Source organism: Zingiber officinale, chromosome 6B (assembly GCF_018446385.1).
Source record: "Zingiber officinale cultivar Zhangliang chromosome 6B, Zo_v1.1, whole genome shotgun sequence".
Taxonomy (NCBI): Eukaryota; Viridiplantae; Streptophyta; class Magnoliopsida; order Zingiberales; family Zingiberaceae; genus Zingiber; species Zingiber officinale.
In genome coordinates, this window is record NC_055996.1 from 111,853,088 (window position 1) to 111,922,920 (window position 69,833).

The window sequence follows — 69,833 nt, forward strand, 5'->3', positions numbered from 1 at the left end:
TCCAGCATACATCATAGTCTAGGCATCCAGATAGGGTCTAGACACCCGGAGATGGATGAAGTTTCAGAGATAAAGTTTTGACAAGGCGTAGACACATCAGAGGCCCGAGCGCCCGGACCGGGTCTAGGTGTCCGAACATGGATAAGTTGGTAACGAAGTAGGATTGGATATGTCTCAATCCATGTGCCTTAGGGTGGTCTAAGCGCTTGAAGATGCCTATAAAAGATCACTTGACTAGCAGCCTTGATCAACAATTCTCTATGCTTGTACACGAGCTTCTGTAATCATTTTACTACCTCAACTTCGTGTTGCAGCCGTGCTATACTACTTGAGGACTTCCAACTACTGTCGGCAAATCGATATCAACACACGAGTTCGATCATCTTCGAATCTTCTAAGTGTTGGTAACTAATTGCATTTACTTATTTTAATTTCTATATAGAGGAAGTGTATGATTGTTACACTTCTCTTTGTTCTTGTACTCGATTCTCTCTTATGGTAGTTCCGAAAGAGATTTTAGTAGGTTGTCCATCGATACAATCCGAGAGATTGTGAGTCTTGGAGTAGGAGTTGTCGAATACTCTGAATTAAGTAACCGCTTGTGTTCATATTTTCTTTTTTGTTATTTATCTTTTCCACTTCATACTTTTATAAAAGTAAGAAAAAGAAAGGTTTTGTAAATCATATGATTCATCCCTCCTCTCACGTGCATCAACCCTACAGTCTTGTCCATCATAAATGTCATTTCATGGGCAAGCACAACATATTCCACTGACTCCTCATTCTCCAATGCGACATCTAATGCACGCCTTTTCGTACAGACCGACAACCCTCCGATTTGACAATTGCAACCAATTGAACCATTTTGATCGGATTGTTGGGCTTTAAAGAGTTCACAAAGCTCTGGGCTTTAAAGAGTTCACAAAGCTCCTATTAAAAAACCCTAAGCGTCTTAGGCCGTAATCCATTTGTGCCTTATCTTCTTCGATTTCTTCTTTGGAGATTTCCACTGACTAAATTACCTTTCTCATGACCTTCGTTAGTAAGTGTTTTTTTTTCAATCTTCCTTCATTTCTCCTTTATTCATCCATGGCCTAAGAAACCTTCACCCCCTGGTACACATTCGTTCTGATTTCGATAACTGTGACCTTGAAATGATCTGTCTATCCTTGGAAATCCCTAAAAACTTGCATATTCTCATTCCTGATCCACAAGATCATCCCCCATCGTCCTCCCCCATGTTATGTCACCTTCTTTAAGGATCAGCTTCACACTAGTTTTCACTTCACTATCCCATCGTCCTCCCCCAGATTTTTTATGTTATCGCTAATTATGGTCTTTTCTATTTTGTGTAGTGGATATCATATTCAAGGCTATAGCTTCTGAGGCCCTGCGAGTGGAAGAGGTCATACTAGATCTACGAGGCTAAGCCCTTTTGGTCGAGTGGGAAGATCAACCGGTCAACCTCTCTAGAGGGCCCTCTAGCAGTCTAGCGGGTGATATTGTAGTGACAATAAGGGTGAAGGAAATTTCTTCCATTGAGTTTGAAACACAACTATAGGACAGGCACAAGAGACGCCACTCGTGCACTACCCATCCTTCAACTTCTGAGTGGATGCCAACTAGGGAAGTCACTCCGATCTTGTCTTCCAAGTAGACACCCTTGGTCTTTCCCACTCATAGTTCAACCCAAGGGGAGATGATTTAATAGCTGAGCGGGTCCCCTATGGCCCCAACTCGTTGGTGCCCTCCCCTCCTCTGACCATCCAGCCTACGGGGGCTTCCTCTGAGCTTAATCTGCCCCCAAGTCGAAGAGTCGCTACCAATTCTTGGTTGCCTTCGACATGCCATCTGCCCGGAGGGTAGCCTCACCTTCGGATCCTCCTCCAGCCTGTGGGCAGATAGAACTTAAGGGTTTATTAACAGAGTCCTGGGAGAGAGAGAGAGATGACCCGAATGGAAGGATGCACCATCATGGGGATGGTGGATGGGTTTAGCCAAGACATAACTACGATAAGTTTCTATTGACTTATCCTTTTAACTGGAACACTGCTAATAATGCTTCTCTTTAGTTTTGGTGAGTTGAGATGAACATAATGTAAGATCGGTGCATGTGAGAGGGGGGACGGATGAATCACATATATTTAGAAAACCTATCTTTTTCAATTTTATAAAAATCAAGTGCGCAACGAAATTAAAAGAAGACGGAAACAAAGTAAGAAAATAAAAGTGCGCGATCTGTTATTTGGTTCGGAGCTTTTGATGACTCTTAGTCCAAGACCCACCATCCCTCGGATCATATCGATGGATAATCCACTAAAACTCATTTTTTAAACCACTGAAATAGTGAGTCAAGTACAAGAATTAAGTAAAGAACAATGTAACAACCTACACTACTCTAGCAACAAGATAAACAACCTAAACTAAATGGTTACCAACAAGATTATCGAAGTTGAGAGTTCAGGTGTTGGTGTCGGTCTGCCAACAGCGGTTGGATGAAGTAGAATAGTAGCGCGATAGCAGCACAACAAATTTCGTATAGTCGAAGCAATAGAAGGATCGTTGAAGCTTGTATGTGAGTTGAATTGAATTACATTTTGCTAGTCGAGCAGAGCATTTATAGGTTGTTGACGGTGCCTCCAACCTCCACAGGGGTGCCTCCAATCTTAAAATTGATCTTGTGGAAATTGAACTTGATAACCTCTTATACCTTTAGCTTCTATCTGCATGAGGGCGCCTCCAAGCTCTGTAAGACGCTTCCAATGAGCCTCCGAGGCACCTCCAACGCCTCTAGGGTGCCTCCACATCATGAAGTCTTTTCCACCAATTTTATCTCCTTAAGGGTGGCTTTGACGAGTCCAGGGCACCTTCAAGCGCCGATTCAAGGCACTTTTGCCCACCTATAATGCGCCTCAGATACTATTCATCCGAGGTTATTTTTGCATTAACCCTGTAAAAAAGAGTTAATCCATAAAATAAAATATACCCTATAAAATAGAGTTAGGACAATAATAATTAACATTATTAATTAGATTCTGTCTTTCTAAAATCAGGATTTAGTCATGATCTCAGTTTAGACTTCTAAAATAGATCTAAATTAGACCAACACCTATAGTCCCATCGTGACTCATTCTCACTGGATCACTCTCCTCCAGTGACTTACCTCACTTATTTGTGGTCACTTGACTTGTCTTTTGACCCACTAAGTCTTCCTACCAGTTATCAAGTCCGTAGAATTAATTAGACTTTGGCTAACTGTCAGGTCCCGCAAATCTAGCTGGACTTCCTGCAAGATATCAGATCACTCCTTAACCTATCTGTACTTCATATTAGTTATCAAGTCCTTAGACCTAAGGGCATCCACAATGGGGCGTTAAATGGGCATTATAATACCCATTTAACACCCCTCTCCATTGTGAGTGGGCATTAAAATGCCCACTCACAGGAGAGAGAGGGGGGATAAGCGTCGTTCTTCCCTTTGAACGTCGTTCATCCTTTTTTTCTTTTTTTTTAAATGGAATATTATTTTTTTAAAAGTAAAATTATTTTTTTAAAGTAAGATTATTATTAATAAAATAATAATACTTTAAATATTTAAAAATATATTTTATTTATTTAATATGATATAATTTTAAGATGATTGAGTGGACTGTAGGACCCATAAATAATAAGTGTTAATGTTAAAAGGAATGTAAGTGAAAGAGATATGTTATTATAATAAGTATGTAAGTGAAAGAGATATGTTATTATAATGAGTTCTATGTGGCCCTAAGAGGTCAAGCCGACAGGGCCAGTAAGATTCAGAAATCAGACCCATAGGGCCAGTAAGGATGCAGAAGGTAAGACATGTAGGATGTACAGATTAAGATAGGCGGCTTCAGGCTCGCAGGATAGGAAACATGGGTCAGGACATACAGATTAAGATAGGTGGATTCAAGCTCGTAGGGCAGGAAACACGAATCAGGACGTACAGGTCGGGATATACGGACCACGGACCAAGACATACAGATTAAGATAGGCGGCTGCAAGCTCACAGGACAGGAAACACGGGTCAGGACGTACAGGTCGAGATATACGGACCAAGACGTACAGATTAAAATAGGCGGCTTCAGGCTCGCAGGACAGGAAACATGAATCAGGACGTATAGATGGAGGTAGACAGATTAGGTCGTACAGGCCGAGATATACAGACCAGCACGTACAGGACAGGATAGGCGAATTAGGGAATACAGGTCAGGAGTCACAGGTCGAGATATGCAGGACAAAATACATGGACCAGAACATACGGGGCAAGGTAGGTGGAAGCGGACTAAAGCTTACAGGTCAGGAATTACAGGACAGGTTAGGCGGATTAGGGAATACAGGTCGAAAATCACAGGTCAAGATATGCAGGACAAAGTGCCTGGACCAGGAACGGATACATGGACCAAGAGGCAAGATAGGAGTAGCAAATTAAGGTGTACAAGTAAGGGCTTACGAAGGCGTACAGGTCAGGGTTTACGAGCTAAGACAAGAAAAATGAAATGCATGGACTAGGATATACAGATTTGGATTTACAGGAAGACGAACAAAGGCTATGGAATGCAGGTCTGCGCCCATAGGTTAAGGCTCGCATGTATGAAGACCTAGTTCTGGTTTGACAGACCTGGGCGGACACGCGCTATACGACAATTAAGTCAGACAATCGTAACAACCTGTCAGAGAATAATCATTATATGTCAGGGAATATACTAACGGTCTAAGGTTCGCGACACCTTGATCCTTCTGCCGACCTACAGGAAAATGCCACGCGTCCTTTACCGCTAGACAAATCCTGACACCCGACATTCCCTAACACTCGTCAGACTCCAGAAGTGCCCGCTGTCATATAAAAAGGGAGGCTTTCTCCTACGCAGGTATGCTCACTCATCTTTACGCACTCGTCCTTTACTTTTCGTCCTTTTCACTATACTTCTAGGGAAAAAGTACCTGACTTGAGAGTTGGAGGGCCTGACCCGGGGACCTTTTCCCTGGTTCTTGATCTCTAACGTGAGAGCGGCTTGTCTGAGTATGCGCAGGATCCCTACCTCATCGTCCCCGTCATCCCCCCGTTGGAACCCTACCGGTAGATGCCAGATCGACCAAGCGTCTCCACGACTTTCCGTCAACCTCGAGGACAGCACACCTGACCTCCATCCGACTCAGCTTCCGGACGGGATCAGATACGCCTAAATGAATTCAGTGGGATGCACGGGGAGCCGCTCTGTATCTGATTGTGCAGACAGATTCGTTCAAGAGGCTACCACAGTAAATTCTTAGTTTCTTCTCTTTAGTAAATAAGATTTTTAACCTAGTTTCTCTTAGTTTTTTATTGTCGGGTTGAACTGGGCTAAATGATGGTAACTTAGACCGGACCAATAAGATTATGAAGAATCATATGGAAGAGTTGGAATCCCTTCTGCTCCAACTCAATTCCAAAGATTAACAGACTATTACAAAAAGTGAAAACCCAAGTTGAGTTGTTATCCATATATTCACCTAAATAAAATTAAACCCATATGGCTTACCATCGCTATTATTACTAAAACTTCTTTCTTTCCTTGGCGCTCCTATTTACACTTTTCTTCTTCTTTAGATATATATTTATGCATTTTTAATTTTTATATATTTTAAAGCCCGAAGTAATGTTCTCCAAAGAGTTTCTTTTGATCTACTAATTTGGTTGTTTTTTTTTCTACTAATTTAGTTGTATTTTGACATCAAGCTCACCTAATCGATTAATATCGAAAAAAATTAATCGGACTGTATAAAATTTTTCTATCATTCATAAAATAAATCGAAAAATATTTATAGAGATCTATCCAAATGCCAGCCCCACTTCTATTAAAATCTAACCAGTAATTTGGTTGAATTTTTAGTTACTTCTTAGGGTGGAAAGGAAGAGCATAATCAAGATATATTTAATCGATTGATCATCTTATGTACATTGCTATGTGGTTGATTGATATAAAATATATTGTTAGACATTATAGATCAGGGATTTATATTTAAAGATTTAATTGTGATATATTATTAAAAAAATAATCCTTATAGATAGTAGATATAAAAATATTAACTGTCATGATGATGAATCAAATTTGATGTTCTTATCATTAATCATTCAGATTCGACGTTCTTATCATTAATTATTTTTTATTGATACGAAATATGCAGACAAGAATCAAAATGGGGATTATTTGAGATTTGGTAAGCGTTCTCTGAAAATAATCAGCTGCTGACTCCAATCATTATTGTCCTCTTTGCTAACCAATTAATTTGATGTTTTTTTTTTAGTCTTTTTCTTCGTCTGTAATTGTATTAATTTATAGATTTCTAAACGCTTCTCTTTCCAAAATTAATTGGCCTTCACGTGCGGCTCCGACGATTGGCCGACAAAGCTTCGGACGCTAGCTTTGAAGACTATCTAGCGCATGCGAATCCATTTAGGCACCTTAAAAATTAAAATACAACCTCTTCTAAATTTAAGGATCTTAATATAAAATTTATAAGAAATTTATAAAATCTAAAATGTTAAATAAAATTTTTTAAATTATTATAAAGTGAAATTTAAAGTTTATAATTTAAGAGTAATCTTAAAATTTTAAATATATTATTTTATTTTAAAATTAATATATATATATATATATATATATAATCATGTAATTTATGGTATGAATTGAATAAAAATTTATTTAGAACGCTAATCATTAAAAATATTTCAACAAATTTTAATATTTATATTATTGATATGGATATATTAAGATCATTAAAAACAGTTCATTTAGAATTTTACTAGTAAAAAACTAAAAATGTCTTTAGATTATGTTTTTTTTTTAAATTTCTTGACTAAAAAGTAGTCATTTCTTTTAAGGGTATAATCGAGTCGAATCGAATTTTTAAATGTTTAAGTTTGACTCATTTATAATTGAACCAAACTAGTGTTTTATTTAACGAATATATTCATAGTTTACGAGCTTATTCGAATTTTTATCGAATCCTAACAAATTTAATAAATATAAATTATAAATTTAAATATTTATTTAAAAATTAAATTATATATTTAAAAAAAAATATTTTTTTAATAAAAATATTATAATTTTATTTTAATAAATAGACTTAATTTATTTATTTTAACGAACCTTGTTAAACGAATTCACATGTACACCCCCTACTTTACTTTTTGTGGCCCTTTTTCAGTAAGATGCAAATCTCACTACTTTCGTGGTTTCTGATGCCTTTCTCTTGGGCCATGTCTCCATGAAGTGCTTTCATTCCCACGGCGACGAAGGGGCCGGCGGCGTGTTCGACGATGGAGGATCCAGGGCCTCTCGCTTTTCTTGGATCCGGTCCTTCAGCACTGCCTCTGCATCCTCCTTACTGGGCTTTGAGCCGCGGCCGACAGGGTCCGAGCACGATCCCGCTTGGGAGCTGCCCCGACTAGCCGTCTGGCCTCCCGAGGGCCTTCGATCCTTCTCGTTCTCAGAGCTCAAGGCCGCTACGAGGGGATTCAACCGATCTCTATTGCTCGGGGAAGGTGGATTCGGGAGCGTGTACAAAGGCGACCTTACAATCACCGGCGACCACGGCGTCGCCGAGACAATGGAGGTCGCCGTGAAACAGCTGAATCGTCACGGGTTGCAGGTAAAAGTTTCTTTCTTTTTTTCTTTTTCTTTTTCTTTTTGCATTCTTTTAATTGTCATTGCTTCGGCTGTCTTTTTTTTCCCTTTGAGTTCTGTGGACGATCTTTTAGGTCTCGCGATCAAAGAAAATGTGCTGTAGGTCACGATCATGCGCATATATTTATCTGGTGTAGGGTTTGTAAAAGTGTCATTGGTTGCCCTAGGCCTTTCTTAATTATAGTTGCCACCAAGGCATATTAAATTGAAGTTGTAGCTATTTATTACTTTTCCGTCTTATTGCGAGATGCATTCCTGTTTCTCTTGTGATTACACAAAGAAAATGACACTGTTGGACTCTCCTAATCTGTTGGCTTTGTCATTTGTGGCTAACCTTAAGGTCAGTTTGCTCCGTGAAATGGTAATAGCGGGAGAAAGGAAATGGTAATAGCAGGAGAGAATCTAGCATGTTATCATTTCCTCCAAGGACACCCTGAGTGAAAGTGGATAATTTAAATGAAATGAGTGTCTGCTCTGGGTCTAAAAGCACAAAAAATCTATGAACTTGATGATTTGATGCATTAGTAACTACCATAAGGTACTTTTAAATTTGATTTTCTTGTGATATTTTGACATCTATAACAACTTTCATCGATCCTTTTAAAAAAAGGTAGATCCGCTATCTTAGCGGCCCCCTAGTGCCGGCCCCAAGGATATGGAGGGAGGTTCATGCAGGTACACAGGCCATAGACGCATGGCGGGGTAAACCCCAGGTCGTGAGTTCCTGAGAATCGACCCCTGGCCATTACGCCAGAGATACCATGCGCCCACCGTCTGCGCTACGCCCTGGGGGACAACATTAGTTTATCGATCCTTTTAGTTTATACATCCAAATGCCTTGCATCTATAACAACATTGCCAGTGGTGAAGTACTGAAGTTACTATACTACCACCAGAGTACCAATTGCCCCTAGTAACTATGAATTTCATTTTTATGGCTTGAAATCAAACAAGTTAACTATTTTGCTGACAAAGTTCTGGATTGCTTCATCTTTTTCAGGGACACAATGAATGGGTGACAGAAGTTAAGTTTCTTGGTGTAGTGAAGCATCCAAATCTTGTCAAGTTGGTAGGTTATTGTGCTGAAGATGATGAGAGAGGAATTCAACGGCTCCTAGTTTATGAACTAATGCACAATAAAAGCTTGGAGTTTCACTTACTATCTCGAGTTTCTACAGCTCTCTCATGGGTTTTAAGGTTAAAGATTGCCCAAGATGCTGCAAGAGGTTTAGCATTTCTCCATGAAGAAATGGATTTTCAGGTTATCAATTAATCCTTGAACAGCTTTGCTAGAATTTTGTCATGTTTTATCATCTTGTCATTCTCGTTAATTTACTATTTCTTTAAAAGACAGCACCTACAATTTTACTGCCTATGTGATATGTTACTTAGTATACTTTCAGATAATTCACATGGGCCTCACTTTGCCTGTTTTATAATCTTTTGATGCAGTTAATATTCCGAGATTTTAAAACATCAAACATTCTGCTAGATGATGATTTTAATGCCAAACTCTCAGACTTTGGTTTTGCTAGACATGGTCCAGCAGAAGGGGTTGGCCATGTTTTGACTTCAGTAAGTATGACTTTGATCATTTGGTAGGAACATGGTCACAAGATCTTCAGTGTTTAAGCATGAATGTTACGTGCCTGTCAAATATGAACAGCAAACTGAACCAACAAGTTTTATGAAAATGTGAAGTTTTAACACAGTTCAGGCTTTTTTCCATTTTCCTTAAATTACCATTGCTGGTGATTGGAAACATGTTTATAGATATTGTGCTTTAACTTTACAGAGAGCATTGGCAATCTGCATATATACCTTTGAGCACCCATTGCAAGGCATATTGCCATCGTTTATCAGATGTGTCTGTTGAGCTCAAAGCATACATCTCAAATTTCTAGTAGTCAACCTTGCTGCAATTACTTGCAACTTATTTCACTGTGCAGGGCATGATAACAGCAATCTTCTGTTGCTTTTCACGCAGGTTGTGGGTACTGTTGGTTATGCAGCTCCAGAGTATGTCCAGACCGGAAAATTAACTACTAAAAGCGATGTATGGAGCTATGGAGTTTTTCTATATGAACTTTTAACAGGAAGAAAGTCGGTGGATTGGAACCTACCTAAAAGTGAGCAACGGCTTCTGGAGTGGGTAAAACCTTTTGCAACAAACCCCAGAAAGCTCCAGGCCATTATCGATCCACGACTCGATGGGAACTATTGCTCCAAGTCTGTCCTGATGGTAGTAGCATTAGCTAATAGATGCCTGAAGAAGCAACCCAAGTCCAGGCCTAGAATGAGTGAGGTGGTCGAGAGACTTGATCAAATCATCAAGATGTGTACTAGCCAGACTACAAATGCCATCCTATCTCCATCTCTGTCTCCGTCTCCCTCGCCCTCTCCCTCTCCCTCTTCTGGGGATGCTATTTCCGATAGGACAAAATGGCCAGAAGACAAGGGTTCCAGGACCCGGCCGATTGAATTTAAGCATATTACGAGGCCCCTTGCAAAGATGACAAAGGCTTGGGGTTAATCTTGTTTGTTTCACTTGCTTGGCGAACAAACTGAGTTAAAGAGGAGGTAGGCACAAGACATAGTCTGTTTGTTATTGTCTGCCTCCTTAAACTCATTTGCAAGTGAATGACTTCTTTGTTTTTGCCTCCTGTATATAGATTTCAATGCGAGAGGCCATGATTGTTTGTATTGTTTATTTATTTATTTTTGAGAGTTCGTAACTATGCGATTTGCCATTCCAGATATCGCTTGAAACTAGTGTATGTTTTACCTCCCTTAGAACGTAACTATGTCATCTGTTCAGTATCTTCCCCATGGCTGAATCTGTCTCCTTATGACTCCCAAGTGGCAACCTACTAGGACATTACTTTATACTCGCACGCCTGCAAAGTGCAAACTTTTAATCTTATAAAGAGAGACAGATTGAAAATAAAAAATAAAAAAAAAAAGGAATATGGCCGTGCTTATAAACCACGCGCTTACGCTTTAAGCGTACCTTTGTTTCGACAAGCAGTTAGCAGTCGCCATTCGCTACGTCGATTCCTTATCCTGCTGCATCAGATCCACCGGAATTCAATTCGTGGCCAAGAGAAGAGAAGAGAAGAAGAAAACGAAAGAAATCATTGTAGGAAGGAATTCGAGTTGCAAAAAAAGGAGCATATTTACAGAATACTTCTATCAGGACTGCGTGAGAATCCAACATATGATTTATATTTCCCAAGGGGGGAGAATAAAACCTATCAGCTTAATTTCTATGCTTCCAACCTAAAGCTAGCGTATGCAACCCAAAAGGAAGAATCACGACCACGGCTTATTTCTATCCGCATTGCCTTTGCCCTTTTCCGATACAAGAAGACTAGCTCCAGTCCATTACAACAGACACTGACAATCTGTAACAATCAACTTTCATCTAATTAATGGTGTTCATGCACAAACTGATTTTGCAAATTCCTCTGATCCTCTACTGATCTTTTACCTTGACTAGCATTTCCATACTCTGCAAGAAGTTTCAGAGTGAAGGCCTTGTCGAATGAAGTATTTTTCTCAGCATGCTCTAATATTCACAGTGATTCTTCCATGATTAACAACCAAGCTACAAGGACATATTTGAATGAATTGAAAACACAAATGAAGATACACGAGGAAATAAAATAACTGGAAGGAAAACAAGTATGGCGTTAAAGTCTGAGAATATCATCATACCACTGGACCTTAAACTTATTCGAGTGAGAAAACAAAAATTATTGACTCACTATTTGCTATTGTTGTAAAGGGCATTTCAGTACTTTGCCATCAATACTGAGTAGTACGACGGCCGCCAATGCTTTTAAGAAAGAGGAGCTTCGTCACTCTTCCACCAAGCTTTCCGGTGCATTCTTCCTTGCTCAGTAAACTCTCCCCTTCCTCCCTCACTTTTCTTTCTCAGACCTTCATCCCTCCAAGCTTAGAACAAGTATGGCCGAGGCAAGCTCAATTCTTCACCCCTCCAAGCTACCAACATCCAAGTGGAAGACTCCATTTCCTAAAGCTCAAAAAGCCACCTCTAGCGTCATCCCAAGTATCCTCTACAAGCTCATCTTGTTCGTCATCGTCATAGCTCTCCTTCCCATGTTTCCCTCCCAGGCGCCTGAATTCATTGAGGAATCCATCTTCACCAGACTCTGGGAGCTTCTCCACCTCCTCTTCGTTGGGATTGCGGTGTCCTATGGCATTTTCAGCCAGCGGAACGCAGAACCAGATACAGACAAGGAGTTATTACAGAAGGAGGAGAGCCCCCATAGTTTCATCTCACAGATGATTCATGTTTCACCAGTGTTTGACGAAGAAGATGATGGAATTGGTAGTATGAACGAGAGAAATATTCAATCTTGGAGTTTTCAATGCTACAAAAATGAACCACCAAATCTGGTCGCCAGTAAACATCTGCTGTTGCCCGTTCGAAGCATAAAACAACAAAACCAGGAGAACGATGAGCAGTCTACCTCAGCTAACTATGGAATTGAAGACCACCTATTTGATTCAGAGAACGAGTCCGCAGTACTCCCCTCTCCAATCCCCTGGATATCACGCTCAGGGTCGAAGGGGAATAAGGTCGAACAGGTGGCCGGCATAAAAGGCAGTAGCATCATTCCCTCAACTCCCGCGTCCCCCACTTTGCCTTCCCCAAGGCATCTTTCTCCTTCGCCGTCGTTCTCATCCGACACGTCGAAGCCGAAGATTATCTACAAAAGCAAGGCCATTCCACCGCCGCCGCCGCCGCCGCCTCCACCCGACTACCTCAAACATGAGCACGGAAACCACGCAAAGGCCAGAAGGCTCAGAGAGGAATTGAAGAACTCGAGCAGGAGAGAATGTCGGGATGCCACCAACGACATAACAAGTCCAAGGAATGAGCAGGCCGATAATTGCGGGGAGGACGTTGCAGAGGCGTCTGGTGGTGCCACAGAAGAAACGTCAAACCATGAAGCGGGAGGAGGGGAAGCGAATGAGGTGGACAAGAAGGCGGATGAGTTCATAGCAAGATTCAGAGAACAGATCAGACTTCAGAGGATCGAGTCGATCAAGAGATCCACCAAGCAGCGAAGTAACAAGAAGCAACAAGTCGTGTGAAGAAGGTGAGTATAGCAATTTACACGCTTGTAAATATACGTCGACGTACTGTCATAATTCTGCTTTCAAGAGGGTTAAAAGCCAACGTAAACTTAGTTAAAATCATTTCGTGATCTTGTTCATTTTATTTGTTTTAATTTGCAATTAGCTATTAACACTAGCAGAGTTAAATCATTAGAAAAAAAAAATACAGACTCAGCTACGACCTCGGCTTTTTTATTAATCCTGATCCGGCAGAGATTAAGGGAAGGACCGGGTTCTTGACTTGTCGGCGGCCGTGTTCTTTTGATAGGTTGGGTGTGAGTCAGATCAGCTCTTCTTAAGTCGGCTTCTCTCAGATCGACAACTGTTGGATCGGCAATTGTTGAGTCAAGCGACACAAGGACACCAATGAAGATCTCGGACCTTGGTTAGATCCATCTGACGCTCAAAGTTAAATTAGGAAGGAGGATTTGTAAAAAAAAAAACTTAACAAAAAAAGGGTAAACATAGTAATATCCCATGTACTTCTTGATGTTATCATTAGGGCATCTGATTTTCTTTTGGGGGATTTTTTATTTTTGAAATTTGTGCCAAAAATTTGTTCATCATTATCGTCAGATTTTTTTATTCGATAAATCTATCTTATCAAAATTTCATCGACTAACATTAAATTATAATGTATACATATAATTAATATATAAAAATAATATTATTAAAATATCCTTAATAATAATTTATACAATGTATTCTAACTAATCATATTCTTGTCATTTAGTATTATTTTTATTATATTAAAATTTTTTGGCTGGGTTGATTTATCGAACCTGATTTTTAAGTGATTGTGAGCCAATACAAGAGATTAATAATTTTTAATATGATTTAATTATTTTTTTATCTTTTTTTGGTTAAGTCTTTTCTATTATTTTTTTATTGGAATGTTTTTTTTTACCCTTTTTTTCTAGCCATTGTTTCTGTTGTTGTTTTTTTCAAACCGTAAACCGTTTTTTTTAACATTAATTTTTTAAGTTTTTCTAATCAATTTTTTTTCCAGCAATTGGGTTAATTTTGGATTATATTAATCCTCTCTTTTAATTTTTTCGCATTCACCTTACATCCAGAAGTTATTACATTCCTATTTTTTATAATCCATTTCATTTTTATTCTTTCAAAATAGATCCAAATTATCATGGAGGTTTTAGAAATTTTTCAAATTTTGAAAAAGCAATTTCGTAAAGTTCATGTAGTCATCATGATATTCAATATTCTCAATTTTCTACTTCCACATATTATCTTCAAAAATTTTCAAATATTCTATATATTCTATAATTTTCTCCAAATTTTTAAAGTTCTTAAAATTTGTCGACTCCTCCAAGTAATGTCCCTCGACCTCCATTTTATATGTATCCTCTCGAATATTGGCAGTGTGTGGCAAGTCAATTCATAATATCATCCCTTTCTTATAGAATTTTTTCTCCACATTCATGCTCTCATACAAATCAAGAAGGACTAGCATAAATGTATCCAGGACCGATAAAGAATCAATAACATCATCTGAAGTTCCAAAGTTAAACAATGAAGGGAGTTTGGGTATACATAATACCAAACGAGTCAAGTGGTCAATGAATGAAAAGAGACACCTTGCAAAGGCATGGATTAATATTAGCACTGATCCAATCATCAGTAATGATCAAAAGAAATAAACTTTTTGGAATCGCAGATTACTACAACAAGTATCGACCTAATGGACTTGCGGAGCGACCTTGGGTGAAGGTAAAATTACATTTCTATAGGCTTCATCCAATGATTAATGAATTTATAATAACTTTTATACATATCGTGATATGCTCATGAGAGCACATAAAATATAGCAGGAAAATTATTGCAACAAATCCTTTAACTATGAATATGTTTGACGAGTTCTCAGATATCATGAGAAATATGCTCCACAGAGAGTCTGTCATCGTGCTAACAAACAACCCAAGACCTCAAAATCAAGAGGGCACACATCCTCATCCAATCTAGATGCTCCGATCAATATAGATGATTGTGAAGTCCATACTTGTCTAATGGGGCAAAAGGTAGCAACAAGGAATGACAAATCTAAAACTAGAGACATTAATGATATGAAATTCAATAGTAAATGGCAAAAATTGAAGAATTACAAAGATAGTGAATTGAGATGCAAAAGCACAAGTTGGTAATGAAGGAGTATGAAATCTTTATGAAGGATACTAGTGGGATGATAGAAGACTAATTTAAGTTACATTCTAACTTTTGTGAAAATATTAAAAAGAAATATGGTATGTAGTGAATGTTTCTAAGATTATCTTTATAAAATTTATTATTTTTTATTTTATCCATATAATTCATTTTTATCTATATTAATGTTATTTGTATTGAAATGAGTTTTCTAAAACTAGGAGAAATAATTATCCGTTATAACTAAAGAGTCGGTTTAAAAATAATTATTAATAAACTAGATGCGGATAAAATTGATCGTTATAAAAGTAGTTGTTATAAAACTAGCTAGTTTAAAAATAGTCGATACAAAATCCTTACAAACTAGCTGTTATAAAAATAAATCTTATAATCTAGACGTTATAAAACTAGCCATTACAAATGTTTCTACATGTTCTTGTATGGAAGTAGCATCCTCCATTATACTAACATTATCTTCTCAAACTACATCGATAGTATTCATTTATTTTAAATGTCTCACATTTCCAATCACTCTAGGTGTTCTATTCTCCACGATCAGTGGAGAAATTTTTTGACGGATTCAGATGATGACTTGGATCAAATGATGCTTATGTTACTAGAGCATAATGAAATGAAAATTCTAGCAGCTTAAAGTTCTTCTGACGGAACTCATAGAAGATATTTAAATCTATATCGTGAAGCTGGGCATGATCGCCTCTTGAATGATTACTTCTTTGATCAGCCAGTATATCCTGATAAAGTATTCCGATGATGATTTCAAATGTGAAGAGAGTTATTCCTTAGCATAGTCAATATCTTATGACATCATTCAGAATATTTTAAATGAAGGGTTGATGTAGTGGGAAGACATGGTTTGTCACCCCTTTAGAAATGCACGACCACTATCCGTCAATTGGTGTATGGACCCCCCCACCGACATTTGTTATGAATACATACGCATGAGTGAAACAACTGCTCTAGATTGCTTGGTCAACTTATATCAGTGTGTGATTGAAGTAGTTGGGTCACAATACTTAAGAAGGTCTAATGTTTCTGACATCCAATGTTTGCTTGAAATGCATGAATAGAGACATGACTTTCCTGGTATGTTGGGTAGCTTTGATTGCATGCATTGAGAATGGAGAAATTGTCCCGTTGTTTGGAAGGCCAATTTACTTGAGGCAATCATGGGGTTCCAACAATTGTGTTTGAAGCGGTTGCATTTATTGACTTGTAGATATGACATACTTTTTTTAGAATCTCAAGGTCACGTAATGATACCAATGTGCTTAACGAACCACTTTTATTCAAAAAAGTTCTACAAGGAAATACATCAAGGATTACTTTTACAATAAATGATATACAATATACAAAAAGGTACTATTTAACTAATAGGACTTATCCGAATGAGTCACTTTCGTTAAGAGTTTTTCATGTCTCCAAGATTCCAAGAGAAAAATATTCAAACAAAGAGAAGAAACTACAAGAAAGGACGTCAAGTGAGCATTTAGAGTACTCTAATATCGTTAGGCAATGATTAGAGGATCGGGACGATTTGGGTATAAGAATAACTTAAAGGATATCATGTGTACATGTATTATTTTGCACAATATGATTATTGAGGATGAGAAGGATATAGTACGCAATTGGTCGAATAATGAAGAAGATCCTCTAGTACAAATATTTTAGGGCTCTACCCAAGAGTTTGAAGAATACCTTCGAAGAAATTGTGAGTTACGTGATAATCAAGTACATCATCAAATTTGGGCTGATTTTTTTTTTTTTTGATGAAAAGGTAAACATATATATATCAAAATGCACAAACATACAAGGTAATCCTGGAACCCCTTATGTCATGTCTGACGAACTGTTAGATCTGGAAGGGAAACCATGGTCGTGTACATGTGCTCACTCGTGTACCATCTATCTGTGTCTCTTCTGCACAAGCGGGATGCAATCTTGTCCTCCATACTAGATACTGAGCTGAGGTATCATCCAGCACTGCCTGTTATCTCTATCCAACTGCTCGTGTGCCTGCATCATCACTATCCACGCTATGTCCTGTGTCCAGGAAGCAGGTGCCCCGCATCTCCTCCATTCCTCTCGCATCTCCCATGTGTCTGTGAGTCTCCAATGACTCCAAGTCATCTCTATCCATCTCCTCCTGTGTCATGGGGCAATGCCCCATGATGTCACTTTAAGCAAGTGACCAGTTATCAACGGATTTGGCCCGCCTTTACCGCGAGCTGTTTGTTGCGGGCTAGATAGGTCTTTATGGTGGACCTATGCACCCTTCTAGGCTTTTGGCAAAACCCAACCATAAACGGATTTGGTGTTGTCCTTACCGTGAGTCGTTTGCTGCAGACTAGATAAGTCTTTATGGTGGACCAATTCACCCTCTTGGACTTTTTGGCAAAGCCTCAGTCATAAATGGATTTGACATGTCTTTACCGCTAGCTGTTTGCTACGGACTAGATAGATCTTTCTAAGGTGGATCTATGTATCTGTACATCACTCTCATCTCCTACATGCCCTTCCCACATACAATCCTCATGCTCTACTACATAACTTCACCCACTATGTTCTCTCCTTATATATATCATCCTCAACCCATAAGTTAACCCACATGCATCACGCATCACATTACTTTTTAATATGATAATAACGTAGCACCTTAAAATTAAAATATCTTTTGATGTTTTTTCAGTGGAGACGCCTTTGTTACTTTATATAAGGAGGGAGGGGAGAGCGATCAGAATTCTCAAAAAATGCATCATTACTTTTTCTTATGAAGTGGGTTAATTGCAACCTAACAACCAACTTTAATTTTTCTTAGCTTAAAGTACATCTACCAAAGAACATTCTGCAGTTTGCCGGCCCATTTTATCGTCTGAAGTTAAGACTCAAGAGACAAATGCGCTGCTTCTTGTGCTTCTATTAATGAACAGTGCATACGAACAATGAACAAGATCGTTGAGGTATACTCGAACAGTTCCCTTGCATTAATTCACTCCAACGACTTAGTTGAGTACTCTTCTTCCATAATTGCCTGCAAAGAAAAAAAAATCAAGAAAAACATTATCAACGAAAAGACGATTCCATGGACCAAGAAAACTTAATTATTGTAGAGAAAATTCAAAAGCATTTCATTGTCCAAACAGTTGTACTTAAAGCATAATAATTATATAAAAAAAGACGCATTAGCCAGCGATGTCAAGGAGAACGAGCTCGATCTCATTGCCTAAGTGAGGTCCCGACCAGCCTGTTTAAGTTGAAAGGCACGAGTACTCCCTCCAATGACGGAATAATAAATTTAATGGGTACGATCCAAGTGGCATGTGAGGAAGAAGCTCAGGGTATGATGATGGAGCGCACATCCTCTGGACCGTAGGATGGATCGTTCCATTCATTGATGATCAGAGTACGACCGAGAGGATCCCGTCCCATGGTGGCGGGTCATGTGGTTGTGGTTCGTCAGCTCTTTTACCAGTAGTCGGTAGCCAGTAGGTGTGGGTTGTTGGCTGCTTGCATTCATTGCAGGCTTAAACAGGGAAAGTAGGGGGGACGGAAATATAGCGGCTAGCGGGGGAGGCGGTGCTACGATGTTGTGCCCATTTATGACGTATCGACAATATCAATTTAATGGCGCACACAATATTCTGTGAACCACACATCTCACGACCTTTTCAACAGCGGATCAACCTTAATATTTGGCTTCTCCATTAGTGCCACGCCATTTCAAACCACTCTTAAACCTTTTGTTCTCTTGGTGACCAAGAACTTCTATAGGTGCATCACGGCTTCTGCTGCGGATCTCTCAGCTGATTGGTTTGGACACGCACACGCTTCTTGAACTTGTTACCAGCTTAAACATACGGTGACATTTCACTTTTGTTGTAGTCATTAAAGTTTAATTTTTGGCAGCATAGTTTCCAATTTGATCAGGGATAGTGGTAAAGAATGCTTGCGCAGAAGGTTTACTTACTTGCTAGTTTGAACTGTAAGAGTGCTTCTCATTCTCGGGACAATATTGCTGCTTCGCTTTACAGTTAAGGCGTAGAATCATGGCGAATTTCACAGTTCAAGTGGAGAGCGGAAGAAGAGGCAAAGATGGGAATCCCTCAGTTGGTCCAGTGTACCGAAGCATCTTGGCAAAGGATGGGTTTCCGCCTCTTGATCCCGACTTGAACACCTCATGGGATGTCTTTAGGTATTGGGACAAAACTATGCCCATACGTTTTCGTCGTTAGCTGATCTTGTAGTATGTTTTGTGTTTCAGGATAGCTGCGGAGAAATTTCCATCGAACAGGATGCTCGGATGGCGCGAGATGAAAAATGGGAAGGTAAATTATTCTCGATCAAGATTCTTAACCTCCAGACCTGACTGTCAAGTTGTTACTACTCACTTAGATTTTTAATCTAAAATAGGTAGGGCCTTATCTATGGAAAACATACAAGGAGGTCTACCAAGAGGTGTTGCGAGTTGGTTCTGCTCTAAGTCATCTCGGTGTCAAACATGTAAACATCATTCAACTAAGCGCGATATGTTTTTCGTGTGTGTGCATTCCATAGTTCTTTCTGACATATTATCTTGCCACAGAGTTCCAAAATAGGGATCTATTCAGTAAACTGTCCTAACTGGATAGTGGCCATGGAGGTTTGTTGTCCTCAACTAGAGTGACTTTTTTTTCAACTATGTAAACTTGATCCTCACCAAGAAAATTGTGCACAGGCTTGCAATGGATACAGTTATGTTTGTGTTCCACTCTACGATACACTAGGTATATAAATGACCTCTGGAGTCTGAAAACTTAATATGCATGTGATATGCGAGTTATGTGATATGTTAACAGGTGAAGGAGCTGTTGGTTACATCGTAGAGCATGCTGAAATTGTTGTTGTTTTTGTTCAGGAGACGAAAATAAACAGAGTAAAAGGACAGTTTAAATGGACTTAATTTAATGGAAGTCGAGTTTAAGAGTAGCATATATAATGTGTCTATCATTTTGCAGATCCTGTCCTCCAACTGTACATCTACTATGCATCTCAAAGGTGGGGATGCTCATCTTTTAAGTGTTCCAATATTTTAACTTTCACTCATAGTGTTGCTTGATTATGCAGTAATTGTTTCATTGGGTTCTACTACTGTGGAACAAAATGCTACTGCTGCCAACACCGGAATGAAACTGTACTCTTGGGACGAAATTATTGAGATGGTTAGTTTATTACTAAGTTAATGAAAACATATATGTCAATTGTTAGCTTCATAATTATATATTGCTTTTTAGGGGAAAGAGAACACATTAGATCCATTGCCTCCTAAACCTCTTGATATATGCACGATAATGTACACGAGTGGGACGAGAGGAGATCCGAAAGGTGTTGTATTGACTCATGAATGCATCGCAACATATGTAACGGGTACTGATCTATTCATGAATCAATTTGAAGATAAGGTAATATTCTTGCCTTTATTCATATCTATTGTTTAGTTTATTACTAATGGTGCTTAAGTATAAGTTATGATGTATGTCTTGATTTGTATGTTATAGATGACAACAGATGATGTCTACCTCTCCTTTCTTCCCCTTGCGCACATTCTTGACCGAACAATTGAAGAATATTTTTTCCATCATGGGGCTTCTGTTGGCTATTATCAAGGGGTATGAAAACATATTTTTGTATAGTCCTTTTGATTGATTATGATGTTAATGGACTTTCAATGGCAAGGATATACATGCTTTGAGGGATGACCTTATGGAGTTGAAGCCAACTCTCTTCGCTGGGGTTCCTAGGGTTTTTGAAAAAGTTTATGAAGGTATTTTATATATCAAAAGTATTATCATTGATGTTCTCAATTAATTAAATCTTAAACTCAAATCTTTCTAAAGGCAAGGATTTGGAATTCAGGTGTGTTGAAGGCATTGTCAGAACTCCTACCACATAGAAGGATGATCTTCAATGCTCTATACAGATAGTAATCATTTTTTTCATTCAAACTTAATTTCTAAATAAACTATATTCTTTTAGCTAACATTTCATTCTTCTCTTCATATTAGTAAACTACATTGGATGAGATTAGGATATTCACATAAGACTGCTTCACCCTTAGCAGATTTCTTGGCTTTTCGCAAGGTTGTAATCTGCTATTTCTCATCTTTACATCACCTCAATCAAGAAAATCTATTGTATTTTCCGGTCTTATGGATTGATTTCGTTGTTCCTTTAGGTGAAAGACAGGTTAGGAGGCCGTGTTCGTCTTATAATATCTGGAGGTGCTCCATTAAGTCCTGATGTTGAGGAGTTCTTGAGAGTTACTAGTTGTGCTTATCTTATTCAAGGCTATGGTAATGCATATAATCAAACATGTTATTCAATTCAAGCAACCCGTTGTATCACCTATTAGAAATATGAAGAAGTTGGCTAGTGAGCTTGTAACAATGTGAACTACTGAGGGGAGCTCTATAGATTTTTGCTGTTGCTGTTGCTTTTCTTCTAAGTTGATATTTGACTATGAATTTCCCTCCAAAAAATTCAGGTTTAACAGAGACCTGTGGCGTTAGCACAGTTGGATTTCCTGATGACATGTCACTGGTTGGCACTGTCGGTGTTACATCTGCATACGTCGAGGTGCGCCTAGAAGAAGTTCCAGAATTGGAATATGATCCATTGGCGACTCCCTCACGTGGTGAAGTGTGTTTAAGAGGGAAGACAATCTTCACAGAGTACTACAAAAACCCTGAGTTAACAAAGGAGGTAATGATCGATGGCTGGTTTCATACAGGTAGGACACCCAATTCTTTTTCCAAATTTTGTTAGTTTATAACAATACTTAAAACTTCATGTTGATTAGCCCTTTCATTTAGGGGATATTGGGGAGATGAGACCTGATGGGGTTCTGAAGATTATCGACAGAAAGAAGAACATATTTAAACTATCACAGGGTGAATATGTTGCAGTTGAATACCTAGAGAACACATATAAAGTTTCTCCCATTGTTGAAGATGTAAGCTGCAGTCTCACATTAAGATAGATACTTCTAGTCAATCATAATCTGAAATACTGATTCATTCATGTATTTAGATTTGGGTTTATGGGGACAGCTTGAAATCTGTGCTTGTAGCCGTGACCACGCCGCATGAGGACAGTACGCAAAGATGGGCACAAGCAAATGGCCATCAGGGATCTTTCTATGACCTATGCAAACTAGAAGACCTGAAGAAATACATTCTCCAAGAGTTGAAGAAAGTTGCTGAAACTAACAAGGTAAACTATTGTTCTTCCACAGGTGACTTTTTTCATTTATATTAATCTTGGCTTATATATTTTTCGGGTTTTCTTCTGATCATTCTGATATCAATATGTACTTCCTGATGATCAAGGTAGATAAGCATGTACAATATTTCATAATCAAACTGTAAAGCTTACCCTGCTTGCTTTAATTTGCAGCTAAGAGGTTTTGAGCACATTAAAGGTATAGTTGTAGATCCTTTACCATTTGACGTTGAACGAGACCTTGTGACTCCTACAATGAAGAAGAAAAGAGCACAAATGCTGAAGTTTTATCAGGTATATTTTGACAACACAAAATTGTGTTTAGCTAGCTCTATATGCATACTAGTTCGATATGCAGTCATGAATATTTTAACCTTAGTTTTTCTTTTTATGTGTGCAGTCAGATATCGGTAAAGTTTATCAAAATATTTCAGCAGAAAGAAAAAGATAAGCCTGAACTATATATTAATTGCATCCTTAAAAACTTTGAATCTCTCAGCTCGAGCATCATCTGTGTTGTTAGGCTGCTCAGTTTACTCCTGCTTGCTATGTCAATAAATGTTCAATTTGAAACCAGTGTTAAAAACCTGAATGTTTTCAGTCCATGCAATGATCTATGTTGTTGATGCGACAGAAATGATCTTCCCAGTCTTCGCAAAAGTATGATAAGATTGTGTAGAATTTTCTGTTCATATTATTTAATGATTCTGAAACGGGTAATCATTTTTCTCAAGGATTGGAGCTTACTTGTCACTTGGTTAATAAGATTCGACCAATAACAGGTTCTATCTCCGAGCAACTCATCAAATTTGCTTCTAAGTAATCCTGGATCGTTTTGTTCTCTTTGAGATAGACCAGCTCTTGTGCCTTTTTTAAGTTAACTCTGAGGTTCTAAGGTTTACCACCCATGCAGCTACAGCAGTGCCATGTGGTTGACTCTGCCTTCAAAATACTTCGCTAATTCCTTGGAATTTGACTCTGTTTTATAAAAAGAAAATTATATATATAATTTTTTTGTTGGTCTTAATTATTCATACCATCAAACGTAGCCCCCTTTGGGAAATAGGCATTTGATGTGCTGCTGCCCTAAATAAATTTTACATTCAGATGAAATCCGTAACCCTGTCCGTCCCCACAACTATCTCACACCAATGGAAGGAAATAAATCAGGAACAATCCTACATCTAAACCTTGTTCTTGCTACTTAGGGACTATAACTCCTAGAAGTCGAACTCGAGAGCGTAAATGAAGATCCCTTATTCGGAAATTGACTTCGCTTTGTAGCGGCAACCGATTCTCATGTATATGGTTATGCTCTTTCTGCTTTTAATTGAGTTCTTGACAGAGTTTAGTGTCAGTTAGTCAGTCGAGATAAGAACATATGGTGTAATTCTTTCTGTCCCACTTTTTTGTAGATCCATGTGATCCAGATGGATGATTTCTTGATTTGACTCTTATTCAATTATTTAAATCTGCCATTTGATAAAGAAGAATAAAAAGCTAGAGATGTTAATCCAATAATATCTATCCATGTGATGGTGTTTCCAACTTTCCCATTCTCTTGTCCATCTCGTCGAACAAGATTCCAAAAACCGAGCATTTCCCTGAGAACAAGCCAGATGCCAAGCCGCGACATCAGATGCACAAGAGTCCAAAAACACGTCACACCTTATGACCTTACTGGGCAGTGCGAGGGGCAAAGGCCAGGCAAGGCTAGCCACACCCAGACACTCTTGCCACATTGCCTCACTTTTGGCCGCATTAACACGCAACACACAATAGGCAGCCTGAGAAATCAATGATGGTTGGTGGTAGCCTATGCCATGCACCAGCTCCTTTCTGCTCTCTTCTAATCCCATTTCCTTGTTCTTTATTAAGGTCTTTTGCCAGCTCATGTATTGTCCCCTGCTCTCCTCCCTTGTGGACTAATAATTATGGCAGTGAAAGCTCTCGCAATGTTCTTCTTTTTCATTAATAACAGGGAACACTGGCCATGGCACATCACTACCAGGCAGTAGCAGAGCGTTAGGGCCCTACGCCATGAATAATGAATCAGTCATGAAACCCATTCACATGACTTGATTCTCATCCTTAACTTTCATTTTCATTTGCTGTGCAGTTGACACTTCCATTTATCTTCTTCCCTTTGGTCGCTGAAAAGTCAGATTCACATGGTCTCATCTTCAGTCCACCTGCTTCACTTATAATGTCCTCCTATCACTCTAACAACGCCACCACCAAGCCTACCATTTTTACTATGAGCATTGCATTGCGTTGCAGATGGAATAAATAAAATATAATGTGACCATTTGGCTATAAGAAAAAAAATAAATATTTTAAAATAAACGAAAGTTACGGAACCAAGAGATAATAGAGGTCATCCAAAGAAACTAATCATGGTAAAGGAAACAAATGTTAAGCATTGCGGAATCTAGCTACCGGCGACAGCGTATAAAAGATTCATAGCACATGGGGAAGGGTGATGGGGATTGATTTTAAGACAAAAAAAAAAAAAAAAAGGTACAACATAATGCGCCACGAATTCTGAGGGAGAGAAAAATAGAAGAAGAAGTGGAAATCAGAAATATCCTGGGTTCGCATCTGACTTTACATAGGGTTGGCATGAATTGGTGGCAACGAGGCACTGCCGGCAGCAGAGAAGGCCTCGGCGATGGTACTCATAGCCCGCACTTGCATCTCCAGCGCCGTGATGTAGCCCGACGCCTCCTCCAGAAGCGACGGCAAGGGCAGCTTCCGGCAGCCTGGGACCAGCCTTCCCAGGACTCTCGTCTTCTTCTCCAGCGCCGGGGTCTTTCTCCTCTGCGCCGCGGCCCGCGCAACAATTGCGGAGATGACAGGCTTCGGTCGGCTGCCCTTCGGCCGGACTCGATGCTTGAGAGTCCTGCCTGAGAGGATCGCGCGGCTCCACCGCGTTCGGCCGCGCGCCGAGACCGCCAACACCCGATCCGCCGCTTTTCGGACGGCGCAGCTCCGCACGTGGTCCGAGGACGACGCGGAGGGCGCAGAAGCGGAGGATTGGCAGACCCGGCGGAGGGCTTCGATGAGCCTGGAGGAGTAGATCCTTTGCTCACCCTCTGTCCGCCACTTAGACAACGGGGCGGAGGGCTCGCTCCCGCGCTTCCGTTTCCTCTCCCCTCCGCCCATGAGCACCGATTCCCCTACCGCGTTTGGCACCGCCATGCTAATGCCCTCGGAGACCTCCAAATCTGTGGAAATTGCTGCAGAAAGTCTCCGAACCAATCCACAATATTTCCTCCCTGCATCAAAACCAGCCAAATCAACAGTCAAAATTCCTAGATCTAAAAAGCTAAAATCGCCAAAACAAGGTTCTTACCAACAAATCCAACAGAAATTCACCCACGAATTCCTTGCCTGAAATGGATCGGTGAGGACGGGAAGACGAAGCAGAAGCGAGAACAGTTGACCTAGTCACCCGATCGAACGGATATATCGGAGGAGAGAAGCGGGGTGGATGCATAAATTAATAATTAATATGATATTTTTTTAAATGCACATTTTGGCATCCCAACATGTACACTTGTCCCTACCATGTGACAGATCATGACATCAAGGGCTAATCGACGGCTCCGATGAAATTCCAAGTTCCATAATCACGTGGGACGTGGCTATGCTTATCCACTGAACCACGTGCCGTCCAGGTTGGACTCTGGTGAGTTTTCTGCGAGGCTGCGAGCCTGCGAGCACGACTTTGTATTCTTTCCAATTAAATAATCATAAACGATTTTTTAATACTTTACCCATTACGGAAATAATAGTTTTTATTAATTTCATTTTTAAATTAATTTTTTCTCATGATTTTGTCAGCAATTTTAGCCCGATGGGTCCGGTTTGATGGGATGGGACCGTCGCACCGGGCCGGAGACCTGAACCTAGTAAAGTCGACCCTCGCACTCCCACACCTCAATGAATCTGACTTCTCCCTGCCAATGACGGCTCGAGCCCTCTGGCTCGATCGCGCCGCTTCCATTTCTATCGCCCCAACCCTCCCGTCGGCATCAGCAGTGAGGTGCGTGATTCACCTCGCCGATTCCTTCGGTGATTCTTGGCTAATCCTTTCTGACTTCCTTCAGGTGTCGGCAGTCTCGGCTGGTTGCGATGCAGGCTTCGCCGGCATCTGCCATCGAAGCCCGTAATCTGTATTTCTCGCTGTCGAACAAGCAGGGGAAGTTGGTGCCGATTCTGAAGAATTGTTCGATCCGGGTTCCTCCCGGGCAGCTTTGGATGCTTCTCGGTCCTAATGGCTGCGGCAAGTCCACCCTCCTGAAGGTAGCCCCATTTACTTGTTTGTTCTTGTAGCATGTGAGCGAAGCGAATTGGATGATTCAGGATAAGTTCGGATTATGTTAGTTGAGATTTGGATGCTTGATTAAAGAAATTTTGAGATTTCGACTGTTTGGTACCGAGTGTTTCTCAAAATCATTAGTGTTACCCTAATGAAATTCCTTTATGTCTGTCAAAAGAGAACTAAAGTAGGTAGCTAAAATTGAAATCAGATGTTGGATGAAGAGAGAAGATTTCCCCATGCATTGCTGCTGATTCAAACTTTTGTTCACCGAAATTTGGTAGAAAAAATAATCATAAAAAAAGTAGTTGTTTTATTTAGATCACTGTGCAGTAATATTGTGACATAGTGCTGTTGGTGATAATGAATTATAGAACTAATTGAAGAACATAAGGTACCCCTTTGTTGCATATTCTAAAGATAGAATTATTATTGCATACTGGAAATCATATTCTGTATAGGTTTGTTCAAAGTTGCATTTTATGTTCCAGTGTTTATGTACTAATTGCATAATCAAAAGTTGCCTACAACCTTATAAACTGGAGTAGGATCGCATACAATTCCTTTTTAATATTTTTTTTATTATCGTTATATTTCTAAATAAAATTTTGATTGCATAGGTGTTGGCAGGATTTCTAAGGCCTGATGATGGAATTGTCAGTGTAAAAAAGCCAAACAGTTTTGTGTTTCAGAATCCTGATCACCAGGTATTTCTTTCTGCTTTTGTAAAATCTCCTAAATTTCAGTTCATTTGCAAGTATTCATTTTTCAAACACCTCCTATAAAAGTTCTAAAGTAGTTTTAAATAATTCTAATATATGATAATTATGCTACCTGTTTTAACAAGAAATTTGTAGCAATTCAGCATACCATGTAATCATCATGTATAATAAACAAAAGAAAATTAGTCATACGATTGTTTGGTTTATTCCCAGAATTAGCTTTACATGCATGAAAATTTTGCATTTTTTGACACCAAACAAAATATAGGATTTGTGACTAGGTAATTTTCCCTTGTTGGTCTATACATTATACCTTATAATCTACCGAGCTAATATTCCAGTGCATTTATAGTGCTTGTTTGCGAACATTCTAGCAATCACATTGAAATTTCATTATGATGTAGAAGTGATATTTATTTAATTATTTTGATAGTTAATAAGTATCCTTCTAGGGCTCACTTTTAAGATTGCAAGATTGATTATGGGTATTGATTTTAGGATGCAAGTTGCATTCTACAAATGTTGAAGTGACATTATAAAATATGAGAAAATTTTAAAATTTTAAGACAAATGTTGCCATATGAAAGGAGTCTTACCTGTATGTGTCTTAAATTAGTGTCGTCTCTTAATTTATAGGCAAAATGATAGTTTGGTAATCTATGTTAGGGGCTTCAAGCAGTACAGTACACTGTTGTTTTTCAATGGTAAGTTTTATAATTAATCCATATGCGGTTATCTTAGATCTTGAATTTTTTTTCTCATCACTTTGTGTTCTTTTTACCCTTTCTTATTTTTTAGGTGGTCATGCCAACAGTGGAAGCAGATATTGCGTTTGGTCTTGGTAAGTTTAATCTAACTTCATCTGAAGTTAGATTGAGAGTCTCAAACGCTTTAGAAGCTGTTGGCTTGCAAAGTTATTCACAAGTGAGTGTTTTTTACTATTATGTTTTTATATTTCATTTGCTTGTTTAATAGTTCTGGTTCCTAACAATTGACTAATGTACTATTGTCTCCTTTGTTGCATTTACCAGAGGCCAATTCAAACCCTCAGTGGAGGACAGAAACAACGAGTTGCTATTGCAGGTGCCTTAGCTGAAGCGTCTAAAGTTCTATTATTAGATGAACTTACAACATTTTTAGATGAACATGACCAGGTATGACTGGAATTTCTCAGGCCTTCTGTTGTTCTTTTTTTTTTAATCTTAAAACATATCTTGTAATGGATTAAAAAAAGAAAAATCCTGATCTTTGCTTTTGATGCTTTATGTCATCTTAAATCCAAGGTGTTAGAAATGAAGCTTCTCCGATTTGTCAGGATAGTTTGTCATGCATTTCACCAATTTTAGTGACTGACAAAGAAGTGATCATTCTGTCAACGGCTTTGCTTTGCTCTTTAGCAATTCAGTCTAGCTAAGTTGTTAGCTAAAGGATAATGGTGTAATTGGAATTTTTTTTTTTTCATATGGATAAAGATAAATTAAGATTCAAAATCTTGAATTGTGCCGATGGTTGGGTTGTTGATTGGAAGTACTGCCGATGGTTGGGTCGTTGATTGGAAGTATTGAATTGATATTGTGTCGATGTTTTGATATATGATGCTGATGGTGAATTGGAGATGGAAGGAGTAAGCAGGTGTATGATGCTGATGATGATAAAAAATCCCAAAGGTGATACAACTATTCAAGCACTGAGACATAGGAATATGAAGGTGGATGAGAAGGCTTGTAGTGCACCATGGCATGCAGAGTAAGCCATCTTCACTACATTGAAATTAGCAGCCTCTCCCTATGTAGATTATCTGTAAGACCTAACCCTAGTCCTAGAAGAAATGCTTTGATACGATGTTGTAGTAGGAAAAATAAATGTGGTATTGATGTTACATATCTCATAATAACTCTCACAGGAAAAGAGTGACTGTTGGAGCAATCTAGTGACCCTAGGTTTTGATGTTTGGGCAAAGGTTTAAGTTAGGTTTATTGTTGTATTTGATATGCATTGTGAGTGTGCAGGATACAGGTACAACAAGGAAGTCCAAGTGTGATCTTGGCAAAGGAGGAAAGTCCAAGGATGAGTCTTGGCGGTGTAAGTCCAAGCATGTAGTCTTGGCAACGTAAGTCCAAGTGTAACTTGGCAATGGATGAAGTCCCGGAGGCGCGACCTCTTGGCAAAGGAAGACCCGACAACAATGACAAGGCCGATGGAAGCTCCAGAAGGCAAGACGTGAAGGATGGGAGGCATCCGAGGGACGCAAGGCTAATGGAGGAGGCTAGAAGGCTAGGTCTGGGTTGGTCGGGCAGGGACGAGTGCTGAGAGATTGTACTCGGAGTAAAATACTAGAATTAGAGTTTATTTTAGCAGTACTGTAGCGTCACTGTAGCAGTACTGTAGCGTCACTATAGTAGTAACTGGCAGCGAACAGAATGTGTGAAATCGAGCCGTTGGGGTGTAACGGTCGAATTTCCACAGAGGGCAGTCGACTGCATGTTTTAGCAGTCGACTGGTAGGCGGGGTTTTCAACCCGCGGGCTATAAAACCAAAGCTTGGGAGCTTGGTTTGAGTTGACGAAATTGGACTTGGTTAAAGTCTAATTAGTAGTCTACTTGTGCTCAAGAGATCTTTGTGTGCCAAGAGGTCTTGGTTGGAGTTGTGGTGAGGTTTCTCCACCCACAAGGAGGTTGAGCTAGCCGGAGTTTGCCGGGGACTAATCCACCGACGGATTGAGGGATCGTCCACCTTACGGACACGCCGTGGAGTAGGAGCAAGTTATCTCCGAACCACGTAAACGCCTTGTGTTAGGGTTTGTGTTTGGTTTGTTGTCTTCTTCCTTCTTGTTTTAGGTTAACTTTCGTATTTGTTAGTTTGTTTTTGTATTCCGCTGTGCACTAACATTATAGGAAGTAAGGTTTTGGGTGAGACGCTATTCACCCCCCCTCTAGCGGACGTCAAGGTCCCAACAATTGGTATCAGAGCGAGGTCGCTCTTCTACGGACTAACCGCCAAGAGAGCAAGAAGCTAGAGGAAGAAGAAGATGGAGTCCGAAGGACCACTCGGATGGGATATCCGAATTCCACCTCCATACGACAAAGAAGACTTCAATTATTGGAGGAAGCGGTTAGAGACATGGTTCCAAATGGATTGGAACCAATGGGTTGTCTTGAGTGACCCATTTGAAGCTCCTACGGACAAGAAGGGTAAACGCCTCCGACCTCGGCATTGGACCGAAGAGCAACGGGAACAAGCGGAGGCCGATAAGAAGGTAACAAAAATCTTGTTAAATATATTACCTTCTAACATCCTTTTGAGTGTAGGTGAATACACAAGTGCATGTGATCTTTGGAAAAAGATCATTGTCCATCATGAGAACCCTACACAAATCCAAGAAGAGGAGAAGCCCAAGGAGAAGGGCTCATTGGTCCAAGAAGAGAAGGACCAATCGAATGTTGACATAAGTTCAACATTCGAGGAGGAGAAGGAAGATGAGGAGGTATCATCCACATCTTCAAGGGAGGAAGAAGTGGAATCATCCACATCTTCAAGTGAAGAGGAAGAAGAGAAATCCGAGGAAGAGGGGATCTTGGAAGCTCAACTCTCCACCTCAACTACCAAGAAGAGCACAAAGGACCACATCAAATGTTTTAAGTGTGGTAAGATGGGGCACTACAAGAGTAGGTGTCCTTCGCTCAAGAAGGTAAACCCTAAACTCACTACAGTTAATTTAGAAACTAATGTGAGTTGTAGGAAGAAGAAGAAGGAGAAGAAGCACATTAGGTGCTTTACATGTGGTGAGTGGGGTCACTACCACACAAAGTGCCCAAGGAGAGGAGAGCTCAAGAAATTGGCGCACTTGAAGAAGTGGGAGAAGAAGGGAGCTTCCAAGGTAAAAACCAAGGTATCATTTAATGAATCCATTCCGTTGACATATGATATAAAGCATGCTAGAAATAACTCTTATCATCTTAATGCTATTTATCATGAGAATAGGAGGCATTATAACCTTAAGGATAAATATATTCCTCCTTATGCTAGATTTACCACACCTAAGGTTAGGAAGGTAAATAACAACCTAGGCAATAACACCAAGGATTTTAGATATATGCCTAAAAATAGAAATGCTCAAGGATTCAATGAAAAACCAAAATCTAGAGATTTATGGGGTGAAAATCAAGTCTTGAGAACAAGACTTGATAATTTAGAAAGGACCTTAACAAGAATGGAAAATATTCTTATGGGTCAAAATGAGCATAACCTAAGAAAAGCTAGACAAGAGCCATCCAATGGCTATAGAGGTTTGGGATACAAACCTAAAGTCAAGAAGGATGTGACTTCCTTTCATAGGGTTCCATATAGTTATGGGACCAACCCTAGGTTTAGAGGTCAAGTTAAAGATACTAGGGAAGGAATCCCTAAGAGTATTTTTGGCAAGACCAATGTGACTAAGGCTCCAAAAAGGCCTAATAAAGTCACAAATAAGGTTACAAAGGGAGTTAACCCTAGAAGTGACCTAGTGGAAGTGACCAAGGCTTCTAAGAAGCCAAGAAAGGTCGTTAGGAAGGTATCTAGGAAGTCATCCCTAGTGAGTACCTAGAGCATCCAAGGAGCACCAATAGGTATTGGGTTCCTAGGAACATATTCTCTACACCCTAGATGGGTTTAGAGAGTGTCAACTCCAATTGGAAAGGTAGTTAACCCAACCTTGGGAAAGTTGACACTTGAGAGCATTTTCAAAGTGATTGTTAACCTTTGAAAATGAAAAGGATGATAAGTGTTACTCTTTGAAAGAGTAAAATGTGTCAAAATTTGAGGAGTTAAATCTAATTTAAATTGACACACTAGAGAGAAGCAAAAGTGATGCCAAATTTAGAATTCGACATTTTCTTATGGAATTAAGGGAAATGTAAACCTTAATCCAAATTGTCACTCTTGGAAAAGAGTAACATGTGGCAAATCTTAAGGAATTATGTTTGAATTAAATTGGCGCAATGTGGAAAAACATAAGAAATACCAAATTGGGATTTTGGTATCTTCTTAGAGTAATTAAAGAAAAATCTAGGTCATAATGTAAGATGTTCACTCTTTGGAAGAGTGAAATGTGTCAAACTTTGAGGTTTTGAACTTAATTTAAATTGACACATTTAGAAAAGGATAAGAAATGCCAAGTTGGGGTTTTGATATTTTCTTAAAAGGTAAAAGGCAAATCTAAGTTTTAATTTGATTTCATTTACTCTTGGAAAGAGTAAAATGTACCATACTTTGAGAAATTTGTTTAAGTTAAAATGGCACAAATTTAGAAAGGAAAAATAAATGTCAAAATTGGGTTTTGGCATTTTCATGGAAAATCATGGGCAATTTAGGGTTAAATTTTGAGTTAGCTAGGGTTAAGAATACTTAGATAGGTAATCTAGGTAAATTTTATTTATGCTAACTTGCCATGTTTTGTTTGCCTATCATATGTCATGACATCATATTTATATTTAGCATTCATATTTTATTATGAAAAATACAAAAATACCATGTCATGTCATACATACATCATGTAGCTATAGCTTGCTTTTCATTTTGAAAATTGCTTATTTTGATGTATGCCATGTAACATCATGCATTACTTTAATTCCCTTGTTATTTAAGGACAAATGACATCTATTATAAATGGTAAATATCCCAACAAGAGGGATTATATCAAGTGGCATCCTAGATGGATGATCATGATTTTTACAATGCCTAGATAGAGATGCATGATCCCTTAGTTTAGGGCAAGACCAAATATACATCTCACAAAGAACTATAAGGTGACTTGTATGTGTTTTAATACACGTTAGATACAAGTGAGATGTTAAGATGGTGAACTAAACTCAAGATGTTGATCTAGTGCATCTTGTTGAGTTTTAGGTTCATCAAAACACATAGTTATGTGTCTTCCAATCATTGGGAAAGCTAATGTACAAGTCATGTGCATTGAGCCCAAAGAACGTGGTTGGATATTGGTTTTAAAAATGATTTCAAAATACTTTTGAAAAACCTTGGTGAAGACTATCTTTTGATAGTAATCATCATTGGAAAGTTAGACACAAACTAGGAGAAAACATTGAAATTTTCAAGAGTTTTCAAATTTGTGTCAATCTTTGAAAATAGGAAGTATTTTCATAGAAAATTATTTTTCCTTGATAAAGTATACCCTAAATCATGTCTATATGAGTTTTCATGATGGGAACAAGTATGGTTTGGTTAAGAAAAATCAAAGTGAAGTTTCGGTTGAGATTTAATTTCATTATTGAACTTTGAACCTCAAAACTTCAAGTTTTGGTTTTCCTAATTATTTAGGAACCCCAAGTCATTGTTGGTGCAATGATAGAAGTTTGACCATGTTTTTAGGGGGAGTTACTCTTTGAAAACATAAAAATCTTTTCAAAGACCAAAAGGAGGTCAAATGTTAAGGTAGCACATGACATTGGTATGGGAGGTGTTACCAAGGACAAGGGAGAGTCATCCAAGGCCAATAAGAAGGAATGTGCTAGGGTAGCATATTATTATAGCAAGGATGAGGTGTCCAAGATTAAGGACAAGAAGAAATTAACCAAGGACAAGGTGTCCAAGGTTAAGAAGGTGAGTTTTGTAGGCCAAGTATCACCCGAGGTGCACCAAAGTGGCCTAGCCATAGTGGATGAGTCACCAAGGGAGGTGACTAAGGTTAAGATTCCTAAGGTTAGGAAGAGCCTTTGGGACCCATGGTAGATGGGTTATCAAATGTGCCAAGTGGTTAAGAGACGAACTTAAGTCTCTAACATAGTGGGTTGGCACAATTGAGTTGAGTTTCATGCATAGAAATATGAATTAGGTTCATATTGCATGAAAATTAGTTTTTGATGTATAGATGCCATATAAACTAATGCTAGTGATGCATTATGGTTTAGTATGGGCAGATACATCAAGAGGAAGCCAAAACTAGGACTTTAGGTCAAGGTTTAATTGAACCATTTAGCTAGTTTTGAATTTTGTGTCAATCTTGGGATCTGTGATAGATATATTTTTATATATATTTTTCCCAAGTAGATATTGATATAATAGACCTCTCCACAAAATTTGGGGATTTTTGGAGGTCTGTGGAATTTCTGGCGCATTTATGAAGTTGGCCGAAAAGGCTGATTTTTTCATGAATAGTGTACCAGTCGACTGGTAACACTGTTCACGAGCACGGAATGTCTCTGTAAGCTCATTTTCATGGCGACTGGTACTTCTTGCAATCGACTGATACGGTCTGAAAATGTTTTTCAAGCATTAGAAAATGACCAAAGAGTGGTGAACATGTATGTAATCTTATGGGGATTAATACATGATATTTATGGTCATTAGAGGTCAAAGAGTCTAATAATTGGGACATTGTTGGAGCTCTTTTGATGTATAGCAAAGGGGAGAAGTTTAGGTTTAAGTGGGAAACTTACATACCTTTGCAAGAAATCCTAGCTCAAGGGGGAGCTTAGGTGAAGGGGAGTTATTGCTCATTTATTGGCAAAGGGAGAAGTTTACCTTTGCAAGAAATCCTAACTCAAGGGGAGCTTAGGTGAAGGGGAGCCTAGGATTAGGTTCCATGATTTATGCATGTGTAGATTGCATGTTTATTTGCATTATTATTGATATATTGTTTCCCTAACTTAAGCGGTTTGCCAAACATCAAAAAGGGGGAGATTGTTGGAGCAATCTAGTGACCCTAGGTTTTGATGTTTGGGCAAAGGTTTAAGTTAGGTTTATTGTTGTATTTGATATGCATTGTGAGTGTGCAGGATACAGGTACAACAAGGAAAGTCCAAGTGTGATCTTGGCAAAGGAGGAAAGTCCAAGGATGAGTCTTGGCGGTGTAAGTCCAAGCATGTAGTCTTGGCAACGTAAGTCCAAGTGTAACTTGGCAATGGATGAAGTCCCGGAGGCGCGACCTCTTGGCAGGAAGACCCGACAATGATGACAAGGCCGATGGAAGCTCAAGGCAAGGCGTGAAGGATGGGGAGGCATCCGAGGGACGCAAGGGTGATGGAGGAGGCTAGAAGGCTAGGTCTAGGTTGTTCGGGCAAGGACGAGTGCTTGAGAGATTGTACTCAGGGTAAAATTTTAATGTGCACTGTAGCAGACCATAGCATTACTGTAGCGTTCTGTAATAGTATCGTAACAGTTGAATGATGTTTTCATCAGTCGACTGGTAGCCGACCGTGTGAAATCGAGCCGTTGGGATGTAACGGTCGAATTTCCACAGAGGGCATGTCGACTGGTAGGCGGGGTTTTCAACCCGCGGGCTATAAAACCAAAGCTTGGGAGCTTGGTTTGAGTTGACGAAATTGGACTTGGTTAAAGTCTAATTAGTAGTCTACTTGTGCTCAAGAGATCTTTGTGTGCCAAGAGGTCTTGGTTGGAGTTGTGGTGAGGTTTCTCCACCCACAAGGAGGTTGAGCTAGCCGGAGTTTGCCGGGGAATAATCCACCGACGGATTGAGGGATCGTCCACCTTACGGACACGCCGTGGAGTAGGAGCAAGTTATCTCCGAACCACGTAAACGCCTTGTGTTAGGGTTTGTGTTTGGTTTGTTGTCTTCTTCCTTCTTGTTTTAGGTTAACTTTCGTATTTGTTAGTTTGTTTTTGTATTCCGCTGTGCACTAACATTATAGGAAGTAAGGTTTTGGGTGAGACGCTATTCACCCCCCCTCTAGCGGACGTCAAGGTCCCAACAGTGACCTCTTTTTGTCTCTCTATTTTTCTCTCTGAAACTTCCTCACCAAATAATTACAAGTAAATAAGATTTTTAGAGTTATTTCTAGTACTCTCCTATCTTGTCTCTTTTTCTATTTTTCTTTCCAAGCAGACAAGTCTTTTCTGTTTGGACCTTACCAAATTTAGGTGGCCTCTTTATCTAAAATGTGTGATGCCATTATCCAAGTATCCCCTTCAGTGTTTATCCCGCACAACATTCTATAAATATTCTTTCTCCAAAGGCATTTTTATTTGTTGATTCACTTTTCAGATGTTTACCAGGCAGGAGTTGTGGAGGCAGTCAAGAATTCCGTTTCTAGTCCAGAAGTCGCTGCACTATGGGTAACACACCGCTTGGAAGAACTCAAATATGCAGACGGTGCTATTTATATGGAAGATGGAAAAATAGTGATGCATGGGGATGTTCCCTCGGTTTCTAACTTTATAAAAGAGAAACAGGCCAGATATAGACAGTATCTCAACATCTAGCTGCTTCACTGTAATGTTCTTAGCATTTTTCATTTCCTTTTATAGTTTCCAGGGCATGCAATCTTTTCATTTCATATGTTTTGTTTCATCTTATTTCAATCTATTAATTATGAGATTGCTCTGCCTTCAACACGTGGAACTTTTACGATAATGCTAACACAAGTAATTTTTTACTTGGTTCGGAGCCTTCGTCGATTCCTACTCCAAGGCCCGCACTCGTTAAGTTCTTTCGTTGGGTAATCCACTAGCAATTCGAAAGAGTAGTTACAGAATGAAAGTATAGGAATGCTAAAAGAAATGAAGTACCGACAATAATTAAGAAAAGAAAAAGATAGCGCGTTTGTCAGACAAGCTTCAGCGTCGCAAGAGCACAGTAGAGCAAGCGTTGGAAGGTTTTGTTGTCAGTTGATTCTTTGCTCCAGGGCGCATCCTCCTTATATAGGAGGCTCCGGACACCCGGATCCCTTTCGGGCGCTTGAAGTGTGACGTAGCCCAACCAATCATGAAGCTCCACGTAGCGACGCGCCAAGGGGATAAATTTTGCATTCCGGGCACCCGGACTTCTGTTTTCCAGCAACTTGCAAGAAAACGTTAGTCTGAGGTAAAATACAAAATTACCCTGCAAAACAAAGTGTTAGCATAGTATAGTTATAATAATAATAAAAAACAGTAATTAGATTCCGTCGCACCTAGATCGGAATCTAGTCAAGATCTCAACTTAGAGTTCCAAAATGGTTCTAAATTGGATCGGCGCCTAAGTTCCCTTCCCGAGAACGTGTCCTCACAGTTACTCTCCTACAGTGACTTACCTTAACTTACCTGCCAGACGTCCGGTCAGCCTTTCGACCCGTCTGGACTTCGTGCCAGACATCCGGTCAACCCTTCGACCTGTCTGGACTTCGTGTCAGTTATCCTGTTGGCCCATCGACCTAGCTGGGCTTCTCCTGCATACTTGGTCATAGCGTTAGATCACAATTAACCTAACTTAACTTACTTTGTCATTCATCAAAACTTGAGTTAGACCGTTATTGTTAATCGCACCAACAATAATATTTTGGTGACGGCACAAGGGAAGCCACAAAACAAAGTCACAGGCAAGGGAAAAGGGAAAAGGGAAAAGGAAAGGGAAGATTCCATCCCAATCTGATATCAAGAAGGAACCAAAGTGTTTCTTTTGTAAAAAGAAGGGGTATATGAAGAAGGATTGTACCAAATTTAAGGATTTGTTTGAAAAGAAATGTTAGTATTTCTATCTCATTGTCGGTTATAAATCTAATATGGTTAGTATGATTTATAACATTTGGTGGATCGATTCTGGTTCTACAATCCATGTAACAAATATCTTACAAGATATGCAAAGCCTAAGGAAACCAATAGGAAGTGAGCGGAGCATCTATTTTGTAAACAAGATGTGTTTACATGTGGAGGTAATTAGAACATACATTTTAATTTTAGATAGTGATTTTGTTTTAAAATTGGAAAAAATATTTTATATTCTCTATTTTGTAAGAAATTTAATTTCTATTTCAAATCTGGTACTATTTGGTTACTCTTTTAAATTTTTAAATAACTCTGTGAATTTATTTTATAAATCTAATCTTGTTGAAAATAGTAATGATTGATAATCTTTATGTTATATTTTTGTAAAATAATAGCAATATCACTATGCATGATTAAGTAGGTATTAAAAGATGTGTTATAAATAAGGATTCCTCTACTTTGTGGCACCAAAAATTGAGACATATCTCTATAGAGAGAATAAAAAGATTAGTAAATGAAAGAGTACTTGGTATTCGAGATTTAGTTAATTTTGAGACTTGTATGGACTACATTAAGAGAAAGCAAACCAACAAATTCAAAACGGGTGCCAAGAAAAGTATTGAAATATTAGAGATCATACATTCAGATATATATTATCCATATATGGATATACATGATCCAAAATACTTTATCTCTTTCATTGATGATTACTCATGATATATGTATATTTACTTGCTTCGTAATAAGAATGAAGCATTAAGTGTCTTTAAGATATTTAAGGTAGAGATAAAAACATAATATAGAAAACAAATTAAGATTGTAAGAGCATATAGAGATGGTGAATACTATGGTAGATATACTGAGAGTGGACAAACACTTGGTCCATTTGTAAAGTTTCTTCGAGAAAATATGATTGTTGCCCAATACACTATGCCTAGTTCACTAGACAAGAATGGTGTGACTGAAAAAAGAAATCAAATTTTAATCGACATGGTTAAAAGTATGCATATCAACTCCAAACTTCCTAAATCCTTATGGATTGAAGATCTTAAAATGACAGTGTATATATTAAATTGAGTTCCAACTAAGAATGTTTCAAAGACGCCATTTGAGTTATGGAAAGGTTGGAAACTGAGTTTGCTATATATACGTATTTGGGGATATCCGTCTGAGTAAGAGTTTATAACTCACAAGAAAATAAACTTGATCCAATGACTATAAGTGAGTATTTCATTGGATATGCCGAAAAGTCCAAGAGATATAGATTTTATTGTTCATCTCATAGTAATATAATTATGGAATCAAGAAATATAAAATTTCCTAAGAATGATTTAACTAGTGGGAGTGATCATTCTCAAGACATCTTTTTGAGAAAGATCACATTAATGATCAACCACCTTGTTTTAGTTATGGATGAGCTGTCATTCATACCTCTCAAGCACAAATGGATGTTAGATAACCAATTGAGGAGATTTTATAAAATATTGATGAAAATCTAGTCGATCAACTTGTTAATGAGGAACAAGGAATTGCTCAACCGATTGAACAACAAGTTCCTCAAGAGGATAACTTAAGAAGATCTACTAGAATAAGAAAATTAGAAATACCTAGTGATTATGTTGTGTATTTATAAGAATCAAAATTTAATGTTAGAGTCGAAAATGATCCTGAAATATTTTTACAAGCTATGAGTTGTAGTGAATCAAAGTTTTTGTATGATGTTATGAAAGAAGAATTGAATGCTATGACATTTAATGGAGTTTGAGATCTTGTTAAGTTACTCGATAATGCAAAAATCATAAGATGTAAATGAGTTTTCATACCAAAGGGCTCATTGTGCAACATTAAGAGATATAAAGCAAGACGGGTGGCTAAATAATTCACTCAAAGGGAAGGAATCGATTATAAAGAGACATTTTCTCTTGTCTTTAATAAAGATTCTTTTCACATTATTATGACATTGGTTGCACATTTTAATTTAGAATTGTAACAAATGAATATGAAAATTGTGTTTCTTAATGGAGATATAGAGAAAGAGGTTTATATGAAATAATCAGAAGATTTTTCTCTAATAATGGTGAGCACTTGGTGTACAAATTCAAGAAATTTATATATGAATTGAAACAAATTTCCTGTCATTAGTATTTGAAAAAAGTTTGACATCTGATGTTGATGCTTTAGAGCCTTCTAAATATTTCAAATATATCCTATAGATAGTGTTGTTATTTTTGAAAGGTATATATGCATCTTTAGAGACTCTAAAGATTATTATTTATAGGGATTAATTATCATCACTGAATGAATCCTTAATATTATGATAAATCATGAGAAAATAATCATAAGATATGATGAAATAATCATACCTTATTAAAAAATATAATATTGTTAGATTTTAATTAATTATGTACATTTAAATTTTATAATATATGTGGCCTTTTATTAATAAACTAAATCATAATGAATATATAAGATTCATAATCAAAATAAAAATATTTCTAATAAAAGGTAGATCCGCTACCTTAGCGGTCCCCTAGTGTCGGTCCCACGGATATGGAGAGAGGTTTATGCAGGTACACAGGCCATATAGGCGTATTGCAGGATAAACCCCAGGTCGTCAGTTCCTGAGAATCGACCCCTTGACTATAATAAAAATATTTCTAACGCTCTCATCTTTCCGTATGTCAAAAGTCGGACAATAATTTCTGATATTTAATTTAAAAAAATCTTTTACATTTAACTCACTCGTCACCGAATTAACAAAATGTTGATTTTGGTCACATTTTGTCAACGCCTCTGGTTTGAATCAACGCGAAAGATAGCAATTCTAAAGTCAATAAAACAAACTGGCCCATAGTTTCATTAATTTGTCTTTACGTCTTCATCTTTCATCATGAAAATGTTACGCGGGCAGAAGATCAGAATCCAATCCATGCAGTCTAGACGACTGCTCAGCGTAGCCGCCTTCTTTTGACCACCAATTCCACGCGTTGGTCAAACGGGACGCCGCGTCATAGTCATAGTTCTACGGTCAACAACCGTGCTCGTGCGGTCTTGCCATCCTTCTTCTCTAACCCACTAAAGATGGTCAGTTATATAATGCCGCTGCACCCATCCTTCTATTTCCAATTTGGAAGCTCAACCGATGGATCAAAACTTCGACAAGAGACAGAGGCCGTCGCAGCAACCTCCCTACAGCGCGGTGCTCCACTCGGTGCAAAGACAGCCTGGGAAAGCACCGCACAAGAAGCCCGACCAGTCGCCGGCGCCAAAGGTGTACCGGGTGGATCCCCGGGGATTCCGGACGCTTGTCCAGCAGCTGACGGGGGCGACCCATTCGGCAGCCCCACCACCGCGCCAGCGGCCGCTGAGGGACACTGCCCCGCAGCTGCCTCCACTCAAGTTGGCAGCTCCGGTGATGTCAGGTGGCGCCCATTACTCTAAGATCATTGCTCCGGACGCCCAGTCTCCCACAGAATTTCTGCAAGGTCTGCTGTCTCCGTCTTTGTATTCGAGTTGGTGTTCCTTTCCACCCTTGAGCCCTGCCGGCGACTTTGGCAGCATGGACCTATAGATAGAATCATAGAACTAAGCAGTTATTGTATGCTGCAAACTAATAATCCCTGAACAATTTTTAGATTTTCCTCAGTTAAATTGTGTTTATGATGACTTGTTTATGTGATAATGCAACTTGTTTATGATGACTTTGTGTTGATCAATTTGTCCTAGGAAGAAAAAGTCAGTCTAGTCACTTAGAGAAATCTAATCCTTTTAGCTTATAAGTTGAGTAAACAATTGATGCAATGAAGAAATAAATAATGTAGAAAAGAAAAGAATTTTAAAAATTAAATTAAAATTAATTTTTAGAAAATTAACCAGGGTACGTAGATCTTCTGTGAGAAATAAGCTTCCCAATTGACGGATTTTGTGGGTGATCAATAATGTTTTCTCTTTGTTTCGTTTTTTTTTCTTTCAAAGTTTAGGAAAAGTTGTATAAATAATGTAGTCTTTTTCTAATCCTAAACTCGTTTTTTCTCTCAAACCTTTCCTGTATGTAAAGTCCAACTCTTGCTCAAGCGAGTAGATTTGATTATATAAGTCAGCATAGCCACTTATATGTCAAGCAATTAGGCATCAAGGTGCTTAACACCAATGTGAAAGATTGGTCCTCATGTGATCTTGTCTGGAACCTGAATTGTCGGTGTTGACGGAAATGCGATTTTAACGCACCCTGTGTATGTGCCTCGAAAAAAAAGAACCTCCACGTGGTACTAAAGGTCTGTAGTAACGAAACCAGTGATACTTGACCCTGCACACTCAGACAAGTACACAGAGCGTTAGAGACTAGAAACTAGGGAAAAAATCTCCGACACAAGTTCTCCGATGCTCAAGTCAAGTCCTTTTTCCCCGAAAGAGCAGTGTACGAACGAAGGAAAGAAAAAAGAACTGTTGAAGATGCATGCGAATGTGTGCGTACCTTGCCAATGAAGAGGACCTCCCTTTTTATAAGACTCTGTCTGCCTTTTGAGCCTAATTACTGCCAATAAATGTCGGATTTTAAGGTATGTCGAGGGAGGGAGGACGTCTGGCGGCCTCCCATTGGCCGGAGGAAGGTTCTACCTTTAGTGTGTGGCAAACCATTGGAATATTTCATGATTGATGGCAGTTATTCTCTGACAAGAGGTTATGATTCCCTGACACTGTTGTCGTTTAGCGTTATCCGTCCCGCATAGGTTGAGCTGCAGATAGCTCGGGGTGACTGTTAGGGCTCGTTGGCCGGCTAGAAGGGGGGTTGAATAGCCCTGCACAAAACAAACGAATCATTCTCGGACTAAAAGGACACTTACATAAAATAATTGAATAAACAAAAAGACAAAGGCTCAGAGGATTTAGTTGGTTACAATCGAGGAGGTTGTTAATCCAATGAATAGAGTAGCACTAATTTCTCCTTCAGGCGGAAAAACCTCTTTACAACAGTGTAAGCACAGAAAATGAGAAGTTAAATGAAAACTAAGGTGTATACAAGTGTTGATGCAAGAATTCTTTTGGTGATTAGCTTCTTGGGCGAAGATTATATTTTTAGTCTTGGTCGGGGTACCTGGATGAGGATAAAACTTTATCCCCTTCGCAATGGAACATGGTTAAATGCAATCCGGATAAAACTCCATTCCGGGCGCTCGGACCCTTAAAGTCAACAACGTTGACATTTTATGGTCCGGGCCCTCTACTTCGGTGCTGCTCGTCTTAGTCTAGGTATTTCGCTCCCGCTCCACTCGCTCGGGTGATTTCGGTCATCCGGAATCAGTCTCACCCGAACCCAACTTTCGGTCTTCTCGAGCAACTTTCCGCTCCGGCTTCTCGTCCCTCAGAAACGTTGCACGCCCCTTCTCATCAGCCCACATACTCTTCCGCAGCACCTCGTCCCTTAGACGCACCGAGCCCATCAACTTTCTCCCGTGCCGTCTTTCTCGCCAGTTGCGTCTTTTATTCGGCTTCATGTGCTCCTAAACTCCTGCACACTTAGACACAAGATTAAACACAATATGACCTAACTTAACTCGTTTGATCATATCAAAATAATCTTGGGGTATTAACAGTGACTACCCAGATGTGCTAAAAGGATTGAGCCTTGACGAAGAGGATGAGCCGTGTTGACTCGGTCGGGGCTTATCGGAGGCTGTGGCCAAGGATCCATCTTTCATGTGTTGGTGTAACATCCCTCAGGTCAAGGTTGACCTGGTTAACCAAGCTGAGTCTTGGTTTGGGTTTAGATGTTTGACAATAAGATATTGATCGAAGAAGAGTCAAGTAGGTCAAGGTTGACCGGATACTTGACTGGGAAGTCCTAACTGGCATGTTAGGCAGGTGAAAATCCTAGTGAGTGAAGCTAGGTGAAAGTCCTGGTGAGTGAAGCCAGGTGAAAACCCTAGTGAGTGAAGCTAGGCAGATGGAAAACCCTAGTGAGTGAAGCTAGGTGAAAGTCCTGGTGAGTGAAGCCAGGTGAAAGTCCTAGTGAGTGAAGCTAGGCAGATGGAAAACCCTAGTGAGTGAAGCTAGGTGAAAGTCCTGGTGAGTGAAGCCAGGTGAAAGTCCTAGTGAGTGAAGCTAGGCAGATGGAAAACCCTAGTGAGTGAAGCTAGGTGAAAGTCCTGGTGAGTGAAGCCAGGCAAGGAAGGAAATCCAGATGGATCAAGAATGATCGGACATCTGGTGCTGGGAAGTCCAAGTAGGTCAAAGGATTGACTGGATACTTGGCAAGGAAGGAAGTCCAGATGGGTCAAGGTTGACCAGACATCTGGTGGAAGTCCAAGTAGGTCAATGGAGTGACCGGATACTTGGCACGACGAGTAAAAGTCCAAGTGGGTCAAAGGGATTGACCGGACACTTGGTGGGGAGTCCGGCAGGTCAAGGGAGTGACCGGATGCGAGGCATGATGTACCAACAGTCAGGTTGACCGGATGTTGGTTAGGGAGTTTGGGACTTGGTTTTGGGCAAAACCAAGTCTGGATCGATCCGGATCGATCCAGCCGTGGATCGATTAGTGGATCGATCCATTCTTCCCGAAATCAGAAGCTCGGATCGATCCGTGGATCGATCAGGTCCCGGATCGCGGCTCACGATCGGTCTTCGCGCGATAAGCGCCGGATCGATCCGTGGATCGATCCAGCGCTTATCGACGCGATAGGCGCTGGATCGATCCGTGGATCGATCAAGCCTCCCGATCGATTCGAACATTCGAATCGATCGGGATCCGACCGCGTCGGGTTTAAAGCCGCAGGCGAGCGTGGTCTTCGGTATCTCTTCACGAGCTCTTCTCAGATTCATTCCAGCTCCTCCACAGCTCTCTACAAGCACGTGATCGCCAGTTCTTGAAGGTTCTTGGAGGCTTTCCAAGTCAAGAGGCGGATCTATTGCAAGAGGAAGAAGTTAGGGTTAGGGTTTTTACTGCACATCTTGTAAGCTTTTGCTTAACTTGTATTTCCCTTTCTTCTTCTTGTATTGAGAGTGTTGTAGGGCTTCTCCGCCTTTGGTAGTTACCATAAAGGAGTGTTATTCATAGTGGATGGTGTGTGCGTTGGTGTGGATCCTTGGATTAGTCACCTCTTGTGAGGTGGATACCAAGTAAAATCCTAGTGTTAGCGTGCTTGTGTTTGTTTCTGTATTTTCCGCTGCACATCCAAGAAGAAACAAGCAACGCCAAGCAACGAAGCGCATCGAGCGAACGCGACGAGCTATTCACCCCCCCCCCCTCTAGCTACTTTTGGTCCTAACAAGTGGTATCAGAGCGAGGCCGCTCTTCACCGGAATCATCGCCGGAAGGGTCAAGCATATCAAGAAAAGCTAGAGGGTGAAGAAGTTGGAGCAAATTCTTCAAGTTCAAGATTTTATCAAGCTCAATTTCAAGATGCAATTCCAAGATGGACTTGGATTTGACACAAGGGTGGCTCCACCATACACATCCACAAGCTTCGATTCTTGGAAATCAAGAATCGAAACCTTTCTTATGATGGAGATAGAGCAATGGTTTGCTCTAATGGAAGGCTTCGAAGCTCCAACAAACTCCAAGGGCAAGCTTCTAAAGAAAAGCAGATGGAGCTCGGAGCAAATTCGAAGGGGCGAGGCAAATGACAAAGTGACCAAGCTTTTGGTCAACTTATTGCCTAGCCACATCTTGGCTCAAGTTGGAGAATTCGAAGATGCCAAGGAGCTTTGGAGCAAATTGGTCAAGCTTCATGAAGAGATCCCCTCCACTGTACAAGATCAAGAAGAATCCAGAGAGGGTGACTCTTTGGAGCAATTCCAAGAGGAGGATTCCGAGGTTGAAAAATGCTCAACCTCCGAAGAAGAGGAAATCCAAGAAGCTTCATCCTCAAGGGAATGCAACGAAGGGAACAAGGAGAGAGCATACTCCTTGTTTCATATTCAAGATGATGAAGCCTCCACCTCTAGGATTGAGGGGGAGCAATCCTTGGTGACGCCGGATCAAGAAGAAGGAGAAGCTTCTACATCCGGGTCAAGAGACGAAGAGGAGGAAGAAGCTTCTTCCTCCACAAGTCAAGAAAAATCAAATGGAGGAGAATCAAGGTCCGATCAAGAGGAAGCTTCTACCTCCGGATCCAAAGAAAAAGATGCCACTCCTACAAGCAAAGGTATAAATATTTCAATTAATAATAAAAATCATATTATATGCTTTGAATGTAGGGAACATGGGCACTACAAGAGCAAGTGCCCTAAATTAGCCAAGAAGAAGGGCCAAGGGGCACAAAAGGGCAAGGTGAAGCCCAAGGAGACCATCCCCAACACAAAGAAGAGCAAGGAGCATATTATATGCTTCTCTTGCAATCAAAAGGGGCATTATCGTAGTCAATGCCCCAAGGGGAAGAAAAGGGTCAAGGCTCAAGGAGGCACTAGTCAAGGGGGAGCCTCTAAGGTAAAGAAGAAGGTAACATTTATTGAGCCTACTCCTTTACATTATGGTAAAAAGTATGATAGGTCTAACTTTTATCATTTTAATGCAATTTACCATAAAAATAGGAAGCATGAGGGCTTTAAGGAAAAGCATGTGGCCCTACATGCCAAAACTACTACACCTAAGGCTAGGAATGTAGGTAAAAGTCTGGGCAAGAACTCTAAGGATTGTAGATACAAGCCTAGAAACAAAAATGCTCATGGACTTAATGAAAAACCAAATTCTAAGGATTTAATGATAGAAAATCAAGTCTTGAGATCAAGACTTGATAAAATGGAAAAGACCCTAAAAAGGATGGAAAATATCCTAAAAGGGCAAAATGAGCAAAACCTAGGGCTAGGAAAGTCAAAGCCATCAAATAGCCATAGATGTTTGGGATACAAACCAAAGGCTAAGAAGGATGTGCCTAGTTATCATAGGGTTCCATATAGTTATGGAACAAACCCTAGGTTTAGTGGTCAAGTCAAGAATACTAGGGAAGTCATCCCTAAGAGTATTTTTGCAACCAAAGTGACTAAGACTTCTAAGAAGTCTAAGAAAGTCACTAACAAGGTCACAAGGGAGGCTATCCCTAGGGTTGACCTAGAAAATGTGACCAAGGCTTCTAAGAAGCCCAACAAGGTCACTAGGAAGGTATCTAGGGAAGTTATCCCTAGTGAGTACCTAGAGCATCCAAGGAGCACCAATAGGTGTTGGGTTCCTAGAAGCATCTTCTCTACCCCATAAATGGGTTAGAGAGTGTCAACTCCAATTAGAAGGGTAGTTAACCCAACTTTGAGGAAATTGACACTCAAGGAGCATTTTCAAGGTTTTTGTTAACCTTTGAAAATGAAATGGAACTATTATTTACTCCTTGAAAGAGTAAAATGTGCCTAGTGGTGAAAAGTTGATTTTAATCTTAAAAGGCACATATTGGGAAATTCATAAGAGCTACCAAGTTGGGATTTTGGTATGTTCTTAGGAAATTTAAGGCAATCCGGGCCTTAACTTTAAAGTGCTACTCTTGTGGAAAAATGAAATATGCCAACATTTGAGGAATATGCTTAATTTCAATTGGCATAAATTAATCAAGGGAATTAGAAATGCCAATTTAGGTTTTGGCGTTTTCTTGACGCACTTAAGGGCAATCTAGTTTTAAGTTGTAAGTTTAGCTAAGGTTTAAGGATACTTAGATAGCTAATCTAGGTATATTTTATTTATGCTAAATCTTGCCATGATTGTTTGCCCATCATATGCCATGACATCATGTCTACTTTTGCATTCATGACTTATTATGAAAAATACAAAAATACCATGTCATGACATTCATACATCATATAGTTATAGGATATTGTTTTTTGAAAATTATTTCCTTTTGATGTATGCCATAACATTATCATGCATTAGTTTAATTCCTTGTAATTAAGGACAAAAGGCATTTAACAACAATTATTAACAAGTGACATCCTTGGTGGATGTCTAGTATATATCTAAAATGCCTAGATAGATATGCATGATCCCTAGAATAGGGCAAAACCAAAATCTTACATCTCACAAGGACTATAAGATGACTTGTATGTGTTTTAGTGCACATTAGATACAAGTGAGATGTTAGGATGATGAACAAAACTCAAGATGTTGATTTAGTGCATTCTTTTGAGTTTTAGTTTCATCAAAACACATAGATATGTGTTTTCCCATCATTGGGAAAGCTAATGTACAAGTCATGTGCATTAAGCCCAAGGAATATGGTGGGATATTGGTTTGAAAAAGTTTTCAAAATGATTTTGGAAAACCTTGGTGAAGGCTATCTTTTGATAGTAATCACCATTGAATAGTTAGACACAAACTTAAAGAAAACACTAAAGTTTTTGCAAGTTTTCAAGTTTGTGTCAATCTTTGAAAATATGATGTATTTTCATAGAAAACTATTTTTCTTTGATAATATATGCCCTAAACAATGTCTACACGAAATTTCATAATTTTTGGATTTTTGTAGAATTTTCTAGGGGTTTCTGAAGTTGACTGAAATGGAATTTCAGCAACTATCAGAGCTCCGATCGATCCATGGATCGATTGGAGTGCCTGAATCGATCCATGGATCGATTCAGAAGGTAAATCTCGCGAGCAGTAGCTCGCTGGATCGATCAGCCGATCGATCCAGGTAGTCTGAATCGATCAGTGGATCGATTCAGAAAGGTTCAATCGATTGGAACCCAACTCCAATCGATCCAAGTTGCTGATTTTGGCTGGGAAAGCTTGATTTCAGCACCTTGAACCTATTTTAGTCTAGGTAACCATTCCAAACCCTTAAAATACATTTGTATACATAAAAAGGGTGTTTTCGTGTTAAAAAACAAGGATGGAATGGTTAAGGAAGACTTCATTGAAGTTTAGGTTGAGGTTTGTTTCAAATTTTGAACATTTGAACCTCAAAACTTCAAAATCTGGGTTTCCTAAAGGTTTAGGGATTCCAAGTCATTGTTGGTGCAATGACAGAAGTTACCACCATGTCTTTAGGGGGAGGGACTCTTTAAAGACATGAAAAATTATTTTTCATGAACCTTGGAAGGTGATTAACCTTCTGTTGTGAACTTGCTCAAGGTTGAGCATTTAAACTTGAAATGGGGATAAATGGGGAGTGGATATCCTCATCATTTCAAGTGGCAACTCAAGAGGTTGAAAATGCTCAAGGTTGGGTATTTGTCAACATTGAGGGAGAAGTTAAGGATAATGAAGGGTATGGGACCTTCAATATTGAGTTGATCACAATGAGTGAAATTGTGATCACGATGAGCAACTCTTCAGGGGGAGAGTCTTCAACAAATGGAGTTGTTGAAGTGTGCCCAAAATTGGAGCATAGGTTGATGTGTGTCCAAAGACGGGTTGATGTGGTTTATTAGTAGGAGGTTGATGTGTGCCAATAGGGGGAGAATGAAAGGAAGTAAGTTAGGTTTTCATTACCTAGAGGGAGTTTGCCCTCTTAGGGGGAGAATGAAAATCTTAATTTATGGGTTCATTACCTAGTGGCATGAAGAAGGAGGCTATAGGATTAGCCTAACTTACATGTGGGATTGTAAGTGTTATTGTGGTATTGTCAAACATCAAAAAGGGGGAGATTGTTGGTGTAACATCCCTCAGGTCAAGGTTGACCTGGTTAACCAAGCTGAGTCTTGGTTTGGGTTTAAATGTTTGACAATAAGATATTGATCGAAGAAGAGTCAAGTAGGTCAAGGTTGACCGGATACTTGACTGGGAAGTCCTAACTGGCATGTTAGGCAGGTGAAAATCCTAGTGAGTGAAGCTAGGTGAAAGTCCTGGTGAGTGAAGCCAGGTGAAAACCCTAGTGAGTGAAGCTAGGCAGATGGAAAACCCTAGTGAGTGAAGCTAGGTGAAAGTCCTGGTGAGTGAAGCCAGGTGAAAGTCCTAGTGAGTGAAGCTAGGCAGATGGAAAACCCTAGTGAGTGAAGCTAGGTGAAAGTCCTGGTGAGTGAAGCCAGGTGAAAGTCCTAGTGAGTGAAGCTAGGCAGATGGAAAACCCTAGTGAGTGAAGCTAGGTGAAAGTCCTGGTGAGTGAAGCCAGGCAAGGAAGGAAATCCAGATGGATCAAGAATGATCGGACATCTGGTGCTGGGAAGTCCAAGTAGGTCAAAGGATTGACTGGATACTTGGCAAGGAAGGAAGTCCAGATGGGTCAAGGTTGACCAGACATCTGGTGGAAGTCCAAGTAGGTCAATGGAGTGACCGGATACTTGGCACGACGAGTAAAAGTCCAAGTGGGTCAAAGGGATTGACCGGACACTTGGTGGGGAGTCCTGGCAGGTCAAGGGAGTGACCAGATGCGAGGCATGATGTACCAACAGGTCAAGGTTGACCGGATGTTGGTTAGGGAGTTTTGGGACTTGGTTTTGGGCAAAAACCAAGTGCTGGATCGATCCGGGGATCGATCCAGGCTGTGGATCGATTAGTGGATCGATCCAGATTCTTCCCAGCGAACAGAAAGCTTCTGGATCGATCCGTGGATCGATCCAGAGGTCCCGATCGATCAGCCGATCGATCGGGACGATGCTGCTTCGCGCGATAAGCGCTGGATCGATCCGTGGATCGATCCAGGCGCGTTCCCTGAGCACAGAGGCGCTCTGGATCGATCCGTGGATCGATCCAAAGCCTCCCCGATCGATTCGGAACATTCGAATCGATCGGGATCCGACCGTTGCGTCGGGTTTAAAGCCGCAGGCGAGCGTGGTCTTCGGTATCTCTTCACGAGCTCTTCTCAGATTCATTCCAGCTCCTCCACAGCTCTCTACAAGCACGTGATCGCCAGTTCTTGAAGGTTCTTGGAGGCTTTCCAAGTCAAGAGGCGGATCTATTGCAAGAGGAAGAAGTTAGGGTTAGGGTTTTTACTGCACATCTTGTAAGCTTTTGCTTAACTTGTATTTCCCTTTCTTCTTCTTGTATTGAGAGTGTTGTAGGGCTTCTCCGCCTTTGGTAGTTACCATAAAGGAGTGTTATTCATAGTGGAGGGTGTGTGCGTTGGTGTGGATCCTTGGATTAGTCACCTCTTGTGAGGTGGATACCAAGTAAAATCCTAATGTTAGCGTGCTTGTGTTTGTTTCTGTATTTTCCGCTGCACATCCAAGAAGAAACAAGCAACGCCAAGCAACGAAGCGCATCGAGCGAACGCGACGAGCTATTCACCCCCCCCTCTAGCTACTTTTGGTCCTAACATCATGATCTAGCTGTTGTAGAGCCGGCCGGGGATTGCCTCATTCTAGAGTTTAGACTTAGAGACCTAGCTTGCCTGTGACCGACTAGGAATTATGCGGCTGGTGATGCGAAGCGGTCCTGATTCCCGTCTTCCCTTGACTGTTGTCTGCAATGTTCTCTTGGCTATTGACTGTCACGTCCTTCTGACTATTAAATGTCACGTCCTTTTAACTTTTGACTTCCTAAATTTATCGGGCTCCTCCTTTACGCACCGTATCATCATGCATAATGAAGGAAGGAAAAAAAGGCACTGATCACTAAGGATCGAATTGTGTCTACATTAAATTACTTTATTATCATATAAATGGAAATTAACTTCAAAATCACACAATCATGATAATACTAGCTTAATCATGATGGAATTAGGTAGTTAAATGACATCATCAATAATGCTACTAATAAAAACGATCTAAAAGTTTAAAAACTCACTTGATTGATCATCTTTCTCCATGTAATTGTGATGAAGTTAGGTAAATGACCGATCAACAATCTTGAATGGGATCGACTTAATTTGAGTGACCACTCTTTAAACTTATGTTTTCATCATGATCATGGTGAGCCACAAAGAAAAGTTGCGTTTATCTTACACCCCGAAAGCAAGGTACATGCATGCACCTAGACGTCTAAATACTCACATCTCAGTCAAAAATAATGAGATTCAAGTAGTGGTTGCCAATTAGAGCCCTCCCTGAGTCCCAGTCCAGAACAAAGGGATTCGTGATAAGAACTTGGACGCCAACTAGTCGGGGAAAGGGATATATAAATATAGAAAATTAAGCATTAATTAATATTATTCAGGGCTCCATTAGGGTAGCTAGTGGATGGAGTGTGGAATGCATACTCCCTTCCCTTTTAATAATATCTGCATTCAACCAGATGGAGATGCTCATCTATTCAGCAATCCTCTGCCAGTTTATTTTATTTAGTGGCGCCACCACCATGGACGATGGCCACGTCGTCAATGGCGATCACGGATCGCTATAAAAAGAGCACCTGCTGCCTTCTCTGCTCTGCTTTGACTCATATGGCGGCTGTTAATGGCGATGTGAAGATTTCGGTCGGAGGTTTTGAAGCTGAAAGAGCGGTGGCTGATCACGCAATGGAGGAGAATGTGGAAGACTTGTCGCAGCGAGCGCAGTGGCTTCGCGCGGCGGTGCTGGGCGCCAACGACGGGCTCGTCTCGACCGCGTCGCTGATGATGGGCGTCGGCGCGGTGAAGGACGACGCGAAGGCGATGGTGCTTTCGGGGTTCGCGGGGATGGTGGGCGGCGCGTGCAGCATGGCCATCGGTGAGTTCGTGTCGGTGTACTCGCAGGTGGACATCGAGGTGGCGGCGCAGAAGAGGAGGGAGAAGCAGAGGGCGGCGGCGGCAGGAGAGGAGGAGGAGGAGGAGGTCCGGCCGGGGAAGCTGCCGAGCCCGTTGCAGGCTGCAGCAGCGTCGGCGCTGGCGTTCTCTGTGGGGGCGGTGGTGCCACTGCTCGCGGCGGGGTTCATCGGGAACTACAAAGTTAGGCTAGGCGTGGTTGCGGCGGCGGCAAGCGCAGCTCTGGTGGGGTTCGGCGGCGCGGGGGCGGCGCTTGGACGGGCGCCGGTGGCGAGATCGTGCACGAGGGTGGTGGCGGGAGGGTGGGCAGCCATGGCCGTGACGTTTGGGCTGATGAAGCTCGTCGGCGGCAAGCCACTTTGACTACGTGCGTAGCGTCATGATCAGGACAAAAAATGCCTGTAATGGATTATGTTAATCGTGCAATCTAAATAAAAGAACAAAAATGCAGTGAAAGGAAGCTTATTCATATTTCTTACAATAATAAAACAATAAAAAATTTTAAAAAATAAATACGAGCTCTAATCTTCCGCCGCGTACGAAAGCTATGACCTGGAACGCGCACAACCGGTTGCGTCAACCGGATACTGACACAAGCAGTAGATGAGACAGCTTCTCTGGACCGCTATCACGTGCCTGCCTTTTATTATCCCATTCGCAATCGCAACGTTTCCCGTCGCTTTCAACGCTCGCCGGCCTCATTGGGATCAGATCACTACCCTGCCCCTTCGATCTCCATCCAACGATCATCCTTTTCACATCTCCCAAACCTACTTCCTTTCTGCTCCACCGCATCACCAATTAAGCGACTCCCAATTAGTCTTGCATCCCTAATTTAAACCAGGACAGTCAATTAATCGAATCGAAGTGAACTTTAAAAAAAAATAAAATAAAATAGTATTCGAGTTTGAGTTCGAATTCGAATAGAGATATTCAAAGTTCGAACTATTATTTATTGCAGCTTGTGTTCGATTCAATAGAAAGCTCGAGTTGGATTCGAAACTTTCAAACTCAAGCTCGAGCTTTTTCGAACATTATGGCTCAAAAATATAAGGACTTGATTTGAAACTCAGTTTGAAGCTTAGTTTGGCTCGAAATACATAATTTTATATAACTATAAATATAATTATATTATTCGTAAACTTTCGAACAAAATAATTTTAATTCGAGTTTAGCTCGAAAACTAATCCGAACATATTTAAATTCGACTCGAGTTGTAACTAAATGTTTTTCGAGTTGGTTACCACCCTAATTCAAACTACCTTAACTAGTTCCCCTCTTATTTATTTATAATATTCTGGCGGTACAGCGTACGCAGTCGTGTACTATTACTTTGAACGCCTTTCGGTCGCCTCCGATCTCGAGGGCAGAAGAGGATGGCGGCGGAGACGACGATGGGGTACGGTGGAGACGGCATCGTGGCGGAGGCGGGAATGGGGATAGAAGCCTCGATTCAGGCGCTGAACACCATCATCCAGCTCCACTTCGAGAAAATCCTGGAGAAGAAGCGCGACGTGGACGCGCAGAAGAAGGAGATGTGGCGCCTCTTCCAGCTCTTCTTCCTCTTCCTCGCAGTGGTCCTGGCGGCGCAGCTGGGGTCTCCGCCCGAACGCCTCCAGTGCCGCCACTGCTGGGCGCCCATCGTCCTCCTCTCCCTTGGCCACCTCTCCTTCTACGTCGCCGTCGCGCAGATCCTCCGCTGCATCAACGGGTTCAAGTACCAGCGGCGCTGCCACAAACTCACCCTCGCGCTCGCCACCGACCGCCTCAAGCTCGTCAAGCTGCGATTTGCCGCCTCCTCTGCTTCTGCCGGAGGCGTTCCCCCGCGGCTCCTGCCGGCGGACTTCGAGATCCACTACCAGGAGCCGCCGGAAAGCTACTTTGGCAAGTTCAAGAGGAGTTGGGCGCTGCACTTCGGCTTCCTCATGTTCACCTTCGGGTTCATGGTCTCCGCCTCTGTTGTGCTGCTGTGCTTCTAGATTCGGATCCAGCCATGGCGAGGTATGCTTAGTTAGGATTTGGTAGACTGATGTAGTGTGTGATCATCAAATGGAGATTTTCATGAGCCGCTGGCTGTCAGATTCATTGCAATGTGATCTTTTTTTGTCTTTAAATCGCATCCGAAAAACAAATTCTTTCTGGTTGAAATCGATGAGAAGTTAGCAAATTTAACACTGCAACGCTGAAAAGGGAAAATTGAGGCTTAGTACGGGAGCTTGTGTTCATTGAACAATAAAATTTCTACGATGTAACATGGAACAATAAAATATAGGAGTTTTAAAATAAAGATTTTTTCTTAATTTTGAAGAGCTGCAAAAAAAAAAAATTATGATTTTTGTTTTAAAAACAAATCATTATTGTTTTATGGTTTTGGTGAAATTAAATTGGGCTTTAGCAAAAAAAAAACAGCTTTTATCGAAGCGTATGTAATTTTTTAAAATTATTAAATCACCTAGTGTAATTTTAAAATTATTAAATTAAGGATCTATTTCTAATTTTTATTCTTAAGATTGATTCTTTAATCAGTAGAATCAAATTTTTTTTTATTTAAATGTCAAATTTTTACAAATTAATTGATTGATTGTTTAAATTAGTGGATTGATTTTTTTTTTTAATTTGTTAATATAAAATTAATTTTAAATAGAATTGATTGATGAACTAAATATGAAATTAATTTTTATTATATCATGCTTTAAGAGAGCAATAATTTGTTAAACAAGAAAATATTTGAAAAAATTAATTAATATTCAAAAATCCATTGCTCATAATATGTTATTTCAAATTGGTATTTAAGAGTATGATATAATCAGAAAAGATAGATGAATACACAATAATTAGTTTTATATTAATCCGAGGTTATTTAATCGATCAGTCGATTATATTAAGAGCAATGTTTTTTTAAATATGAATTAAATTTTTTAAATATTATTTTTTTTCAAAAAATTATTGCTATGAAAATATTATATCAAATTGGTATTTGAGGACATGAATATAATCAGGAGAGATAGACGAATACATAGGAACTAGTTTCATTTCAATCCGAGATTGTTTGATCCATTAGTCAGTTTTGGACAAAAATAGTTGATGGACCAAATGACCTCGGATTGACATGAAATTAATTTCTATATATTCGTCTACCTCCTGATTATATCCATGCTCTCAAATACCAATTTTACCCAATATATTTAGAGCAATGATTTTTTGCATACAAATTAAAATTTTCAAATATATTTGTGTTCAAAAAATCACTATTTTTAATATATTGAGTCAAATTGATATTTTAGAGAATAGATATTATTAGGAGAGATAGATGAACACATAGAAACTAGTTTCATAGCAATCCGAGGTTGTTCGATCTATCAACCAATTTATGAATTAAAATTTTCAAATACATTCATGTTAAAAAAATTATTACTCTCAATATATTGGGTTGAATTGGTATTTGAGAGCATGAATATAATCAGAAGAGGTAGACTAACACATAGAAACTAGTTTTATGTCAATTTGAGGTCATTTGGTCCATCAATTACTTTTGCCCAAAACTGGTTGATGTACCTAATGATTTTGGATTGACATAAAACTAATTTTTTATGTATTTGTCTACCTCTCCTGATTATATACATGCTCTCAAATATCAATTTAACTCAATATATTGAGAGCAATAATTTTTTAAAGACGAATGTGTTTGAACAATTCAATTCATGTTCAAAAAATCATTGCTCTCAATATATTAGGTCAAATCGATATTTGAGAACATGGATATAATCAATAAAGGTAGATGAACACATAGGAACTAGTTTAATATCAATCTAATGTTATTTGGTCCATCAACCGATTTTGTCCAAAATCAGTTGATTTTGATCCATCAATCGATTTTAGGCAAGATCGACTGATGGACCAAATGACATCAGATTGATATGAACTAGTTCCTATGTGTTCATCTATATCTCTTGATTATATCTATATCTTAAAATACCAATTTGACCCAATATATTGAGAACAATGATTTTTTGAACATGAATTAAATTTTTTAAATATTTTATCGTTCAAAAAATTATTGCTCTGAATATATTAGTTCAAATTAGCATTTGAGGGTATGAATACAATAAAGAGAGGTCGACGAACACATAGAAACTAGTTTTATGTCAATCCGAGGTCATTTGATCATTAGCCCATTTTGACAAAATCGATTTTGACCAAATGATCTCGGATGGACCAAATGATCTCAGATTGATATAAACTAGTTCATATATTTTCGTCTACCTCTCCTGATTATATCAATGCTCTCAAATACTAGTTTGACCAAATATATTGAGAGTAATGAACACGGATTAAATTTTTTAAATATTTTTTTATTAAAAAAATCATTGTTCCTAATATATTAATTTAAATTATAATTTGAAGATATGAATATAATCAGGAGAGATAGTCGAACGAACATATAGAAAATAATTTTATGTGAATATAAAGTGATTTAATTCATCATCTGATTTTATTTAAAATTACATTTTAATAAAAAAATAAATCAATGACTGATTTAAAAATAAGTCAATTTATTTAATAATTTTAGTACTGACTAAAATTGATTCGACTTATAAAAAATAATAAAATAAAATTTAAACTAGATAATTTAATAATTTTATAATTATCTTACTTGATTTAATAATTTTAAAAATGTATTATGCAGTCCAATAAAAAACCGAAAAAAAAACTAAAGTGCACTGCCCGAAACCTACGCACATTTTAAGAATTCTATTTAATTCCGATCAGAAATCGGGGAGAGTAATCTGTCGGTCTAGTCGAAATTCAATCCTTAATAAATTCGACAAATCTCGTTATAAAGATATCTGCTACATGCGCCTTATAAATGCTCGATACATTTTAGGGGGCTTTTAGATTTTGTTTCCTTTCATTTTTTTTTAACAATAATATTTGGAGGAAAAAAAAACTTCAGAGATATTTCTATCAAATGTGAAAATAATGTATATTTAACTCAACGTAATTAATGCATCTTCTAAATCTTGTGGTTCGTAGTTCCTACCTTATTTGCCCATCCGGTGTGCTTTGATGAAAGGTCAGATGATTATTAACAAATACTTGTCGTCCACCTTATGGATTTAAGTTTAACGCTGAAGTTCTAAATGGTACACATAAATAAAGGATGTTAATTTTTTAGCCATTTATTATAAGTATTTTTCGATTTATTTTGATCATCGATAAAAATTTTTCCTGATGAACAGACTAGTTAAATTTATCAACTATCTCGAGGGCTAACCAACCAGACTAATTAAATTTATCATTTTTTTTTAGTTTAACCCGGCAGCTAATCTTACGAAACGATTTCTTTTCCTGGTGAACAGAGCTTCATAAGAAGGAAACATGTGAAGCAGTTACAATCATAGAAACAGCACCAATGATTGTTGTTGGACTTGTTGCTTACGCGAAGACACCACGTGGTCTTCATTCACTTAATACTGTTACCGTTTGGGGTCAGCATTCAAGTAAGGAAGTGAGGCGTAGATTCAAATCAATGGAGGGACTGGGACGCAGAAGGTGGATTGTGCTTACAGTTTCTTTGAGAAGCAAATCCCCATTCATGCTCGATATCATCGGTGTTACGAAAGGTAAGGGTTATTATGAAGGCGTTGTCACTCGGTGAGTTGGCACTCACCTTCCCCGTAAGACACAGGGGTTCACAAAGTTGACTGTATTGGTGCTTGGCATCCTGCCAGGGTGTCCTATACTGCTGCTCGTGCTGGCCAGAATGGTTACCGCACATCGCTTCTTCATAGGATCATCAGATTACGTGGACGACACAAAGATGATGGCAATTTTGTATTCAAGTTCATGTCTTTACTTTACATTTCTTTTAAGTTGTACTGAAATTTATTTCGTTGAGTTCATACAGCTTAGAATTCATATAAGAAGATAATCCATCATTTGAACCCACATAGGGAGCGTTTGGTTAAATGATGAGAATGACTATGGGTATGAGTTTAATAGTAGGGTGGAATGAGAATAGGAATAGAAATGAAACCCATCAAGTTATATGGATTTGATTGATTCCCATAAATCTGGTAATCATTCTCAAAATGTGATTCTCAAACCCACAATCCAAACACTATCTTTTACTATCATTTCATTCCCTCATTCCCAAATCCATCAACCAAATACCCCCTTAGTGTCTTAGTGAACGCTGTAATTCATTTGTGATATCGCAGACCAAAGTTATACCTGAGACATTCTTCATCACAATTTGGGCATGGGCGCTTCCAGACAGCTTCAGGAAAAGCAAAAGTTCTATGGAAATTAAATATGTTTATTTCAACTTTTTTATTTGATTTAAATCACCAAACCGATATACTTATTGTTCCAACCCCTAGATGGCAGGGTGGTTCTTGTGAGTCCTCTGATATGATTTATGATTGTACACGCTTTAACATTTGGGTGGGGTCATAGTTACGTTCCATGTTATGGAGGTTTTCATTGATCTCTAGAATTACATCTGTAGGCCTGATTCTGTTACTAATGGATTTAATTGATGGAAAGTGATTACTGCTAGTAGAGTTGTTTGGTTATTATGTGACAATTAATGAAGGCCACAATAAATGCAAAGAGTTTTCTATCATTTCTAGATAATGATAGTAAGTTCTTGGACTTTTAAGCTAGTCAGAATTGTATGATGGAACTAACAGGATATTTTTTCGAAGTTTATCGAAAAAGGTTAAACATGCAGTTTGTGTGATGATCCAAGGATTAACTCAGTTCCAATATCTTGGCAACAATTTGCTAAGCTTGAGTTAGGTGGAAACTATGTTTTGGTCTAATATGTTGATTGGAGGATGCTAGAATGTAAATCTTCTCTTGATTTTGCTTTCTCTATTTACATTGCAGCTAGCTCTATTAGTACTATCGGATATGATTTGGGGTTTTAACCCTTTCTCTAGCCTTGAACTCAACATTGTGCCTATTTCTAATGGAGCTATTAGTTTCCAGTGTAGAAAGGTTGATGCATTTTGTTCTATAAGTACTTGTTGTTGTGATAAAAGGTGAATATGTTTGTCCCAGTGCCCCCGTCAATCCGTCCCAAGATCAACATGGAGAAGATAAATCATGATGACTGAGAAGACAAATGACAGATTGGGTGATTTTACACAAGTTGTAGGGATTTATATCCCGCCAACCCCGAGACCTTATGTGACAATCAATCTATCACTTATCAACTCAGCTCGTTGAGACAACTGTATAAGGTTAGTAGGTTGTGGAACTAGGATTGTGTTTTCGGGAGGTGGTGGTATCATTATTGCTGGTGTACCTAAATAATTTTAAAAGATATATGCACTTGTTATGTTTGCCATAAACAACATAATGAAAATGGGAAATTGATTCTTAATTGCCGGGCACCATCCCTTTCGAGAAAAAAATAATTTACAAGGCTTCTTTTTATGGAGAAGACCTTTTAACCGAAATATATATAGGTTACTCAAGAGCAAGCCGTCAGAAGAAAACAAAATAATAATAATAATAAAATAATTGGCAACGGATGAAATAATGAAGCACCTCAACAATAAGGCACGATGCTCAGAATGTTATGAACAGGAGAAGCAAGAGGACTGTGATTGTTATAACCTGTGAAAATCTGTTGAATCCAGGCGTAGTTGAGTCACTGGATGTGTAATATGGGATCCAAGATGAAGTCGATGCAGGCGATGACGGTGGTGGAGTTGGAGGTGGAGGTGGCGGTGGCATATCGCAAGTGCCGAAGCTAGCATTAGGCTGTAATGTCATAAAGAAGTCACAATTCTGATATATTTTTATGTTATATGAGGAAAAGCCAGAAAATTAAAAAAGTTCCTAAAATGCTTTTTTTGAAAAATAAAAACATTATGAAAAGTATTTTTCTGATTTTATTCATCGAACCACAATTTGGTCTGTTTATCTATATTTGATCAAATGTGATTGTACATTGAATCATGTTGTCTGAATATAATTTAAGGAGACCTAAGTAACTTCTTAAAAGAGAGGTACTAAGTAGGATTTTCTTATAATTATGGTTTTTATTTGATATTTTGTTCAATATAAAAAACCTTTGAAGCTTATGATATTTAACCAAAGTTCTAAAAATTCACTTGAACTCACCCTGCAATACGCAACATTATCACATCCACAAACCATGTGTCCATTTGCAACATTTACGGCTTCAGAAGCATCACCCAACTGCATTAGGAAACACACCAGTCAATTCTAGACCATACTCACGATAGTATCCTGTGAGGTGGAAATGAATCGAAGTAGAAAAAAAAATAGTACAAACCAAATAGAAATCAACAGCTACGAAGTTGGCCCAGCGCTTGGCAGAAAATTGGTGGCATGCTCTAAGCATGTTCACTAGAGGTGAGAGGTTATTAGTACAAGCAACATAGCTGATCGGGGTTGTTTGAAAATAATTCATCAGCACAAGAGATTTGGAGGTGGTGTTCATGGGTGATGATTCCGCTCGATTGGGGCACGAGGTTGAATTCATTCCTTCATCGCCATCTGCATCATAAGGGTTAGTATCCAGTGAGTCAAAATACAAATAAAGGCACTAGCTAGTTTCACTACTACAAGTGTAAGAGTCGTTACATTTATTTTCTACCACATAATTCCACTCGAATGCAATGCCTTCAGAAGCCTCCTTGGATTTTACAGATGTGAATACCAGAAGACGGTGATTATGCTTGATCATTGTACTTAGCAATGGCCAACTACCATTCCTGGGCATCTGATTCATTGGGTACCAATACTCCATGAGACCTGATGCATTGAACACCCTGCTAAGAGCATTCGGGGACCTGACGTAGTCTTCAATGAATATTGTTACCACCTCTGAAGGATGTGCTTCTAGGAAGACCAAAATTTCTCTGAGGACATTGGCAGCAGGTTGCTGATCAGGAACGATACGAAGTTAGTGTCTAGTCTAGACATGCAAAGGAGAACTTGTTGAGAAACTTACAAATGCAGTGAAGTTGTAGCAATGCCCTCCAAAGGAGTGGCAAAGCCAGACGTCGTTTTGATAATCATACATATCCAGCATCAATCCTCTTGCACCATTCTGCAAAATGAGCAAAACAGTTCAATGAAAAAATGTTTGTAATGTACAATATAAGCCCAGACTTTCAATCTGGCTTTAGTTTTTAGAAATGACAACAATAATAAATAGCCTTTTCCTTCCCAGCAAAAATACTGCTTTGTCTTCTTCCTTTCCTTCGAAGAAAAAATAAATACTCTCCCCACCTGACTAACTTTTCGTAACCCGAAGCGACTCAGGGAAGAGCGTAAAAGTCATAATCATTTTCAATCGCTACTCGATCTCATTTGAATAGCTCATACATATAAATTCTGAGCACGCCCGATCGCATGAAACTCCCTAGAGTGGGTGTTTCAGGCGACCAGCTGCACCAAAACTCACTGCGGAATAACTCGCAAGCAAAGGAGCAAAGAAACAGGCGCGCGCGCGCGCGTGAGAGAGAGAGAGCATACTGCATACATTGAGCTGGGAGGTGATGTTATCCTGCTGGTTGGGGAAGGTGAGAAGGCGGGCGCCGGTGGCGGAGATAGCTCCCTGACGAGAGAAGGAGTTGTGGGTTGTCAGCCACGAGTACTCGTTGAACGGCAAATCCCTCCCCTGCAACACATTCCCAATCCCGATTCCCATTTAGAAATCCCCAAATCGAACGAAGAGGGGAGGGTAAATGCCGACCGCCCAACCTTGGATCTCGGATTTTGCGGGCGGATGCGCACGCAGGAACCCTGCTCGCCGTCGCAGCCGCTGCATCGTAGCCAGGCATCGCAATCGCTGTCGGTCGTGCATGGCGCTCCAACCTGCGAAGCGATCGGTCGATCTGCGTCAAAAGATGGTCTAACCCGTAGAGAAAGGAGTTTGAGAGGTGAGACCTTGGCCGCGGAGCATACGAGAGGCGAAGCGAGGATGAGGAATAGGAATACGAAGAGGAAGAGGAGTCTTCTATCCATAGCCGGCCTCTCGATTGGTGCTTCGCCGGCGAGAGAGATTCGAATGCGATTGGCTTGGTGCCTCCGCTTCAATTCCGTCGATCGTTTCTTATCGATTGCGATTGCGATGACCGCAGTCGACGGGTAGCCGTGAAGCGGTCCAACCTCGGTTTGATCGAGCCTGCTGATCGGGGACGAGGAGTCGTTACCGGACGCCGAGACTGGAGCAAGCGAATCATGACGCGTGGATGGATTTGTAACTTTCCGTTACGAAAAATTTCATTCCCCACCAGTCAAAACATAAAAGATTTAAATTTGTATACTAATGTTATTGGAAGAGACTTAATTTTATCGTTTGTTTTTCAAATATAAAATAGTGTCATATCAAATATCGAATATCGAATATCTAATGTGATGTCATGACCCTAAAATATTAGTGATGCCATTACCCTAAAAAATTACCCTAAAAAGGGCTACACTAATTAAAAGTTTCTAGACAAGTCCTATAAATTCATAAACAAACTTCTTTTATGGGGGAAAAGGATGAACTCGTCATCTCAGCGGGTCTCTTAGGACGTCTCCATAGTATACCCAATCCCAATTTAGAATCGACCATTTGATAATTCGAATATTCAAAATCGATGATTCGACTATTTAGAATCGCTTATTTACAAAGTTGTCAGTTCAGCGGTTTCTGAAAATCAAATCTTAATCTTAATTATTCAAGATGATTATGACTCACGATTCTAAACCATCGATTCACTATTCATGCATGGTTCATCATGATTCAAAATTTTGATATTATTTTTCTAAAAAAATATAAATTTATAAAATTGTCCAACCTGATGGTATTAGACTTATTAAAAATAATTATATAATAAAAATTATTAATTAATTATTAGATAATAATTAATATATGAAACTATTTACCGATTTAGTAAATGATTATAAATAAATAAATGTTTCTTTTACTTTTCTTTGATTATTAAGAATAATAATATAATAAAAAAATTATTAATTAATTATTATATAATTAACTAATATATGAAAATATAATAAAATAGTCTACTTAGTTAGGATATTTGTATCAATTTAAGAGACAAATGAAGAGACCTGTGCATGAGGAAACAAGCCTCTTTCATTAAATAATTAACCAATGTGCCTAAAATTAAAAGAACGTTTATTCTAATTATACATCTCATTACATATTTTAATAAAAAATAATATTATCATTGCAATTATGACTTTATATGCTACACTATTGCTTAGCCGATCATGCTAGTTGTTATGTTTACTCTGAGGTGCAGATAGAGAAAGGCAAGCATTCAGTTAAGAAAAATATCCTATGGGAAGGGAAGGAAATTAAAAGAAAAGCGAAGGAAAAGGAAGCGGAGAGAATCTTAGGGAAAGAGCTGAAGGCAGAAGGAAACAGTACTTGGGAAAGGAAGGGAAGATAGAGGTATCATCGGTGAGAAAGGGAGAGCGAGCGTACGGAATGGACTGCACAAAGCCAGCAACAGCAGTAGCACTGCAATCTTAGCCCCGATGATGATCCTTGTCATGCTGTCGATAATGACAATAAGTCCGACAAGAGGAGGAAGGGAGGAAGGCGGGTTTAAAATGTCATGCTCTAATGTTCCGTTTGGTATGTATGATAGGATAAGATTAACCCTATGTTTGGGAGCAGGTGAGGGAAGGGAAGGGAAGGGTAAGTAAAGGGTAGAAAATTTTTTAACCTTGTTTGGAAGGAGTTGAGGGAAGGGAAGGAAAGGTAAGGAAGGGTAAACGTTAACCTTCCTTACCCATGAAATAGAAGATTTGCTTACACCCCAATTTGGGGTGTAAGGAAGGGTAAAAGGGATTAAGAAAACTTTTATTCCAATTTTATCCTTATTCATTATATTAATTATCAAGTGTTATTTTAGGTTTCTTATATTCCTTTTGTTTCAGCGTTGGTTCATCTTTCTCATTTCATTGCCGCTACTACACAACTTCTCGCACTCCACGGCATCGGTGCCGATCGACGCCGGATCTTGCAGCATATCTCTCCAAAGACAGGTAACCCTAATCTTTTCTTTTTCTTTGTCTTCTTCTTCTTCTTCTTCTTCTTCTTCTATTCTCTACTGTGTCTTTTTCTTCTTCTTCGTCGTCGTCTTCTTCTTCTTCTTCTTCTTCTATTCTCTACTGTGTCGTCTTCTTCTTTTTCTTCATCGTCGTGGTCTTCTTCTTTTTCTTCTATTCTCTACTGTGTAGCACTGTTTTTTTTTTTCTGTTACCCTAACTTTATGCTCAATGATATTAAGGGTCAGTAGCACTATTTAGACTGTGAGATGAGCGAAATAGCTAGTCCGAGTGCTGTATTAAGGATAAGCACTATATTTCTTAGCATTATAACATTAAGGATAGTATAACATCAACAATCGTAAACAGTGAGCTCTACTATTGCAAGGACTGTTTAAATATAGTGCACTGTTTCAATACTATATTAGTACTATATGGTTCGTTGTGAGCACTGTTTTTTTTCTATTTCTTCTATATTTACTGATGGTAACCTAACTGTTAGTGCACCCCTACATTTGCTCATTGTGCACTGTTTAATCCTTAATCGTAAAATAGAAGGGCATCTGATGATAATTTACCCCTACATTTTTTTCTATTTCTGCTATATTTACCGATGATAATGCTAGATGATATAAGTTCACATTCTTATCATGTCATATAGTCATGTAATTTGCTTATAAATTATACATACAAAAACTTCAACATGACAACGTTGCTTATATTGATGTGTTTTTGAGGTAAGACTAAAGTTGTCATGGTTTAAAGCATTACCTATTTATAATTTATTTATTTTTTTCCATTTATTTGATTATAGATGGGTGATGAAAATGGTAAACGGAATGATTTCATTAAGTTGCATCGTATGCATCAACTCGCATCGGCACAGGTTGTTTGTTTAGTTGCAGCTTAGTATGCACAAAATAGGCACAAACAAAATAGTCAAATTCCTCGTGTTGTACAGTTAGAAGGAGAACGTGTACGAAATGAACTAATGACAAAAATGCTAACTAATGATCAATGTCGTAATATAATTAGAATGAGTCCTTCCGCATTTGTGGAATTGTGTAATCTTTTAGTCAAAGAAGGTGGTTTACGACCTACAACAAGAATCACTGTGGAAGAGCAAGTAGCAAAATCACTCTATTTGCTAGGTCACAATGTTACAAATCGTGCACTTGACTTCTTTTTCTATCAATCGGGAGAAACAGTGAGTCGTCATTTCCATAATGTTTTAAGAGCTATAATGGAATTAGAGGATAAATTTCTCAATCAACCGGATGGGTCACAAGTTCCTTCAGAAATCTTCAATAGCAATCGATTCTACCCATTTTTTAAGGTAAAAATATTTTTCTTATCTTTTGACTAGTATAACTGCTTATCTATATATTCAAAATTATTAATAATTTAGATATGGTATATCAGGATTGTGTTGGAGCAATAGATGGAGCACATATTCGTGTTAAAGTTTCTCCCATTGATGTCCCAAAGTTTCGTGGCCGAAAGGATTTTCCAACTCAAAATGTTTTAGCAACATGCACATTTGATTTGAAATTCACTTATGTCTTAACCGGGTGGGAAGGGACAACATGCATCGGACTCGAGAATAATAAAAAAATGCATTAACTAGACAAGAATGTCTTAAAATTCCAGAAGGTAAATTAAATGACATATATTGTGATTAGACTTTCCTTTTACAATATATTAACATATAATTTTTTTTGTTAGGAAAATACTATCTTGTTGATGCTGGATTCATGTTAAAAAGCAGTCTTATTACACTATATCGAGGAGAACGTTATCATTTGAAAGAATATAGCTGTAATCCACCACGAAATGCTCGGGAGTTATTTAATCTTCGACATTCTTCTTTGCGCAATGCAATTGAAAGAGCTTTTGGAGTCGTTAAGAAAAGATTTGCTATTATAAGAAGTTCAACGGAGCCACATTATGGAATTGAAACACAGAAACAAATTATTCTCTGTTGTTGTATTTTACACAATTACTTGATTATGCTGATCCAGATGAGGGTTTGCTTGCCGAGGTTGATGCTGAACTTAATAATAATAGTGAACATCAAGAGGAAAATCATAGTAATAGAGATGACAGTGACGATGCAAGAAGGGGAAAATTTCTTAAAGATTCCATAGCTGCGACTATGTGGTTAAATTATAATATGTGATATTTATGTTTATTTGTTTATCTAGTGATTTTGGACAAATGCTCTTGTAATTGGATGACTATGAATGTTGACATTTTAATTTATTATGTGACTTGAATTTTATATCATATGACTATTTGTGTGATTGTGTGTTTGATTATTACTATATTTTTGTTTTTAAGGATGTGAAAAAAGGACTTGCAAAATGCTAGTGCAAGCAAGGTGAATAATCAATGTATCTGGACTAAAGTAATGGATGATGCTCTTATTGATGCATATTTGAATCAGCATAATATAGACAATAGGGTTGGTGGAACCTTTACTACACATGCATTTGAAAATATTGTGAATGAATTGAAAGCAAAATTTTCCGACAAACTTATCGATAAGGAAAGGATTCAAAATCGCATGAAACATATTAAAAGATGTTGGTTTTCATGTTATGATATATTCAAGAATGGTATGAGTGGTTTTGGATGGGATCCCATTACAGAATTCTTCATTGCAGAATCTGAAGTTTGGCAACAACTAATTGAGGTGTGTTTCATAATATGCATTTGAAAACTATATTTGATTTTTTTTCTGTGATACTATCTATAAATGAATGTTTAATATAATTATATTATAATTTGTAGATAAAACCAGCAGCTGCCGAATGGAAGACAAAGCCTATTCGAAATTATGAGAAGCTAGTTCAATTATATGGAAAAGATAGGGCTACAGGACAATATGCTGAAATTGCATCAGAAATGCGAAAAAGAAAAGCTAGCATAGAAGTAGAGAATAATGTTGGTGGACATAATTTTGAAACCATTGATGAAGTTGAATTTATGATTTCTCAACAGGAAATCATTTGGACAATGAAGATGCAGTTAATATGGATGCCCAAATTCCAACTTAATCATCTAAATCTCAAGCTGACTCTTTTGTTGGATCATCAACAAAGAAGAAGAGTGCAAAAAAAGGAAAAGTTGATGATGAGAATATAAGCAATGCAATTGACCATGTAGCTCAAGCTATTATGAGTTCAACACATGAAATGGTTAAGTCAAATGAACTTCCTATTCCTGAGCATGAAGTGTGGAGTTTGTTGAATCAATTAGGTGTCGAGCAACATATCACTTCTACATGCTATTTATTTCTTGTTCAACGCCCAAAGATGTTGAGAGCTTTACTTGGATGCCCTTTTGAACATCGCAAAGACTTATTACTTCAAATGTTGGATGGAGAAAATATACGACATGATTAAGTTTTTTGCTTGTTATGTGAGATGATTATATTTGGATGATATGTATTATGCATTTGGATGTTATGTACTTGGAATATTTTGGATGTTTGTTGGATGATTATGATGTCATGTAAGACTTTATATTTGATTTTGGATGATTTATCTATACTTTGTGCCTTTTATGCGTTTTTAGATGATTTATTTGTTGTTAGTCAATTACAACAGATTTAAATTCCCCTCTTTGCATCTTGTTTGGATATATAAAATGATCAGGTAAACCATGAATGGTAAAATTACTGATTTTGAATCATCAGTAGGAGGTTGCTTCTCCATTTCATGAGCAACAGCAGCTACACTCTGCTGCTTAGGCTCATTAACCAAGTTGGTAAAATTATCATCTTCAATTATTTCATCTGGGAAATTGGTTGCATCTTCAGCAAGGCTACCACACTACTTCCTGTCTAAATCTGCTGTAAAGTTGGAAGCATTCTCTTGTTGATTCTTTGAGTCTTCACTCTGAAAACAATTGAAAAGTGCAAACTATTTAGTAAGAAATCATTGTCAAACCAAGTTTGAGATTGACACCTGGTTGAGACTATTTTAGACAAGCTTCCGTGAAGGAACTTTTGCCAGAATAATTTTGTGGATAACAATCAACACAGCAACTAGTCATATGCACAAATTAATTATTAGAAAAAATCGCTACATGCAGCCACTTCCACATGAATAATACTGAAGCAACAAGAAGTGTAGACAAGCAATTCCTCCCTTGATCCAACAAAGTGAGTTATTATCTGCACACTACAAGACACTCAGTCCTAACTATTTTCGGTGCTACATTACTTTTCTAGCCAATTATCAATATATCTAAGGGCATTTCAACAGTGACACCAATTCACTTAGAATTCTTTTAATAACATAAAGTTTTTTTGGTCTCTCCAACCTTCACACTTTTAACCCCAATGGATTTGTAACAGCTATACTGGAAGAAAGTCAAAGTAATGTTTTTTCCCATAAACAGTCCCTAGTAGTGTTTGGTTTCAGAATATCAACATTTCAAGACATCTAGCAGATTTTTCACTTTATAAAATGTACAGGAGAAAAAAATGAACTCATAACTTAATACTTCTATCATTGTAAGATATAATACTGCAAAGCTTGACAGATACTTGAATGTGAGGCTTAATTGAAATACAACGACTACTAATACATCAAATAGGCTTCTTCCTAAAGTTTGAAGATTCTAATTTGTCGTTACACGTTCAACATCAGTGAATTGCTTAAGCATCTACAAGTGTCAAACTTGAAACTAATAACTTAATTCAGAAAACTATCACACGGACTAATATAAATCAACAATTTGAAAAAGGGATGTTAGATAGATTCTGAAGTTGACAGTGATCTTTGTGCAGTCAGGCCTAGAAGCAAGGAGTTATTATGCAAACTCAAGCATAAACTAAAAATAACATGTTGTTTCTCGCTCGAATCAGGTTGCAACAGATGAAACAGAGCAATAGACTGTAGGACAAGCAATTAACACATGATTGTGGAATAAAAAACGATAGAGGGTAATTTAGTAATATTATATGCTTAACCTTCATTATCCTTCCTTTCCTCCCAAACATGAAAACATATGTTACATTAATGAACCTTCCCTCCCTCCCAAACAAGGAGAATATAAATACTTTACTTCCATTCCCTTTCCTTTCCCTTCCGTTAATGAACCTTTACTCACCCCATCCAAACAAAGGGTAAATTGATTAGGATAGGATTAAAGGTAGGATAAATAATCCTTCTTTAGGCCAAGGTAATATGAATCCTACCTATAATCATCCATAATCCTACCTCTAATCAGCTCTACCAAACGCTTGATTAAATTTTTTTGAAAATATAATCCTATCCTATCATGCATACCAAACGGAGCCTAAGAGTATACTTATTCGTAGGATTAGACGATACTCTCTAGTAGCAATATGAGAAGTAACGATATCGAACTCAGTTCATATAAAATAAACATTGATACAAAATAGAAACTCACTAACTTTTATATAAATATA

General features: G+C 38.8%; 9 protein-coding genes across 14 annotated transcripts; 7 read left to right on the top strand and 2 right to left on the bottom strand.

The window, feature by feature from the left end:
* The first annotated feature begins 7,203 nt into the window (after positions 1–7,203).
* Positions 7,204–10,404, top strand: LOC121988939 (serine/threonine-protein kinase PCRK1-like). 2 transcript variants are annotated; one of them, XM_042542672.1, is made up of 4 exons: positions 7,204–7,659; positions 8,695–8,955; positions 9,147–9,269; positions 9,682–10,404. In XM_042542672.1, the coding sequence occupies exons 1-4, from the start codon at positions 7,276–7,278 to the stop codon at positions 10,225–10,227; spliced, it is 1,314 nt and encodes a 437-aa protein (XP_042398606.1). In that variant the 5' UTR covers positions 7,204–7,275; the 3' UTR covers positions 10,228–10,404. The 2 variants fall into 2 exon arrangements, with proteins under 2 accessions (XP_042398606.1, XP_042398607.1); XM_042542673.1 differs by lacking the exon at positions 9,147–9,269.
* Positions 10,405–11,543: 1,139 nt separating this feature from the next.
* Positions 11,544–13,409, top strand: LOC121988940. 3 transcript variants are annotated; one of them, XM_042542674.1, is made up of 2 exons: positions 11,544–12,823; positions 13,012–13,409. In XM_042542674.1, the coding sequence occupies exon 1, from the start codon at positions 11,664–11,666 to the stop codon at positions 12,816–12,818; it is 1,155 nt and encodes a 384-aa protein (XP_042398608.1). In that variant the 5' UTR covers positions 11,544–11,663; the 3' UTR covers positions 12,819–12,823; positions 13,012–13,409. The 3 variants fall into 3 exon arrangements, with proteins under 3 accessions (XP_042398608.1, XP_042398610.1, XP_042398609.1); XM_042542676.1 differs by having other exon boundaries at positions 13,056–13,409; XM_042542675.1 differs by having other exon boundaries at positions 13,111–13,409.
* A 5,243-nt stretch (positions 13,410–18,652) lies between these two features.
* LOC121988941 (long chain acyl-CoA synthetase 1-like) lies at positions 18,653–23,007 on the top strand. The gene is made up of 20 exons (XM_042542677.1): positions 18,653–18,876; positions 19,049–19,209; positions 19,279–19,342; positions 19,428–19,517; positions 19,600–19,656; positions 19,732–19,780; positions 19,853–19,929; positions 20,012–20,051; positions 20,121–20,215; positions 20,288–20,455; positions 20,552–20,662; positions 20,730–20,817; positions 20,910–20,976; positions 21,059–21,134; positions 21,229–21,346; positions 21,538–21,783; positions 21,866–22,005; positions 22,083–22,265; positions 22,449–22,568; positions 22,675–23,007. Exons 2-20 carry the CDS (start codon positions 19,064–19,066, stop codon positions 22,723–22,725), a joined length of 1,986 nt encoding a protein of 661 aa, XP_042398611.1. The 5' UTR covers positions 18,653–18,876; positions 19,049–19,063; the 3' UTR covers positions 22,726–23,007.
* Positions 23,008–24,674: 1,667 nt separating this feature from the next.
* Positions 24,675–25,777, bottom strand: LOC121988944 (transcription factor bHLH148-like). The gene is made up of 2 exons (XM_042542681.1): positions 25,630–25,777; positions 24,675–25,552 (listed from the first exon to the last, which is right to left on the bottom strand). The coding sequence occupies exon 2, from the start codon at positions 25,473–25,475 to the stop codon at positions 24,882–24,884; it is 594 nt and encodes a 197-aa protein (XP_042398615.1). The 5' UTR covers positions 25,476–25,552; positions 25,630–25,777; the 3' UTR covers positions 24,675–24,881.
* Positions 25,778–25,843: 66 nt separating this feature from the next.
* LOC121988942 (ABC transporter I family member 10) lies at positions 25,844–36,669 on the top strand. Of its 3 annotated transcripts, none has more exons than XM_042542678.1 (7): positions 25,844–25,965; positions 26,121–26,322; positions 26,387–26,582; positions 27,219–27,305; positions 28,119–28,244; positions 28,352–28,474; positions 36,333–36,669. In XM_042542678.1, exons 2-7 carry the CDS (start codon positions 26,153–26,155, stop codon positions 36,537–36,539), a joined length of 909 nt encoding a protein of 302 aa, XP_042398612.1. In that variant the 5' UTR covers positions 25,844–25,965; positions 26,121–26,152; the 3' UTR covers positions 36,540–36,669. The 3 variants fall into 3 exon arrangements, with proteins under 3 accessions (XP_042398612.1, XP_042398613.1, XP_042398614.1); XM_042542679.1 differs by having other exon boundaries at positions 36,322–36,586; XM_042542680.1 differs by having other exon boundaries at positions 28,352–28,403; positions 36,333–36,586.
* A 4,272-nt stretch (positions 36,670–40,941) lies between these two features.
* LOC121991382 lies at positions 40,942–41,370 on the top strand. The gene has a single exon (XM_042545391.1). The coding sequence runs from the start codon at positions 40,942–40,944 to the stop codon at positions 41,368–41,370; it is 429 nt and encodes a 142-aa protein (XP_042401325.1).
* Positions 41,371–52,040: 10,670 nt separating this feature from the next.
* Positions 52,041–52,699, top strand: LOC121990534 (vacuolar iron transporter homolog 1-like). Its single transcript, XM_042544652.1, has one exon. It carries the CDS (start codon positions 52,112–52,114, stop codon positions 52,697–52,699), a length of 588 nt encoding a protein of 195 aa, XP_042400586.1. The 5' UTR covers positions 52,041–52,111.
* Positions 52,700–53,673: 974 nt separating this feature from the next.
* On the top strand, positions 53,674–54,504 carry LOC121990535. Its single transcript, XM_042544653.1, has one exon. It carries the CDS (start codon positions 53,713–53,715, stop codon positions 54,313–54,315), a length of 603 nt encoding a protein of 200 aa, XP_042400587.1. The 5' UTR covers positions 53,674–53,712; the 3' UTR covers positions 54,316–54,504.
* A 5,381-nt stretch (positions 54,505–59,885) lies between these two features.
* LOC121990536 (PI-PLC X domain-containing protein At5g67130-like) lies at positions 59,886–61,998 on the bottom strand. The gene is made up of 6 exons (XM_042544654.1): positions 61,866–61,998; positions 61,332–61,430; positions 60,962–61,262; positions 60,651–60,874; positions 60,476–60,553; positions 59,886–60,112 (listed from the first exon to the last, which is right to left on the bottom strand). The coding sequence occupies exons 2-6, from the start codon at positions 61,410–61,412 to the stop codon at positions 59,918–59,920; spliced, it is 879 nt and encodes a 292-aa protein (XP_042400588.1). The 5' UTR covers positions 61,413–61,430; positions 61,866–61,998; the 3' UTR covers positions 59,886–59,917.
* Between the last annotated feature and the right edge of the window lie 7,835 nt (positions 61,999–69,833).

Bases quoted from the DNA above. Each gene is read 5' to 3' on its own strand.
- LOC121988939 (XM_042542672.1), top strand. From the start codon at position 7,276: ATGAAGTGCTTTCATTCCCACGGCGACGAAGGGGCCGGCGGCGTGTTC. The intron at 7,660-8,694 runs GTAAAAGTTTCT...CATCTTTTTCAG, and splicing joins TGAATCGTCACGGGTTGCAG to GGACACAATGAATGGGTGAC. The intron at 8,956-9,146 runs GTTATCAATTAA...CTTTTGATGCAG, and splicing joins ATGAAGAAATGGATTTTCAG to TTAATATTCCGAGATTTTAA.
- LOC121988940 (XM_042542674.1), top strand. From the start codon at position 11,664: ATGGCCGAGGCAAGCTCAATTCTTCACCCCTCCAAGCTACCAACATCC.
- LOC121988941 (XM_042542677.1), top strand. From the start codon at position 19,064: ATGGCGAATTTCACAGTTCAAGTGGAGAGCGGAAGAAGAGGCAAAGAT. The intron at 20,456-20,551 runs GTAATATTCTTG...TGTATGTTATAG, and splicing joins TGAATCAATTTGAAGATAAG to ATGACAACAGATGATGTCTA. The intron at 20,663-20,729 runs GTATGAAAACAT...TTCAATGGCAAG, and splicing joins CTGTTGGCTATTATCAAGGG to GATATACATGCTTTGAGGGA.
- LOC121988944 (XM_042542681.1), bottom strand. From the start codon at position 25,475: ATGGCGGTGCCAAACGCGGTAGGGGAATCGGTGCTCATGGGCGGAGGG.
- LOC121988942 (XM_042542678.1), top strand. From the start codon at position 26,153: ATGGGACCGTCGCACCGGGCCGGAGACCTGAACCTAGTAAAGTCGACC. The intron at 26,583-27,218 runs GTAGCCCCATTT...TTGATTGCATAG, and splicing joins GCAAGTCCACCCTCCTGAAG to GTGTTGGCAGGATTTCTAAG. The intron at 28,475-36,332 runs GTATGACTGGAA...GATGTTTACCAG, and splicing joins TTTTAGATGAACATGACCAG to GCAGGAGTTGTGGAGGCAGT.
- LOC121991382 (XM_042545391.1), top strand. From the start codon at position 40,942: ATGGATCAAAACTTCGACAAGAGACAGAGGCCGTCGCAGCAACCTCCC.
- LOC121990534 (XM_042544652.1), top strand. From the start codon at position 52,112: ATGGAGGAGAATGTGGAAGACTTGTCGCAGCGAGCGCAGTGGCTTCGC.
- LOC121990535 (XM_042544653.1), top strand. From the start codon at position 53,713: ATGGCGGCGGAGACGACGATGGGGTACGGTGGAGACGGCATCGTGGCG.
- LOC121990536 (XM_042544654.1), bottom strand. From the start codon at position 61,412: ATGCTGGATATGTATGATTATCAAAACGACGTCTGGCTTTGCCACTCC. The intron at 61,263-61,331 runs GTAAGTTTCTCA...GTTCCTGATCAG, and splicing joins GCTACAACTTCACTGCATTT to CAACCTGCTGCCAATGTCCT. The intron at 60,554-60,650 runs GTTTGTACTATT...TTCCTAATGCAG, and splicing joins TAGCTGTTGATTTCTATTTG to TTGGGTGATGCTTCTGAAGC.